Source organism: Mizuhopecten yessoensis, unplaced genomic scaffold (assembly GCF_002113885.1).
Source record: "Mizuhopecten yessoensis strain PY_sf001 unplaced genomic scaffold, ASM211388v2 scaffold2501, whole genome shotgun sequence".
In the NCBI taxonomy this organism is placed as follows: Eukaryota; Metazoa; Mollusca; class Bivalvia; order Pectinida; family Pectinidae; genus Mizuhopecten; species Mizuhopecten yessoensis.
The window spans coordinates 271,152-343,240 of record NW_018404577.1 but is presented as its reverse complement, the minus strand read 5'-3'; the positions used below and the strand labels follow the sequence as shown (position 1 = coordinate 343,240).

At 35.2% G+C, this 72,089-nt stretch overlaps 3 protein-coding genes across 5 annotated transcripts; 2 read left to right on the top strand and 1 right to left on the bottom strand.

Moving 5' to 3' along the window:
• Positions 1 to 16,044: 16,044 nt before the first annotated feature.
• Positions 16,045 to 20,224, bottom strand: LOC110446067 (mpv17-like protein 2). The gene is made up of 2 exons (XM_021491028.1): positions 20,082 to 20,224; positions 16,045 to 19,569 (listed from the first exon to the last, which is right to left on the bottom strand). Exon 2 carries the CDS (start codon positions 19,541 to 19,543, stop codon positions 18,944 to 18,946), a length of 600 nt encoding a protein of 199 aa, XP_021346703.1. The 5' UTR covers positions 19,544 to 19,569; positions 20,082 to 20,224; the 3' UTR covers positions 16,045 to 18,943.
• A 2,664-nt stretch (positions 20,225 to 22,888) lies between these two features.
• LOC110446065 (heterogeneous nuclear ribonucleoprotein C-like 3) lies at positions 22,889 to 33,103 on the top strand. 2 transcript variants are annotated; one of them, XM_021491026.1, is made up of 8 exons: positions 22,891 to 23,065; positions 24,426 to 24,893; positions 25,330 to 25,411; positions 25,660 to 25,862; positions 27,006 to 27,134; positions 30,210 to 30,322; positions 31,154 to 31,186; positions 31,476 to 33,103. In XM_021491026.1, exons 2-8 carry the CDS (start codon positions 24,461 to 24,463, stop codon positions 31,518 to 31,520), a joined length of 1,038 nt encoding a protein of 345 aa, XP_021346701.1. In that variant the 5' UTR covers positions 22,891 to 23,065; positions 24,426 to 24,460; the 3' UTR covers positions 31,521 to 33,103. The 2 variants fall into 2 exon arrangements, with proteins under 2 accessions (XP_021346702.1, XP_021346701.1); XM_021491027.1 differs by lacking the exons at positions 30,210 to 30,322; positions 31,154 to 31,186; positions 31,476 to 33,103 and adding an exon at positions 28,386 to 28,486 and having other exon boundaries at positions 22,889 to 23,065.
• A 3,991-nt stretch (positions 33,104 to 37,094) lies between these two features.
• Positions 37,095 to 58,558, top strand: LOC110446064. 2 transcript variants are annotated; one of them, XM_021491024.1, is made up of 11 exons: positions 37,095 to 37,491; positions 41,715 to 41,819; positions 45,209 to 45,393; positions 46,281 to 46,677; positions 46,924 to 47,532; positions 47,942 to 48,193; positions 49,294 to 49,366; positions 49,657 to 49,859; positions 50,634 to 53,174; positions 53,826 to 53,914; positions 58,166 to 58,558. In XM_021491024.1, exons 1-10 carry the CDS (start codon positions 37,479 to 37,481, stop codon positions 53,894 to 53,896), a joined length of 4,449 nt encoding a protein of 1,482 aa, XP_021346699.1. In that variant the 5' UTR covers positions 37,095 to 37,478; the 3' UTR covers positions 53,897 to 53,914; positions 58,166 to 58,558. The 2 variants fall into 2 exon arrangements, with proteins under 2 accessions (XP_021346699.1, XP_021346700.1); XM_021491025.1 differs by lacking the exons at positions 37,095 to 37,491; positions 41,715 to 41,819 and adding an exon at positions 41,846 to 42,028.
• The last annotated feature ends 13,531 nt before the right edge of the window (positions 58,559 to 72,089 follow it).

The window sequence follows — 72,089 nt, the reverse complement described above, 5'->3', positions numbered from 1 at the left end:
GTGATCACGACAAATGATAACGGAGATAAAAGGTGTTTCATATTACATGTATCTTTTTCATAACATGCTCTAATGACATATTCCTACGAGCAAGCGCCCATGGTGTGACTCGAGATATGCTGTTTACATGCAAGTCAGGGATGTATAAAGCTCATGGCTCTCTGTTAGTATACACATAACTACTAAAAACACATTCTCAAAATATTTTTCGCAAAGAAACGGTCTTTAATGTAAATTGTGTTATATGATCATATAACGATGCATTATGTCCTGTCAATGTGACAACACACTCAACGCCAAACGTAGGTACACCCTGCTAATTTACACAAACAATGTTTGTTTGTTTTGCTTTTGCTTGTAATGGTTTGGGTGTAGCTGCGTGTGTCGGTCTGTATGCTATATAAATAGGATAAAAGACATATTTGAGGCCAAGTACTGTGGAACGCTATCATGCCACGTAATCTTAGGATATAGTTAGGTCATTGGAGTGTATTGATAAACGGAAACAGGAAGTACATCCCTAGTTGAAAATCCAATGTAGAGAGACAGTATCACAATTTCCGCAAATTCTAATGTTTAATATTAAACTGATGAATATTGTATGTTTATTATTGACAGAACAGTGTGTTTTCTCAATATTAAAGTATTTCATGGCAATCCAGGCATTAATTCAGTTTTTTTTTTTTTTTTTTATCAATGAGTCACATGTGTCCATTTTCTGTACTTCAGGAACCCGGCTACCTATTTCACTACTGTGAAGTTTTTCAAGAACGATAACTCTTACCTGCAATTACTATGTGTATATGGTTTTATTGTAAAATGTCAATTTTTATATCGTGTGTAGAGAATTGATTTAACACAATTTCAGCATTTATTAAATTGATATACATTAATGCAATACTAATGTATGTCAATATCATTTTTATTGACATTATTTTGTAAAAATATTGTGTCTTTCATTTTTTTTTCAAAATTCACTCCTTTTTACATAAATTTCCATTTAAAATCCTCAAAATTCGGACAACCTATATTTTTTTTGTGGCAGAAAATTTTCTTTACTTTAAAGCAATATAACTTCAAAATTTGAAGAAATTCTACTGAGAAATGGTGACACAATCCTATTACCTTAAGATGTATTATTTTAATCTTCTAAACGCTAGCGTCAAAGCTACAAAACTGAACGTGCAGTAATTGTGCGTTTTCTCACAGTGTTTAACTGATCGTAGAAGAAATAAAAATGAGATAAAATTGGGATGAGGACGTTTCACAGTACATCATGTGATATAGTTTCGTACAAGCTTTTCCTTTATGTATACAAGAATGCAGTATTGTGTTGTCTTTCAAAAACGATAGGCATATATTGGTAATGTACACGAGCTCACAGGCGAGGGGCACTCAATAGATACCAAATGTCATAAAAAACACCAAAAAAACTGTAGAGGTCTATCAGACAGTACAAAGAGAAAAGATATTTTTGACCTAAGCAGGAATAAAAAATATGATATTTCTATATTAATTGATACTCATTCAAAAACATCTATGGAACGACAATGGGAACATGAATGGGGTTTAGACTGATTTTTGCTCCAACACTGGAAATAGTCGTGGTATTTTTATATTATTTAACAACAGTTTTGAATATACTATTCATCTGGACTTAACGGTCGAGTTTGGCAATTTCATTATTCTTGACATTACAATTCAGAATCAAAAATTAACACTTGCATGTATATATGGTCCGAATACTGACTCTCCTGAATTTTTTCATCGTCTGGAAAGAAATATTGACTTCTTTGATAACGACTCGGTTATTATTACTGGAGGCTTCAATGCGGTTATGTCTTTTGAAAAAGATACACATAAATATTCTAGAGAAAACAATAAAAATTCAAGGACAACTATACTTGACATTATTGAAGAATTAGATTTAATTGATATTTGGAGAAATCAACATCCAGAGGTAAAGAGGTATAGGTGGTTTGGTCTCATCTGATCTTCAGCCTTTTGTCACTTTTTCAGATATATGTATAAAATGAAAAGCAGATCATGCACCAATTATTGTTAAGTTAAAACTATATAACCATGAAAAGGGACGAGGAACGTGGAAATTCAAAAATGCATTGCTGCATGATAGAAATTATATTGAAAATGTTAAAAGTGTAAAAAACCAAGTTCTTAATTATTATGCAATCGGTGAAATAATAGATAACAATTTTGACAATGCAAGTTTTTCAGTAAATGATCAACTCCTGTGGGAAGTTATGAAATTGACTATAAGGGGAAAAACTATAGCATATGCAAGTTGGAAAATTAAGACAAAGAAAGAAACACTTTTGAAATTGGAATCAGAAATTTTGAAATTACAAACCGACCAGTTGATTTTTGAAAATCAAGAAACCTTAAATATTTTGGAAGCAAAAGAATTGGAACTATATAATTTTAGGGAAGAACGAATACGGGGACTAATGATCAGAGCAATGGCTAGGTGAAATATGGAAGGGGAAAAGTGCACAAAATATTTTTGTCATTTAGAAAAAAGAAATTATACCGAAAACTGATTCCAAAATAAGTTCGCAATGATGGTTCCGAAATTACTAATATTAAAAACATCTTAGAAGAACAGAGATTGTTTTACAAAAACCTCTATAACTCTACTAATCCAAATATAACTGATGATCAAAAGAATACTTTTTTTTGTAATGATAATCCATTTATCAGTAAACTTTCAGACGAAGAAAAAGGTCTTTGTGAAAGTGAAGTCACTGAATCAGAATGTGCAAAAGCTCTCTTTAAAATGAAGAACTCTAAATATACGGGTCTGGATGGCTTTACAGTTGAATTTTACAAGTTTTTTTGGAAAAATTTAAAACGTTTCCTTATTAATTCAATTGCTTGTAGTTTCGAAAAAACAATTATCAATTACTCAAAAACAGGGAGTAATAACCTGCTTACCAAAACCAAACAAATCAAAGGAATTTTTAAAGAACTGGCGCCCAATTTCGATACTGAATGTAGATTATAAAATTATTACCAGAGTATTGGCAAACAGATTAAAATCAGTTTTAAATAACATCATCAGCGACACACAAAAGGGTTTTCTTAAAGGAAGAAACATAGGCGAATGCACAAGAATTATTTATGATTTAGTCGAGAAAACAGATCAGAAAGATATAGCTGGAATATTACTTTAGACCTCTTTGGTTTTGGTAGCAATTTTAAAACATGGATAAAACTTTTGTATAATGACGTCACCAGTTGCGTAATAAATAACGGATTTTGCTCAAAAATTTTCCCGATCAAAAGAGGTGTGCGTCAGGGTGACCCTCTGTCGCCATATTTGTTTATCATGGTAGTAGAAATACTAAGTGCTACATTAAAATTTTCTCCAGATATTAACGGCATTAAATAGGTGAAACAGAAATCTTGTGAGTCAGTATGCAGACGATTTTACTATTAGTCTTGAAGATGATGATACTTCATTGAAAACAAAGATATTTTAGATTCATTTGGCAAATGTTCTGGTCTTAGAGCAAACTACGATAAAACAGAGGCAATATGGTATCAAGTACGACCTTAGTAAAACTGATACAACTTTTGTTAATTATGATGATAAAATAGCGGAAGTTACTCGTATTTTAAAAAACTGGTCGCTTAGAAATCTTACCATAGCTGGAAAAATAACCGTTGTTAAGTCACTTGCTATCCCTATTCTCGTGCAGTTATTTACAGTTTTACCAAATACACCGTACCATATTGTTCAACAAATAGAAAATATCTGTTTTAATTTTATATGGAATGATAAAAAAGACAAAATTAAGAGAAGTACGTTAAAAAATAGTTGCGAAAACGGTGGAAGGAAAATGATAGACATAGAAAGTTGTATTAAAGCTTTAAAATTTACTTGGATAAAGAAATTACTCGATCCTCAAAATAGATCTCCCTGGAACTACTTCTGTTAGATCAATTAGAAAGATATGGAAACTTAAACATTCTCTCTTATGTTAAAAAATATATGACAAAAATTGTTGAAAACTTCAACGGCTTCTGGAGAGATGTGTTTTTAGCTTGGAGTACGTTAAATTTAGAACATGAAAACGCAGAATACTACTTGTCGCAGCCAATTTGGTTTAATCACAATATAAAAATAGATAATAAGACAGTATATTTCCAAACATGGCAAGAACGGGGTATAAATAAGGTAGCAGATTTATTTGAAAACGATGGCAACATTATGACCCTCCGAAAATTTCAAGAAAACTTTAATTTTCCGGACATGAACAGGATCCGTTTTTATGGTGTTATAACAGCCATCCCTGGGTCGTGGAAAAGGTCAATTCGTAATCGGGCAGCAATAATACCAGAGATAAAAAAAAACCGCTTATAGGAACGTTGACGAAACCCACCACTATATTTTATTCAAAATTAGTTTCTACAATTTTAACTTAAAACCAAAAAGCAATGGAAAAATGGTCTCAAGACATTACAAATTAAGATATTAACTGGAAATGTATTTACTCGATACCAAGGAGTTGCACTCATGATGTCATTTTACAAAATTTTCAGTATAAAATCTATCACAGAATACTATGCACAAATACGCTTCTGTTTAAATTTGGTATAAAAGATGATAAAAATTGTACTTTCTGTAACTATGAAGATGATGATATGTATCATCTTTTATGGCAATGTATTCATGTGTGCACGATTTGGAGAACTTTTTCAGACTTACTTTATGTAAAATGTAATATAGAAATTGAAATAAGTACAAAGGATGCCATCTTAGGTTACTCCGGCGAAAACAATAACACATTGCTAAATTTCTTTTTTTGATTATAGAACGTTACATATAAATCTGTAAATGTAAGTCTAGTATACCGTCAATAGAAGGTGTCTAAATATTTTCGAAAAATTGAGTATTTAGCTTACAAATTATACAGATCAAAACAAGTTCACGAAGTAACTGAAAAATGGCGCCCATTGGAACAGTTATTTAACTAATTAGCAATTACCTGAAATAAGAAAAAGAAAAAAAGTAATGGTAGAAAGAAACTGTATTGTTTAACAATTACTATTGTTGTACTGGCTTTGTGTGAACCAAAATAAATAGTAATTGCTTTAGTATATGTAAGTATTTGGATAAGGAAATAATGTGCATTTCTAAGTTAAGTCACTCTAAATGTGCATATCCAGTAAGATTACAAAACAGGCATAAGCTCATGCTACATACACAAAAAGGCCTAATGATTGTTAACTTCATTACGGTACAATGTTCAAAAGCGACCCGAGTGGGGGCGAGAGTATGAGGCATACTTCCCCGCATACTTCCCTAGACTGTGCACACTTAAAATACACCTTTGTTCTTCTTCTTTCCTCATCCGTACATAAATCATTTCGTAGATAGCACAAATAAACAAATTTTCGACAATTTAATAGCATGTGAGATACGTGTACACTACACATCTAATCAGTTGGGCACTTGAGCCACTAGCCAACCAACCGAATCAAATCAGGCAACTAGCTCTGCCAACTCACCAGACAGCCATGCAGCCAACCAAATAACTTCTTCCTCTAAATATCCTGCAAGCCTTTTTATAAAGATCTGATAACAGTCAGTCAATGATGCAGAATTGATCATAACTTACAACTTACAAAACTTACCCCCTCCCAGTTGTATAAGTCCATGCTTTGTGATAGAAAGATTAAAAAGATTTCTTTTCTCTCTTTCTTCCTTGTGGTGATAATTTCAGTACAATCTGTCATTCATTCCAACAGTCCCCCACTGTTCAGCATCCCTCCATATTTTTGTCATCTTATCAAAGACAATAGACCAGTTATCTACCCTGGCGTAATTTTTGAACACTTCCTTTTTAATGTTAGGTACAAGTGCAGACAACTAATTAACACAACAGCAAACCAACCCAACTCACACAAATATCCCAGCCAACCAGTCAGATAAATAGCCTAATCTGAGCTAGCTACTCAGCCAAGTCAACCAGTATCTCAAGCCCAACCTTGGCAGGAGCGTATCTAAGTGGCAAGTTTTCAAACAATTTTGCGTTCAATGTTTTCCTCAGTAAGTATAACTGGTGAAAAAATCCAAAGTGCACTTCAGGAGGCAATTTTCACACCTATCACAGATTGTCAATTTCAACAACGAATTTGCTAATAACCCTATACTGTTTGATGTGATTCACTGGACAATTAATTTTTAAGTTGAATATGTGTATAAGGCCAAAAACTCTCTGTTTGCTATCATAGATAACCATAACAGGAGTAACTAGAGGGGAGTTGTAATATTTAAAAAGTATTTTTTTTTACTATTGTTAAATAGAGAAAATATTTTATGATGAGTATTGGTTTAGGTATTCTACAACAATGTATATCTTTCACTAAATTAATTTGAATGAAATATAGTCAGGCTAATTGAAATCTCATATCATAACCTCAGCTAATCTTTCTAATGAAGTATATTAACGGTATCTAAACTGATGTGTTGTTGATTTATATTTTCAGACAAACAACCATTATGGAAGTCATATACTTTGATAAGTTTCCCTACAGCTATATTTTTACTGATGTGACAAATACATAAATCATACTGTGTAGATTCTATCTGGCGTCCTATACAACAGATACATTGAACAGAAAGGCTCCTGTTTGCAGACTATAATACTTCACATGAATTTCATACACTAGGTCAGTTTATCTTCCAGTAAAGATAACTATTTTAAACATTGTTCAGTTAATAATTTTGAATTTTGAAGCACATTCACATAAAAGAGTTTTGAAATTAAGATAAAATAAAGGGTGATAACTCATTTAAAGATTGTCTGAAACATTTTCCAATTTGGAAATCGAAACTATATTTAAAGATAATAAAGCCATCAAAGTTTTGAGAGGATTTAGTTAAAATGAAGGAAATGTTTCATTTTTTTAAATTTTCAGTTTTGCAGTTTTGAGCCTCCATACTTTCTGCTTCACTGACTACATGGACTACTTTCTAGCAAAAAATGGCTGAAAACTTTGGCCAACAACCATCAGGAAATTATGCCAGTATTTTATTGTAAAGGGATTTTGAGTGAATTCCTTTGTAGGTTTTCATAGACTATACATTGAAGAAATTAAATAACATTATTGTGGAATTTTAGGACTTAGCTTGTGTTAGCTAGGGACGCAACCATCCAATGAACTTAAATATGTTCTCAGAAAGTTTTGAGTTAACTTTTTAAAATTATTATTGTCTATAAATGACAATTATGTTCTAATGAACATTTTGGTATTTGATAAGGATATGTTTGTTGTTGTTAAAGTGAAATATTTCACTGGGTTGTATATGTAAGTGGATATGCCATATGACTTGTATCTCCCCCTTAGCGTGCTATCGTCAGTGCTATGTATATCATGACAGATGCTATGTATATCGTGGCAGGTCAATATGTCAGCCATAGTGCTATATATACTGTATACATTTTGTATATTGCGCTAGCTTAACTTGTTACCTAAACGTGCTATTGTCAGTGCTTTGTATATCCTGACAGGTCAATATGTCACCTACAGTGTTATATATGGAACGCCACGACTGTCTTATATTTATTGTCTGCATTATGTTGGGCTAACATTATACAATTATGGACTTCAGGTGAGGTCTATCCCTGATTTAAGGACCTGGTCTGAACAATATTCACCTCGGCCGAGACCAGGTCCGTAAATCGGAGATAAACCGAAACTGAAGTCCACAAATGTTTTATTATATGACATTTTACAATGAGATTAATAATGTTTCAAGTCAAAAACACATGGATGGCATGGACCTATTTGGAATCAAAGAGTGAAGCACTTCAATTACAAAATAACATACAAACAAATTTAATTTCAGATTCAATTAATGTGATATTTAATTAAATGGCTGGGAAATTACCTAGGCCTATTTTTAGTAGCGGTCTGTAACACTTCTCTATTTATAGGTCGAGGTCTGTAACACTTTTCCATTCATAGAACGAGGTCTGTAACAGATGATCTGATTGCTATTGGCTGTTAATCGATGGCTGGGAAATTACCTAAGCTTATTTTTATTAGCGGTCTGTAACATTTTTCTATTTATAGGTCGAGGTCTGTAACACTTTTCTATTCATAGAACGAGGTCTGTAGCATTTTTACAGACTCGTCACATAACGTCGCTCCTTCAATCAGGGCTGGGAATAAGCACCAGTCATATAATAAATCATGATGTTGGTTGACATGTGATTATGTTTGGTTGACATATGATAATGTTGAGTTAACATGTCATTATGTTGGCTTAACATGTCATGATGTTAGGTTGACATGTCATTATGTTGGCTTAAAATGTCATGATGTTAGGTTGACATGTCATTATGTTGATGGACATGTCGTTATGTTGGGTTGACATATCATGTTGTTCGGTTAACATATCATGATGTTGGGTGGACATGTCATTATGTTGGTTATATTCTATTTTTCTGGCGACAGTTCAAGTACTTCCTTATTCTTTTGATAACTTGACAGGGTACTCAACAGATTTTATATTGAAAGCAAAATTGTGGTGGGCTATTTAGGCCCTTTCCAAAAATGGAATTTCATTGGTCTGGAAAATTATTTGGAAAGGACATAGTTGAGATTTCTTAAAATATCTCTGTTCCCAAAGTGAAACTAATAGCGAAAACAAATGATTTTCTAATAGTCAAGTTGAGAGGAGATCCTTTCTTATGCAGATTGAAAGGTATTTTTTGAAGACGGAAAACAGTAGCCAAATAAAAAAAATGTGTTTCTGTGGCATTTTAATGTTGTTTCAATATGTTTTTTGAACATTTCATTTATTAAAAGTTATGATTTCATATAAGTTTGGAAATATGGACCTAATTTCTGATATAAAAGAGGATATTGATTTGATGGTATTCTCTCTGTGTGTTATGCTTTATTGCTAGCCTCTGTACAATGCATGTCTTACAATTTGTCAGATTTCAATCCTACTTTGCTTACGTCGTCAATATGTGTAAATATTTACACACAATGAACGTGTGTACGTATCTCTTATTCCGTCTTTGCATATTGCAGAGTTATCTTCTCTTGGGAGCAGGTGTTGATTGTTACGTCACTTGTTTGTGAGAGTAACGTCATCAATTTTTGAGAAAACGACGTAATTTTCTCACACAAACCAATGACATAACAATCAATACCTGCTCCCAAGAGAAGATAACTCTGCAATACGCAAAGACCAGTAAGATCAGTAAGGTAGTCTCTTTGTGATAGGTTAACTAACTGCAATTTGATTTGAATACAAATACTGCTTTGTTGACTCATGAAAGAATGACTGCGACATTAGTATATCCTGCAAGTTGGGGATATGCTTGTGCTTGTGTCAAAATGTTTTGTTTTATAGTCTGACATCTTTTCTTTACTGTCGATGAGATCATGTTACATCTCAGCTTTAAAACAATATCTGAAATTCTTCTTTTAAATGGTATGGTTGTTTAAACAATTTAAAGGAGAAACAAAACACACAAAACTGTTACCTTAAATGATTCATCAAATTCGTCCTAATTAACGCCCCTCCCCTTATAAATTCCACTCCCCATTTCTCGAAAGAACTTGAAATTACAGAGAGCACGATTTCTCACCCAGACACGATTTCTCACCCGGGTGAGACATCGTGCTAGAAGTGCTGCGTTCGCAACACGATTTCTCACCCCTGCATGATTTTAAAACATGCCTAATTATATTGATTGATTTATCTATCAATCTATTTATTCATATATTATTATATAATTTATTGCTTTTTTCCGAAAGTCGATCTATATTATAGTCATTATATTTTATCACTACTTGTTTCTATGCTATGACTATTGGACTACATTTTCAAGGTTTTGTCCATATAAATAAATGCACTTCTGGTCTTTATAGCATATACAAGTGTTTTGTTATATACTGTTGTTTGAAACGTTTAACATGTAAGACAACAGTTACCTTACAAGTAAGTCAAGTGTTCCGCAACCGTTTAAGGTATCTGCTGGTCAAATATTAAGACTACTTGGCACAGGTGGAACATAAAAATAGTTGATACACTACCCACGTACGATACCACAGCATAGCATTACAGACACTTCGAGACAGGTGAGTAAAGATATTTGATATACAATAAAACAAAGGAACTTGAAACTAAATAGAGATACCACAACAGGATCCGAGAAGAGACATATAAACAAACCAGTGTTCAGAAATTACTGAGACTGTGATAGGTGTTGCGGAAAGTTAAACGCATTTTACCTCATATTATGTAATACCTGTCGTAATGTCTGTTACCTTGTGGAAGGTCACCAGCTTTCTAGACTCCAGTGAATATGTTTTAATTATCTATGCACTGGAATACTTTAGCTGCAAATCAGATGCAGACAAAATCCGATTCTCTTTGTTATGATAAAGTGAACCTTATTTTTTTAATCATACCACATGTAGATTCAGTGAGGCGACACACCGGTAGACATTTACGGTGGCCCGTTAGAGCTATAAAATGAAAATGATTTATAACAAGTAAATGTAGAGATTCAAATGGGGAGAACCGTGATAACTTGTCATGAATAACCCTATGTACAGATTTGAATTGCATGTACCAGTATATATGTGCAATCTTATTTTTGACAATTATATTGCAGAATCATAATTAATATTAATGGAAAATTAAGGATATTTCTATTTTACTGGTATATATCTTGGAATAAAAAAACTCATAATTAATTTTTACACATTGCAAATTTTAGTTCTGAGCCTGGCATAAACTTGGTTAATACCGGTATATTAATTTCCAGTGTGATAAGAAAAGCTGAGGGAGAATGTAAATATAAGTGTAAAGGTTAAAACATTTTGAAAATGGAAATAAATCTTGAAAGAAAAGGTCAATTGTGCTATATATATTTCTATAGTGTAGTGGTCATCACACTCGCCACTCTGTGGTGGGAGACCCAGGTTCAAATCCTGGTGGAAATAATACTACAATTTGAAATTATGTAAATACTGCAACATATATAAACATAAACAACTATTTATGTACAACTCATTTCCGTTTACTTCGTACATTTTATATGAATATATATACTTGTTAAATTGTTCTCTGCATACAACATTAGGACATTCGAACATCTTAGTAGGCAGTGCCTCTTGTGAACGTCATAGTAACCACTTCAGTTATTTGTATGCCCCCGCCATAAAATGTGTGTGTGTGTGTGTGTGTGTGTGTGTGCGGGGGGGGGGGGGGGTATAGTGTTGCCCATGTCCGTCCCGTCCCGATTCAATGTAAACACCCGTCCCGTCCCGTTCCGATGCATGTAAACACTTAGCAACTTCATTCTTTCACGGATTTTGGTCAAACTTTATACAAAGGTCAAATATGGGTATACCTTTGACATCCTTGTGTTTCAGGGTCCCAAGGTCAAGGCCAAGATCACTGTTGCTATATATAGAAAATCATCAACTGATTCAATTTAAACACTTAGCAACTTCATTCATTCATGGTTTTTTGTCAAACTTTATGCAAAGGTCAAGTATGAGAACACTTCGAGCATTGTTGTGTTTCCGGATTCCAAGGTCAAGGACAAGGTCACTGTTGCTATATATAGAAAATCATCAACTCATTCAATTTAAACACTTCGCAACTTCATTCAATATGTTATGGAGATGTAATAACACACAGAAAAAAATATGGATATTAAAATCAACTTGTCAACTTCTAGTTTGAAGAAAAGTTCCATGGTCAAATGCAAGCCAAATTTATGAATTACATGTCGATCTAATCTGCAAGGGGTTTGAGCCCAAAAGAGGTAAAATTGACTAATTTTTCAACGGTCTTCTTATTCAGGCACAGAGATGCTAGAATCAAATACAGTAAATAGATGGAAAGGTCTTGTAGGCCTGTTTCAAATTTATTTCATTACCCCCGTGTCATTCATTCCTCCACTATATCCTTTTCGGAAAATTGTCAGCGATACATACCGTATGTCAGACAATGTTGTACCCACCATTAATGATATATCAACAATATATGTCGGTCAATCCTGACAAGGAATTCAAAAAGCCTTTTTTGGATTATATCAACTTTTTGTGTGTGTTTTTGTTTGATTTTTATATCACTACAACAAATAACATAATTGCATTACAACTCAGGTCCATGTATCACTTGTATAACATGGTGAGATCACCGTTGTATATTTATCACTTCTGTGTTGTAATTGCAATGGTCCTGTGTATATCTATTGCAGCTTCTGGATTCTGAAGGTACTGGTACAGTGGTATTATGCTTTAGGTTCAAAATATGTTTACGATATAATGCTTTCTTAGTTTTAAATGTAAATGGTTAAATTGTTTTATCATTTGGTTATTCAAAAGGAATGGATATTGCAGCCATTGCTTCTCCCATATTGAAATATTGAGAAATTGAATGCTGGTTTAGAGTTACAAAATGGGTACCATAATTACTTAATACTGTTTGAGAATCATCTTTGAGCTAATTTTATTGCCTTTGTGTGTCACCTACAGACCAGGTAAAGCTTGTAAATAAATGAGGAATGCTGTAACATCATCATAGGTTTGCACCCCGTCTGTCCGTCCATCAGAAAAGTTTGTCAGGGACATAATTATGTTCTATATACTATTTCCCCTGAAGTAACCAGATTTGGTGCACAACAACAGCTTTGGATGGCGGCGTGCAGAGTGCAAGAAGAAGGTCACTACAGTTGCATGTCCTCACTGTGACCTATGCTTTGACCTTTGACCCTCACATTTGAAAATGTTTGTCCTGGGGCATATCTTCTAACTATTTCACATGCAGTAACCAGATTTGATGTGCAATGTTTAGGTTACTGTGACGTATGACTTGACCTTTGACCTTTACTTTTGAAAATGTTTGTACGGGGCATATCCTATATACTTTTTGTTTTACCTGGAGTAACTAGATTTGGTGTACAAGGACATCTTGGGACGGCGGAGTGAAGTAGATCACTATAACCTCACTGTGACCTATGCTTCCTGACATAAGTGTACTGTTTGTTAAATATAGCAATTCTTACCGGTGAGGGACTATGGATTGCATTGCAATACTTTGCCTTTTTAACAAATATTTTCTTTGCACAGTAGATCCTATTTCTGTCATTTTGTCTTGAGAAATTTTGATGCTAAAAGGGATCAGGCAATATATTGACAAAGGTGTTGAAATAATAGTAAACTATTAACAACAAAAAGGCCTACATGAAATATCTGGCAGGTTTTCTTAATTAAGATACTATTTTTTATTACCACCATTTATTTCTTTTTCATGTCAAAATATTCGACGCGCCCTTGTCCTAAGGAGGGATTCTGTTCGTTTTGTCACCATAATAGGCAGTGCCTTTTTCATATTATGATTTAATAAATACGGACTATGATCTGAATATAGAGGCAGATATGTGCCTGCGTTCAGAATAAAGTTAATTACAGGACAGAAGGGAAGCAAATCGAGTTAAGCCATGTAACCAATTCTATTGAGATCTCTCCAAAAAATATGTCAATAAATTAATGTTAACGTTACTCCGTATCATTTATATTGTAATCGATACTGTCCATTGTTCAATAATAGGCGAACTAAGCATTTCTTCTACTTCTACCAGATAATGACCTACTTCAACTGGTTCAGTGAAGATTTTGTCATATATGGTTGTGGCATGAAAAGAAAAGGAACAGAATTAATACTTGAAGGAGGAGATTGCTGATTTGAAGGAGGATAGGGTGTCCGTTGATGAAATTCCAGGTGGAAGTGTGTTCCTGTCATTGATTGTTCGGGGAAAGAGGGGTCCTTTCTTCACGGACGTTCTACAAGAGATAGTGCAGAATTAATTTTAATGACCGAGCCTTGATTGTCTTGTAGTGGGAACCAGCTGGGTTGATGGCAGCTTTGCTATGGCATATTTTGAAAGAGCATGGTCAGCCGTGCATCTTTTCTACAACCAGCAAGACTGCACCATTTATGGTGATCTAACATGTTACAACGGTTGCGGTGTTACGATGTCGATTGATAACACAACGGACAGTCCTTCGCTGAACCATCTCTATCTTGTCAGTGTCTTTTTTCAGACATCAGTCTCAAACTGGACTAGCGTATTCCAGCTGAGGGTCAACTAAGGATGTATACGCATTTTCTTATATATATTTTTGTATCGTACATAAGATGACATCATTAGATTTCGCCCGAGGAAGCTCATGTTAGTATTGTCTTTTCTAGTGATGGGATACCCACTTCATGTCTGATCTGATGGTGACACCCAGGTGTTTGGCTTCTGACACTTGTTGGAGTTCGTGTCCATGAAGTGTATACGGGTGGACAATGGGGTTTCTAGTTCTAGTGATCGAAAGGACCTCACATTTGTCCAGGTGGAACTTCATCTTCCGCTTTCTCTCCCCATGACTGAGAATGTCAAGGTCTCTTTGCAGGGATTGTGTATCTCTCTCTCTATGATGTTACTGCGATATACATAATGGTTTCATCTGCAAAGAGCCTAATGGACGATTAAATGTCCTCAGTAATGTCGTAATGTAATAAAGATAAAGGCTCGGCCCGAGGACCCAACCTTGGGGACCCCTGATCTTACTGGGTCAGTGTTAGATTTCCCCCTTCAGCTATTACTGATTGATCCAGCTTTGCCCCCTTTACCTTAGCTCCTAAGTTCGGAATTAAAAGCGGGTGGCTCACCTTATCAAATGCCTTACTGAAGTCCATGTTCAGAGTTACTCGTGATGTCATCAATTTACTCAATTAACTGATCATGACTCTCGCGTGATCTGGATGGTCTTAAGCCACGCTGTTACTGACAATGATGAGCTCTAATAGTTTGCAACAGATACATGCGAGGGATATTGGACGGTGATTATCTTGGTTGTATTTTGGGTCTTTCTTATATACAGGAGCAATATCTGCCGTCCTCCAGTCAGATGGAAAGTGACCGGTAACAAGAGATCGTTGGAAGCTGCGGCAGAAGATGGAGGCTTTTTGGTGTCTAGATTGAGGAGTAGCTTTTCAATGCCCTTAGCTGTTATTTGGAAATTAGAAATAGAAAATACCGATTGAAATTGCCTGTTTAGGTGTTTGCTTTAACCACAGGATTGGTAGAAAGTTTGCCATCTTATTTGAGGGAACCCACTTCATTGTGATCTGGTTGTCAGCTTTTTATCTTCCAATTTATGTAACCCATTATGTTTCCTATTTCTCCCATGGAGCTTTCCAAAACATTGCGGTCAGAAATACGGCAACGCTGTGGAAACGTTAATTCATTATATACGTTTCTTGGACAAATTTGATTCGCGTAGTGAATCAGGACTTCTGCACAACGAAAAAAACCTTATAATCTTTGTTAATTTTCGAGACCATGGATTGTCCAGAGAATAATCTCCATATCATTTCACCTACAATCACCAAACGTTCTATGCTTGTGTACATTGGGAAGGAATGGTGTCTTTAAGTAATCTGGGATGTTCACCACTATTTCCAGATTTTGTCATATCATAATAGGTCTGGTCATATGTAGAAATCTCTTTTGGATTAATGCAGTTGCAATGTACACCACAATATGAACGTCCTGACAATGCCCAGGTCAATCTAGCTGTCGCTGTAACGGATGTGAAGGCTTAGCTATATGTTAAAATTAACTATATAGTTATACATATATGACTGTACGATAATTGAAATAAAAATATACGCCGCAAAGAACAAATACTAGCTAGCCAGAATACATTCAAAATAGTTTTATTTTGAGCTCATTATTCTTTTTCACAACAAATATAACATCTTTCAACCCCTCAAAAACCTTAACAGATCACACCTCACTAACCAATGACACTGTAACACGACTAAGGAAGTATTCCTCTTTATTTTCAGTATCTTCAATGGTATGCATTACAACTGACTAAATTATGATACCTATGAATAAATGGTGTTCTGATATACTTCAAAGTGGATCACCATGAACTGTAAGTTTATCAAAATCAAACGATATTTAGGTAAGTTATCTTGCGGAAACCAAACTATGGACAGACGCTGACCATACCAGAATGTGTCCCTTAAAGTGTTTTGACCCCGTAGGAAAATCAGACTCAGTTTGGGTCTGTTACATGTAGCTCTATATAGACTGTCCTAATCACTTTACATGTTTTTATGCTCTTCATTCAATTAACGAAATGGGGAAAATGTATGTTTGTGGATGTATATAGTAATTGTACACTTTAAGACAAGGTTGAACCCAAGAAGCCTTGGAATCGAAAGTGGAATCATTCTATATTTACTAGTATATGCCACATATAAAAAAAAACAGGGAAATATCAAAATGCTGTATGTATATACTGCTGTTAATGCATTACAACTAGAATAGCATGTCAACGCTTGATGATAATAATAAATTAATAATAATAATTCAAGATATACCGCTTTATCACAACCTAGTTCGTAGGTCGTCTCAAAGCGGTTCACAAATTATTATGGATGGTTAACATAGAGATAACCAACAGAATTGGTTACACATGTAATGAATATAGAAACTTTCCTGGTTTCCTGTTGAATCATTAAAAAATTACCAGGTAGTGCAGTTACCACTTGAATATGTGAGATATTTCTTATATTTTCATATGTGGTATAGTTTTCACTCCTCAAAACATCGCAAAATTTAATTCAGGATTGCTGCTGTGCATGAACTATGGCTCAAATTAGGCCCCATCAAAAAAAAACAAAAAAAACCAATATATAAAAAATAGTGATCAGACCTGTGAGCTATGATTCCTGCAGTTTTTAAAGGGAAACCACTGAAATTAAGTTCACCACAACCTTATTGAGCTTATTGTTCATGGACACTTGCCATGTAATAATGGATACCAAAATCAAACAAAACTTAGGCATAGAAAGACTTAGTGCTATGGAATCGGTTTGGTCTCACTGTTGTAGTGTCAATCATTCGATGGCTTGCTTTAATTTTGTTGTCATAGCAAAATTCACGCACTTTAAAAAATATTCAATAAGCAATGGTATTAAAACTTCAGTAAGTTAAAACATACATAATTATTGTTTCAATAAATTGCCAAACAACAAATGTATTTTGGTCATGATATACATATATATTTCCACATCAGTGAACATGTTGATGCCATCTTCAATCAAATATCAAACACCCACACTAAAATCATAGGAATTAAAAATAACTTTACATATTCCTTTTTGGGTAATACATGTACTTACCCTTGCTATACATGAAACACTTATTGCAGAGTCATATTATCTAGAATGACATTAGATTGACACAGTGACATGTAAATATTACATACAACAAGAACATTGTTAATTCTTTGTTCTAAATGATTGAAGGTTATTGGGAGCATGCAATGACATGGTTACCTATTCATCAACCTTTAAAATTCTTTAATATATAACACTGTGTGGCAACATCTCAGCTTGTATAAAAGTACATATACAGACTTCTATTTGATCAAATAAACTGACATCTTTTGTTTGTACATGTATTCATTGAATATGGACAAAAAGCAAGACAAGACAACATATCGACTGGACAAGTTAAAAGCGAGGATGACAAATCAATCTCCCTCCATATTAGGGACACCTGGCAAGTACCTCATGGAGTTTAAAAAATTGATGCATGATAAATTCAGATGATGGCCCATAGGGAATGGAAATAGAATCATTCTTAAAAATTTGCTTTCCTGACATAATATGAAGGTTCTAAGTAGAAGCAGATTCTCCAACACATGGTGAAAGGTTATCATGTTTATCTAACTAGAGTTAGCTATTTCCCTATTGTATAAACAAGGTTTACTCAAGCTAGATAATGACAGCCATTATCATCCAACCCCCACTCATTGGTGAAACTTTATGACATATTGATGTTTGTTAACACTGGAATATACATTTACAGGTGATAATGTATCTTATTGTGTCACCTGTATTTTATAAAGGTATGCTTTTGTAGCTTCCTGTTTCTGTTACAAGTCTATTTTCAATGTCATTTATTTAAAGATATATTATTACATTTAATGTTGGATAGTACTCTCTGGAGACTGAAGATAGACAATGTGGTTTCTGGTTGAATGTCGGTTTCTTGGTGAATGTCAGTCTATGGGTGAATGTCGGTTTCTGGGTGAATGTCTGTCTATGGGAGGGTGAATGTTGGTCTATGGGTGAATGAGTGAATGTTGGTCTATGAGTGATCGTTGGTCTATGAGTGAATGTCAGTCTATGGGTGAGTGAATGTCAGTCTATGGGTGAATGAGTGAATGTTGGTCTATGAGTGATCGTTGGTCTATGAGTGAATGTCAGTCTATGGGTGGGTGAATGTTGGTCTATGGGTGAATGAGTGAATGTTGGTCTATGAGTGAATGTCAGTCTATGGGTGGGTGAATGTCGGTCTATGGGTGAATGTTGGTTTATGGGTGAATGTCGGTCTATGGGAGGATGTCGGTTTATGGGTGGGTGAATGTTGGTCTATGGGTGGGTGAATGTTGGTCTATGGGTGAATGTTGGTCTATGGGTGGGTGAATGTTGGTCTCTGTGTGAATGTCGGACTATGGGTGAATGTCGGTTTATTGGTGAATGTCGGTCTATGGGTGAATGTCGGTTTATTGGTGAATGTCGGTCTATGGGTGAATGTCGGTTTATAGGTGAATGTCGGTCTATGGGTGAATGTCGGTTTATTGGTGAATGTCGGTCTATGGGTGAATGTCGGTTTATTGGTGAATGTCGGTCTATGGGTGAATGTCAGCCTTTGGGTTAATGTCGGTCTACAGGTGGGTGAATGTTGGTCTATGGGTGGGTGAATGTCAGTTTATGGGTGAACGTCGGTTTAGGGGTGAATGTCATTTTTTTTTGTTCTGGCAAGGCAGCAAGTGACTTTTTTTGGCATCAAATACTTTTTCATTTTGGATCTTCATTTTTTTCACATCCATATTTTACACGTGAGAAATAACAATCAAATCCAAGAGATATTGTATTGTCATATAAGACCCTGAATCGTGTCGGCAAAATCAAGAAATTGAAAAGCTGAGCAGGTGGCCACACAATCCATTCCGCCATGTATAAGGTAGCACCTTTACTAGTGGTCTCCTCTTTGATTTCGTTCCAAGACTTTTTCTCCAGCATGCACGTTGTTACTAGGAACAAGGAAATGTAGATTGGTGAGCAAATCACCTGGTCAACCATAACTTTTTTGAGAACAATTTTTAAAGTCTTGCCAGGAAGCCATTTGTCCAAAAAGAGATACCAGTAATGGCAGAACGGACCTATCACTAGTCCTGATGCTGCCACATGTCTGCTTCGAGTCAAATTCATGGCGTTTGTTTCTTTTGTCTTTATCTGGTACCGCTGCTGCAGGAAGTCTCCGGTGCATGACATTCCCACAGTAATAGTGACATTAGTCACAAGCAAACACTTTTTGCCAAATATCACTTTCCCACTTTTTGTAATAGCCTGCTGGACAGGCTGTGATAATTTCTTCAGCCATCTTAAGCTTAGCATGTTGTGTCAGGCATGCATCAGGACATCTATTGAAAACAAAATAGATTGAGGAGAATGTAAAAGTTCTAAAAAAAATTATTTTTTTACATCCAACCCTAGACAATAGTATTATTATAATTGATCATTTTCACCCCTCATAAGTAGAGATTTTTCATTTTCAATTACTTTTCCAAGATTTAAAGATGTTAAATAATATGTTCACTCAATACAATAACAAATACAGCATTATATAATTCACTTGTAGAATTCAAATATAATTTATACTTTTAGGAGTTTTAAAAAGTTGTTTATCAAAAAAAACTCCTAACGGCTGTATTATCCCAATGACACAAAGTTTGACCCTTCAACCACTGGGTCTTGTACTGGTTGATAAATAGAAGTCACTGACAGTGTACATTGTACAGTAGTACCCCTTCAGAACCTGGCTACGGGTAATGTCAACAACAAAAGTAGAAGTACGAATTCAGTTAAAAATAATAACTCGGGTCGTGCGTGTAAATCATGAATAGCAAAAGTGGGAAAATTGTTTAATACTCACGATATCAGATCGCAGTGGCATCACGATTTTACTGTTTAATATTAGACACAATCTTCTCTTGGAAGCTCATCTAGGACTTCCACACCGGTTTCGTAAGTCCTGTGGGTCATTTGGTCAACAGGGCCTGTGCATGCATGGTTAAACCAAATTACAAACAATAATCTTACGAAACGAAACTACCTATAAGGTTGGTTGGAAAGCTTTAATAACACGACAACTTAATTAAACAAAACACTGTTAATATGTTAACAGATTGCTTTTGTCCATGGATCTTGAATCATTATTAAAAACAAAAACAAAAAAATAAAATAAATAACGGCCACAATTACTTGTGGTTTATTTTATTGTATACATCTATTTATCTAATGCTGATTTCAATTAATGATTTATCTAATTTGGTCATCTAAGAAGATGTGTTCGACTCGCTAATTTATTTATTTGCATATGGATTATGGTCATGGCATAATAAAGTACTAACTATAATTCTACTAAAGCCAATGTCCTGTGACATACATATCCTGCATGTGTCACACAAGAGACTCGATCACCGTCACATTGTTTATTCTATAATTTGATAAAGCATCTATATTAAGGGCATGTCCTATATTATCCTAGATAATGATGACAACTATGTCAGTGTGATTAAAGTGCTGACAAGTATGATACAGGAGACGACCGATTGGTATGCCATAATGGTACGCCAAATTAACATATATTCAAATAATTGCACCTTGAAGATAAGTATAATTCAATTGAAGATAAGTACAATTCAATTGGATATAGGTATGATAATTGTACTATCTTTAAATAATTGTACCTATGTTCAATTATTTGAAGATATGCATACAATTAATTGAAATATGATAATTTTGCGTTCCGTAGACTGGAGAGGTAAGGAGTACACGCACAGCCTGGTCCAATAAAACCTGTCGACATACGCCTTTTAGAGGAAATCATGTATTACTCATAAATTGTATATCATAATGAATGTTTGAATTAATAGATATATTAAAGTGACATGCCAAAAGTCTTATCTTTTTCTTCACTTCTATTTGACCCCCCCCCCCCCCCCCCCCCAACTTAACAGATAATGACATCAAGTACACCACGACCTAATTAAATATCGCACTAGAATACATGTATATGTTACCCCGAATACATATATATATATCAAGTTCACCTTGACCTAAATATCGCCCCCGAATACAGATAATTCTCCTACCTCTACCGTATCGGTAAGATACACGTGCCCCGTCCCTTACGGAACACCCATTATTGTATATGGGTGCACACTAAGTACATTTAAGATATGCACAATATTATTTTCTTCATTAATTATCTCGAGCATTCGACTTATCATGTCGACAAAACTTCTCGAGCGCTCGAGATATTGAATCGAACGCTCTAGATAATTAATGTAGAAAATAAAATTGTGTATATCCTAAATGTACCATAAAGAGTATTATGAATTATTAGGAGTTATCGAAATGTATCTCATTTGGTTTATTGTGAAGTATAATCGTCTTATTTATGGAATGTTGATGTATGATGTACATAACGTAACAGTATATTCTGATAGTTTCTCATAAGCCGAGTTCGGCTGAACATCACATTTTAACGTAAGTTCTAATATAAATGTCATTATCGTTATTATATTGATGATGCGTGACATTGAAATACACTTTTAATTGATTGATTATATTTGGTTTGGTTTGTTTTGTGTTCAAAAGTTTACGTCCTATTAACATGATTGACTATAACGACGACAAATCAGGTGACGGTAATCTATTATGACGTCACAATCGAAAGCCCGCCAAAACGTCGTTTGAATGACTGCACGACAATTTTGTCGTCGGCAAGTCAGTGAAACACCTAGGAACATAAGACTAATTTCACAAACGTGCCTAGAAGGTCTTTAAGGATTTTCAGTTTGGGATTCACCTTACTTTTTCTACACTAACACTCTTTTCAAGTATTGCGTTAGTTTGTGTATACGTTATGTATATATATCTTTTTGCTGTGTTTAAGGATTTTGGCCAAGAGTTTTTCACATTTTGTAGAAATAAGCGAAACCTATGATATAATTAAATAAATACCGAATCATTCATCAACGAGCGTTCAGAAGTGTCCCGTTGCGTTTGTTTTGTCTAACATATGCCGTGTTTTACCAAAATGTGGGTTAAGAGTTGGGAGAAAAGGAGTAAAGCCATGCGTAGATGTGTGGGATATAGAAATTGTACCCACTGTCGAATGCCAAGTCCTATGGAATGATCATTCCCCGCTCGACCACAGGGACCTGCGAATTATAACAGCTATATTAGGACCAAAACTAAGGAAGGTGTCCAGGGTAATTGTACACGTTTTGGGGGTTATATCAACTTTCGTTAAAAATGTCACCGAAATGATGATATACATGTATACGAGCATCATTGAGTTGGAATTTTTACCGTTTTAGAATCTTTGAAATTATAATTGTGATCAATGTTAAGAAACCCATGCCTTTGTTTATTTATCTATATTTACATTATTGATGCTCGTTAGGTGATACGTAGAGAATGTAGGATATGATTTTAATCAGATTTGAAGATTTTTGAAAATATTTATTCTCCCCATCAGTTATCAAGGCTGTTATAAAACCTGTGCCTAATACTTTGCTTCACTATGCATAGTTTTTCATGTCGGACGACAAGCGTATAAATTAAGAGAATTATCAATAATGTGTTAATCGTTTCGTATCATTGCACTTTACATTCCTAACTATATATATAAATTACTCAACCGGAAGTGTTTAATCGCTCCCAGGCCTTTTGCTTCCTTGCATGCATATTCAAATAGATAGGGATCGAGCAAAGATTTGAGTGTAGCGCCATCTTTGCCGCGAATGCTATCAAAAGCCAACATGTGCTTATATTTAAAGTGAACAAAAAGGCGCACAAGTAATCAATTAAGTGAAGACCATCGATTTACAAGTTAAAAATATTTTGGTAAGATATTTTAACCTGATTTAGGATTGAATGCGTGTGTGTCAATGGAATATTTTCGGTTTCGTTGCAACTCTTTCTTTGATCAGCAATCTCTGTTATCTGGGTTAAGAGTGTTGTATCTCGACTCTTTTACTTTGAAATTTCGGTAACATATATACTCTGATTTTGGCATTCGATTGTCTCTTTGTTGTTTTTGTTTCTTAATAAAACATCGATCCTTTATGATGCACTAAATAACTTGCCACGCTTTACTGCACTGCCTACTACACTATTATCATGCAGTATATTGATGGATAGCTAATATATGAAAATGAAGGCAGCTGATTATAATATGACTGTCGACCCGGGATTACATTGAAGCTAACAAGCATGTATGCCCAAATCATTGTCAAGGAAAGCAATGTTTTAAAGCCAGGAATCTATTTATGAGTTTGGGAGTATCCTCAGAAGGATAGCAATGTTTTAAAGCCAGGAATCTATTTATGAGTTTGGGAGTATCCTCATGACTTGGTCTTTTGAGTAACGAACGGACTGTACACTGTCGATTGATTACACGGTCCGACTGACATATATAGCTGTATCCAACCAATCTGAAAAAGGTCGTTTGGGTTATTTTTACATAGTTTTAGTTTTCATTCTAAAAGGAAACAATACATGAGTTGCATATCGGTGAAGATTTAATCACATTTTTGACATTTATGAAAATTTTATACATCCCTAAAACTGCACGCTTTTTTTAGTCATTATATCTTAATACCTAATTACCCATAGTTTAAAGCATCTTTGCTTGAGGAATTAAAACATAAATATTAGAAAATATAGGTCAATATAGCTATATATTAGTTGATATAAGTATTTACTGCAATGTAGCTCAATCGGCCGAGTGTTCTGGACCTGAGGATGCACCTGAGCTCCAACACTTCGCTCAAATCAAGAAAAACAAATTTGAACCAGTTTGGGATACGTGTATCAATTTATATGAGTGATTGTCCTTTATTTGTGAAAGATTCCCTATTTACAAATTCATACACTTATTCCAAAACATCACCTCTTTTACAAGTTTGCCTTTCAACCTTAAGTTCTGTGGTCAAAAACCTCACATTTCTTATGACTTTGAGATGTGAGGGTATTCATATCGTCTGACATGCCTTGTTATTCTGAAAAAATTTGGGGAAAAGCTTTGAACTGTGTAATATTCGGTTGTAAAAAGAAGGAAACTAATGTATAGCGAACAATGTTTTCTAATGAAAATACAATTGATGATCAGTTTACTACTTCGAATTACCAACCAATTATTGATTATGATTTTAAACTAATTCACCATCACTACTGTTGATCTACTTTGTCATTTACTTTGCAGTTTGATAGATTTTACCTTTTCAAAGTTAATTCAACATGATGCCCAGAATGCGAATGCCGATGAGAGCACCACATCCCATGGGACCTGGACCCCACGGTCCTGGAGGTCATCCAGGTGGTCCTCATGGTCCCCCCATGCCCCACCGTGCTCCTCACATCCCTCCACATGGCCGACCAGGACCACCTGGACACATGGCTGGACCCCCACGCCAGTCTATGGCACCCCCTCAGGCTAGTGTAGGCAGTGTCACCAATGACCCATCTACAGCTGGGGCTAGAGTGTTTGTAGGGAATCTCAACACGATAGCGCTGTCCAAGGAAGAAGTGGAGGCAATCTTCAAACGTTATGGGGCAGTGACAGGACTGTCTATGCACAAGGGTTATGCTTTCATACAGTATGCCAGACAGGCTGATGCTAGGAGGGCATGTATTAATGAAGATGGGAAAATGTATGCCAACCAAACTTTAGGTAAATTCTGAAACATTAACTTTACATTTAATGAGACTATTTTGAGTAACTACCAGGTAAGAATGTTGGAAATCATGATAAAGCACTAAAGTTTTCGGATTCTGGTAAGATGTATCAAAAACCTGGTTAGTACAAGTACTTAAAAAAACTCCAAATTATTACCATGCATTTGAAATATTAATATATAAAATAAAGTCAAGTTTTATGCTTAGGGTAAAGTTGGCCTTTTAGGTTCATCGTAAGGAACATCAGTTTTCAGGTGTTGAATATATAAAGCACCATGTGCAATTGATTATCAAGGTGTGATGTTCTTAATCGTGCCTAGAGGCTAACACTGTTGTAACATAGGTATCCAGTATTTATTTGATCATAGCTGTATTATAGTGTCGGATTCCATTCCCTTGAAGTAAGGCACATTTGTTTTTATACATTTCAGATATAAATATTGCATCAGAACCAAAACATCGGCAAACAGCAGTTACAAATGTTGTCAAGAAGACATCTACAAGTTTTCAAAGGTAATCATAAAATGTCATAATGAAACATGAAAGAATTTTAGGTTATATTTATGATGAATTGATGACAAACTTAAGAACAAAGATGTAATAAAGAAAAGTGTTGCTATTTTGTTGTTGATATAGACAGAGAAAAATAAATAAGTTTTGCATTTGTTCATTTTAAGAATCAACTATATTTCTGTTTTGTGAACATTGTTTTTTTTTGAAATTGTTTACATATATGTACAACTCTATAATGGTATAAACAGTACTACAGCTAAATCTGTGGGAGTAAATCGAACGCTAAGTGGAGGAGGACCCCCTGCCAAGAAAATGAGGACGGACACGCAGATAAGTGGTGGCATTAAAAGAACACTGGTCAGTCTTACCTCTGGGGACATGGGCACTGTAGCCAAGACTGGCCTCAACAAGAGTTCAAATGCTGTGACCTCCAGTGCTGGCAAGGTCACGAGTAAGTAAAGTCACATGCAGTGATGTGACAGGGTGATAGGGTAAAATGTTCTGATAATGGTGCTGTTTACGTGGTGTAAAATTGATATCTAATAGGATAATAGTGGATGAATCAAGATATTTTTTCTTAATCAAATATATCAAATAACATCTTGAGAGAGACTATTTCAGACACAAGTTACTCTTTGAGTAAAGTAATGTTTTCTTTGAAAGATCTAATAGCAATGTTGTTAGAATTATTTTTTATTGTGTTCACAATTTTTTTCTGAGTGCAGCTAGAACAACTAGTCCTCTGCCAAATTTGGATCATATAACCCAATCAGTTCATAAGCTTGAATATGTTTATGATATTTTCGCCCAAGCATATGTATGCTTGAGTTGGAAACTGCAACCTGGGAAGCTACTATCTTGCTGTAGCTAATATTCTTAAATCCGTGGATTAGCGATCTTCTTTTTGTTTTCTATCCTCTCAATGTCTTTAATCTTGTGTGGACTCCAAGTTCTGCAACATACTCTAAATGAGGTCAAGCCAGCATTTTAAATTGAGTTGTGAACATTTTTTCATGCAAAAACACAAGTGAGTACTTTATGACACCTATGATGCTGCTGGCTTTATTTATTGCTTGTTGAATATGTGTCGAATAGCTCAAAACTTTAATTTACTCCAAACTTAATCTACTACAACACTCAAATCTTTCCCTGATATAATGTTTTCAAGTTTGATAATTTCTCCTCCCTTTTCAATGAGATGACCTAGCAGTATCAATGATCTTTGACACAGTTTTATGTACTTTTGGGTGATTCAAACTTGAAAGCATCCATTAAAAAAAGCAATCAATCTAAGATTTAGCTTAGTTAGTGTGGTATGTTGTATTGGTACAGATATGTCCTATAGTTTACTTTTTGTGATGCATCTCCACTGATGGAGATAAAAAATGTTCCACTTATGAGCAGTTATATACTGTCATATCATTGATAACTTCTTTCTCCTTCTAATGTAGACAGCAGCCTGATTCAATCACTTAGTAGAGTAAGATTTGTAAAGGAGTTCAATTTACAGGTACAAAAAAAGGAAAAAATAACTTAAAATTTCAAATGGTGACTTTGTGCAACTTATTACTTACTCCTTGTGTGTGTTTCTTAGTTGGAAAAGATGTGCTGATCTGTGGTGTTTGTAAAAGTCAGTTTGCCAGTCTCCACAGTCTGGCTCAACACAAGAAGACCCCATGTCGCCTCAGGTTCTCCTGTATATGTAAAGATGCACCGCCTCCAGGTAAGACATGCTGCTATTTAATGGTAATTGTACTCCAATGGTTAGTTTTTCAAGCTTTTTTTTACTTCTTTCAAATTCAATTCCAATGGCCAATACTGTATAGGGTATTTTGATACCCCCGCAACGAAGTTAGGGAGGGGTATACTGGAATCACCCTGTCTGGATGTCGTCATTAACTTGTCCGGAAATCTCCTTAATTACCAGGTGGATTTCATTGAAACTTTGCATGAATGATCAGTATCTTATGTAATTGTGCACCAGCATTTTAATTTGGGATTTCGACCCTTTTGTTGGAGTTATGCCCCTTTTTGCGAAATACTTGTCCGTGCAGCTCCTCCTTAACTAACAGGTGGATTTCATTGAAACTTTGCATGAATGATCAGTATCTTATGTAGTTGTGTACCGGCATTTTAATTTGGGATTTCGACCCGTTTTGATGGAGTTATGCCCCTTTTTGCAAAATACTTGTCCGGAAAACTCCTTCTTAATTAACAGGTGGATTTCATTGAAACTTTGCATGAATGAACAGTATCTTATGCAGTTGTGCACCGGCATTTTAATTAGGGATTTCAATCCTTTTTGATGGAGTTATGCCCCTTTGTGCAAAATACTTGTCCGTGCAACTCCTCCTAACTAACAGGTGAATTTCATTGGAACTTTGCATGAATGATTGGTATCTTATGTTGTTGCGGACTGGTATTTTAATTTCGGATTTCGACCCTTTTTGATGGAGTTATGCCCCTTTGTGTGAACTACTTGTTTATTTTTTGTTTTTAATAAAATATTGATTACCATAACTCATTACTGGTGGGAGACTATATTGATTTGCATAAGTAAGCCTTTAGCGCACAGTTCTGGTTTATATAGGAGCGGGGGTATTAGTAAGCCTTTGGCTTATAGTTCTAGTCTGTCCTGGTAAGCAAGTGGTTTTTTTTAATGATTTGTATTACCATTGTCTACCACATGCACACTACTTGAATATATACTGCTTTGTCATGTTAGGATATTGAAAAGCTTTCTTTTGCATCTGATACAAGTGGAAAACATTTGAGAATAAAACACATCATTGTCATGATTAATTGTAGCCATATATAGGACAAGAATGACATACTGTTTCATATTTTCTGTAACATTACTTAAAAAACACATGTGATATCCTTTGTCCCTCCTTACAGAGAGCCCTGAGCCAGCCATCTTATTCTGTATCATTACTTAGAAAACACATGTGATATTCTTTGTCCCTCCTTACAGAGAGCCCTGAGCCAGCCGTCTTATTCTGTAATAGTACTCAGAAAACACATGTGATATCCTTTGTCCCTCGTTACAGAGAGCCCTGAGCCAGCCATCTTATTCTGTTATAGTACTCAGAAAACACATGTGATATCCTTTGTCCCTCCTTACAGAGAGCCCTGAGCCAGCCATCTTATTCTGTAATAGTACTCAGAAAACACATGTGATATCCTTTGTCCCTCCTTACAGAGAGCCCTGAGCCAGCCATCTTATTCTGTAATAGTACTCAGAAAACACATGTGATATCCTTTGTCCCTCCTTACAGAGAGCCCTGAGCCAGCCATCTTATTCTGTAATAGTACTCAGAAAACACATGTGATATCCTTTGTCCCTCCTTACAGAGAGCCCTGAGCCAGCCATCTTATTCTGTAATAGTACTCAGAAAACACATGTGATATCCTTTGTCCCTCCTTACAGAGAGCCCTGAGCCAGCCATCTTATTCTGTAATAGTACTCAGAAAACACATGTGATATCCTTTGTCCCTCCTTACAGAGAGCCCTGAGCCAGCCATCTTATTCTGTAATAGTACTCAGAAAACACATGTGATATCCTTTGTCCCTCCTTACAGAGAGCCCTGAGCCAGCCATCTTATTCTGTAATAGTACTCAGAAAACACATGTGATATCCTTTGTCCCTCCTTACAGAGAGCCCTGAGCCAGCCATCTTATTCTGTAATAGTACTCAGAAAACACATGTGATATCCTTTGTCCCTCCTTACAGAGAGCCCTGAGCCAGCCATCTTATTCTGTAATAGTACTCAGAAAACACATGTGATATCCTTTGTCCCTCCTTACAGAGAGCCCTGAGCCAGCCATCTTATTCTGTAATAGTACTCAGAAAACACATGTGATATCCTTTGTCCCTCCTTACAGAGAGCCCTGAGCCAGCCATCTTATTCTGTAATAGTACTCAGAAAACACATGTGATATCCTTTGTCCCTCCTTACAGAGAGCCCTGAGCCAGCCATCTTATTCTGTAATAGTACTCAGAAAACACATGTGATATCCTTTGTCCCTCCTTACAGAGAGCCCTGAGCCAGCCATCTTATTCTGTAATAGTACTCAGAAAACACATGTGATATCCTTTGTCCCTCCTTACAGAGAGCCCTGAGCCAGCCATCTTATTCTGTAATAGTACTCAGAAAACACATGTGATATCCTTTGTCCCTCCTTACAGAGAGCCCTGAGCCAGCCATCTTATTCTGTAATAGTACTCAGAAAACACATGTGATATCCTTTGTCCCTCCTTACAGAGAGCCCTGAGCCAGCCATCTTATTCTGTAATAGTACTCAGAAAACACATGTGATATCCTTTGTCCCTCCTTACAGAGAGCCCTGAGCCAGCCATCTTATTCTGTAATAGTACTCAGAAAACACATGTGATATCCTTTGTCCCTCCTTACAGAGAGCCCTGAGCCAGCCATCTTATTCTGTAATAGTACTCAGAAAACACATGTGATATCCTTTGTCCCTCCTTACAGAGAGCCCTGAGCCAGCCATCTTATTCTGTAATAGTACTCAGAAAACACATGTGATATCCTTTGTCCCTCCTTACAGAGAGCCCTGAGCCAGCCATCTTATTCTGTAATAGTACTCAGAAAACACATGTGATATCCTTTGTCCCTCCTTACAGAGAGCCCTGAGCCAGCCATCTTATTCTGTAATAGTACTCAGAAAACACATGTGATATCCTTTGTCCCTCCTTACAGAGAGCCCTGAGCCAGCCATCTTATTCTGTAATAGTACTCAGAAAACACTCGTGATATCCTTTGTCCCTCCTTACAGAGAGCCCTGAGCCAGCCGTCTTGTTCTGTGCTCATTGTGACGCCCAGTTTGCAGCATGCTGGGATCTTGTTCTCCACGCACAGCAGGAACACAGCCTATCCATCTACAAACAGGTAAATACACAACAACGGTTATATAGATATCAACATTCACTCTTAATCCAAGCTTTATGGCTTAGCCTGTCATTAGGGATTGAGTACCCTCACCATGATGACACATTCATAATTTAAAACAAAGTTATTGCGCTTCCTGTAGAAACACTGAGATAGACAACACCTCTTTAGTACCAAGTTTTTCACCTGGTCATCACCTTTTAGAAATTGTCTTTGGTATAAATGAATAATTCTTATTGCCATTTAGGGTAACATTTCTTGAACTTGATGGGTGAATATGCACAATGATATTTCTTAAATTCTACTTATCTGTTGTCTTATTAGACTAATTCCATGCTTGATCTTTGTCTAGGGATATGGTGGTAAATGATGATAAAAACAAGAAATGGGAATCTCTCTGAATACATATGTTGATTTCTTTTCTGATACCACCTCATCAACTTAATGAACTTTGTATTATCATAGGTCAAAATGAAATTTGTATTATTATAGGTCAAGTTAAGTATGGTAAACAAACTACTGTATATTAACACAATTGATTTTTTTCACATGTGTTGTTGAATTGTACAAACTTTTGCAGTTGGTTGTACATGTGGACTGAATAAGTCGTATTGCAGAGGTTGCTAAATTGTGACCTCGAAACCATGAATTGTATCGCAAAGTGTCATGTCCTACCATATAATTGCGTACTTGTACAAAAGAGGACATTCCAAGGTTCTAAAGCCTCATCAAATGTTATCATGCAAGGAATTGTCAAGATTGCTTGATTAGGATATTTTCCTTACTTATAACGTCAAATTTGATTGCATGAACGAAACTTTTTATTTTTAGGAAGGAGAGGAAAACACAGAAGTAGTTGTCGAGGTAAGTGATAGAAATGATATTAAGGACATTGTGATACATCTGCTCATCAAAAGAGATCTTTATCATATTGGGATGAAACAATGCTGATTGTTACAGGAATATAAAAGACACATTTACTATAAAACTATCATAACATTGTGGATTTTGTCCTGAAGATCAATACAAAAAATTGTTTGTCAAAACAGATTATATCATTTCCACTCTTTTTTTTGACAAAGATATTTTATTTGGACAAGTAAAATTTTGTATAATTCAGATGATTAAAACATACCTTATTGTTTTGTTACAGGAGGTGTTGGTCGCGGACGGAGAGGGAGAAGTCAACGGGGAGTGAGCAGGGAATGTGTCATCTCCCTGAGGGTGAGGAGAGTTCACTGTTTATTGTCAAAAGTTCATTTTACAGTCCTGGCCAGTGGCTAGCACAAACGACTCACAGGATTTACAAGGGAGGTAACCAACACCTGGGATCTGTAGCCACAAGCTGTAGTAAATTGTTGCAATTTTTGTTATTATTTGATGAGCTTGTTCAAGGTATCTGGTATCTATAAGTGTATTGTACATTTTGTTTTGCATAATTAGAATATTTTGTTGTGGGCACCATTGTTCCTGTGTTGAGACGGGTAACACATCCACTTAGTTGATCAGATGTGGATTCAGATGCTGATTTTCAAACTTCGAGTGCATAGATTTAAGATTGAGAATTTTTTGAATTGCAATGAATTCTTTTTCTGGCAAATTGTCAGACTGATCTATTAATTAATCTGTAATATGAATTTTGCTCTATTACAAGCATGTGTTGAGTCGATTCTGTTATTGCAATAGCTCCATGATTTTAGATGTATAAAAGTGTTTAAAAATACAATGCCACATTTTCCATTATGCCTTCATGTTTAGTCTAAAGGGCGTTTTTGTTCAAACACTGAGTTTGTGTTCGGACATTGAACTGTCCCAGCCATTACTTCGAGGGGAGACCATTGATGTAAATATGGTAATGTTACATTTTTGTTTGGTGTATTATGACTAGGGTATATCAAGTGGATTATTTGATGTGCATTTATCAAATTGTTACTGTAGCATAAACTTCTTGTAAATGTTCATTTCTCATCATGGAGTTCTCTTTGTATGTATGTATATAGATGTTCATTTCCCACCATAGTAAATCATCCTTTAATCATATTGGAAATAATAATTAGGTCTATCCTTTAATAGATAATTACTTGTTATTTTTTTTTGTAAATCCGACCAATGTCGAAAACAATTTCACTGTGTGTGTATCTCGATAATATTGATGAACTGTAGCAGTAAAGTCTTTGTTGTTCATTCAGTCTTTTATAACAAGTCCCAAATGTGTTTTTTAGATAGCGACGTCAAACAATTATTATTTGTACATTTTCAGTTAATTAAAACTTTGTCAATATTTCACCTGTTGTCAATGATCCATCTATTGGTTTCTGTTTCATTCTGTTAATTGATCAGCTATTAATTCATTATTGATCGTTTGTTTTGACCCTTTTCAGTAAATAGTTAAATGATTATCAACGATGACATGTTATTACCTGGTAAACAAGTAATATCTTCCGATTTTGTAGAATTTTGTTGGTACTGATTTTTCAAGCTTTTCTTCAGGGAAGAACTTGTTTTGAGAAAGTATTTAGTTATATGTTTAACATAAATTTTGTACCGTGCAACCTGTTACGTTTTATGTCCAAAAAATTCATGGAAAAAGTTCAAATTTTTGAAGAACATTCTAAATTGAAAAATATTTGAATAGCTTGAATTTTTGTATCAATTTCCCATTATTAAGTAATGTGTTATATGTACCCTTTGTTCCACGAATCTTTGTCGAAAGTAATTTTGATTTATGTATTTGTTAACATAAATTTTTTTCTCAAATAAAATAACATCTAGGGACAATTATTTGTTTTTGCATCTCTTTTTTTTAATGCCTGAAGATGAAATTGTTGCATTTTATGTTGGTTGCGATTTTTTGACACAGCATCAGGGATTAATGCAGGAATAGAAAGTTGGTACACTTTTTTGAAATAGGGGAAAATATGCGCTGTAGGTGCATAACCTGTCCATCGCCGGCTGCAGGTCAGAGCCAGGGAGGGAGTACTAGAAGGGGGCATGGTTACCTCTTTAATTTTGTTCCTTGTTTTTCATTATACATTATAAAATAAAGCGGTGACAATTGACATCAACACAGGGGAAATGAAATAAATCACTCAGTTGTGGAACTGATGGACAGTTAAAAGAAAAATGGAACCAAGACAGATATTCATGTGGTAGTATTTTAGTTACAATGGGGTGAATTTTTAACTGAAATAAGGGAAAATAAAGCTGAAATAAGGGAAAATAATGCCAAAATTGGAATGGGGAACTGGCCAATATTTGGTTTTAAAAGGCCTATATATATCCATGAGCATGTCAGTCTTTCAAATAACTGATTTCATTTGACTCTAAATGGTCGTGTAGAAAACAGATTTCAGTTAAGTGAAACACAGAAATGATTTGTTTACTCTACGGAGGTGCAATATTCTTCTACATTATTTATCTTCTTCACATAGGAAAGTACATAAATCAAGGGGAAAAAATCAACATCTCCTTTAAATATAAATCACACTTATTTTTCACTCAAATGAAAGTGCATATTCAAGGATTTTATAAATCTTTTAAATAGAAATCCAATGTACCTTTTAATAAGTCTGATGTATGGTTTCACATAAACCAAACTGCATATTTAAGGACTTTTCCCATATAAATGTATCTGAAATCAATTTTATATGGTAATGGAGTTTGTTTGCAATTACTTAAATAATTCAGCCGTTAATTTTCTATAAAACAAACATTGTTACGTTTATCAAGCCTTCATAATCTTATTTATTCCAAACTCATGTCTTACAAACTTACACAGCTCATTTTACAGAAAATTTCTATCCAGAAATAAAATTTCAACTTTGATTTATTGAACTGATATATCTAAAAAAAAAAATAGGCATATTTGAAATTTAGGCTTGTAGTTTTGAATATCTTATGAAACATTTAGATACTTGGAAAATGGATCTTACCTGTTAATAAAAGTACATGTACGCATTACAATAAACTAAACGCACATATTTTTATTATTAAGTAAAATTGATATCCTCTTGATCGTTTTCATCAAGCCTTGTGATTTTAATTGCATTGCCAATCAATGAAAGACCAGCTTCCAAAAGCTTTCTATGAAACAATGTTTATGGCACTGGAGTGGATGTTTAAGATATTAGGATTATTTAAATTATATAGATGAAGCAAATAAGTAGAAAAGATCACGTTCAAATACTGAGGTACTGTTTAGATATGTACGTGATTGATTTGACAGATGTTTAGCTACTGGTATATTCATATGAAGATTTTTAATTGTAAATCTGTCTTATGGTGAACATTGAATAAGACACAAAATTTCCTATCTTGAGTGACTGTCTTGGAAGTCACGTATGAGCTACAGAAATGGGTAGAAAACTGTTCTTCCTTTCAAATAAAACTGGCATTTTTGCATTGAGATGTTAGGGCGTATAACATTTTTCACAACTATGAAAATGCATGGCTGAATCAATTTGTCATTTGAAACATTAATAATATATGAGGGTACTGTAGTGATTTCTGATTTAATTGTCCTCTTGTTCTTTTAACAAACACTGCACAGGTTGTGCTGAAAGAACACGTAAACAAAATATTCTTGCATAATTTTACAATCATGTGTTATGCAAATGTCCAATCTCTAAAATAATCAAAAAGCATAAACTCTTGAATAGAGATTAAATTGCAAAATAATAATAATAAATAAATATTAGAAATCATTTCAATAAGAAGTTTGAAAATGTCCAGTTATTGATCACACATTTTGAAATTGAACTACAGTCTACTTTCTCCTGAAAATAAAATACATATATTAAAATATAGTTCAGATTGCAAGAAGTTCTAATACTGCTGCAGGGTAGCAATGGGAAGTAAATTAGAATCAACATTGATGCATTGTGAAACTCCATTGATGGAAGTCACTGCCCTCTGAAGTTGAGTAGCTGCTCATACTTTTTTATCCCGCTGTTTAAGTTATGCTTCTTTTTACAAGATTATTACTGAAATTTTACCTCATACTACTTATGAAGTTTTTATCTATATTTTGTGAAACTCCACTAGTGTAGTGCCCATCCTATAAATTTGTGCACTTTAACTTACTTTTGGGTCCAGTTTTTTTTATCTTGTCTGTCCACACATTTACAATTTCAATCCGAATTTCGTAAAAACTTCATGACCAGTCGGACATGTGCTTAACTTTTTACCAATGGATTTTTTTTTGTGGGAGTTATGCCCCTTTTTCGAGTTTCTTGTAGTTTTTATCCTTGGTATCCCTACTTCATTTCTTAATGGATATAGATGAAACTTTGTTGACATGGTCAGTAACTAAAAGATTTGTTCAGTTACAATATAGTTTTGTTTAAAATGTTGTATGAGTGTTATGCCCCTTTTCTGATTATATTGTCTGGAAAACAGGGTTGTTAGTATGTGACTAAGAAGTCATTTTCTCAAGTAAATGGGTTAAAATGTTGTGTTCATAATTATACATCAGTCTTACTGCATAGCATACAGTTTACCTAGACAATTATTAAGATGTATAACCTTTTATCAGAGCTATGGAATAGACGAAGGTTGTATACTTTTCATGGAAAAATTAATGTGACAAAACCGTTTAAAATATATTACAAAGAACACTTCAATTGTTCCATATTCCAACACAAATAATACACAATACAGCTCAAATGATGATGTGTTTTTTCCTTCAAGATAAAAAAAAAGCCTGTAAAAAAAAAATGGGTATTGCTTTTGAAGAAATACCTCTTCTGGTTTTTTACCGGATAAATATGGATAAAGATGTTTTACCGAGACAGTTATCTTAACAGATAGTGGTGTAGAAATCTGAACTCCCTATTCAATATTTAGAAATCAATATTTATTATTACACTTTGATTTTGGATCATTTTGGCCAGTTTTTGAGGTAAAATAAATGTACAAGACATCAGTGAAAATGAATGCCTATGAACACTTTGCTGGTAAATCTTTTTAAACAATCTTCCTTTTAAAAAAGGTTCATGACCGACTAAGGAAGTTACACCTGAATGGGTGTCGGGTAGTTCCAGATTTTCCATGGCAGATGTCTTGGGGAAAAAAAAAGTAGTATTGGAAATAAGATTCTTATTGAATCATATGCTTGTGATTTGCTAATAGATGAACAGCATACACAGTCTCCTGAGCAAAACCAAATCCGTTACTTAGCTGACAGATCTCAGATTTTATGCTGTAAATTTTTATCAAAATTCATAAGAAAATACATGCTTTCTTAATGTTTTACATCTTAAATAGGGAACCCCACTTTTAATGATTTTAAACACGTATATGTACCAACTACAGTCGCTGAAAATATCTGGTTTCGAAGAAAAACATTACCGTGGTAAACAATGACACATCACAGGGTTATTTACAACAATATTGAAGTTTTTCTTTTAAGGTGATATATCTGTTTATCTTTTCTCCCGCTTGCTTTGGTTTTTCCACTTTTGAGATTGCAAATTAAATATTTAATTGATTTTCAAAATTATTGCCACATATTTTTAATAGACTTTCCGGTTATCTCACAAAGAATTAACAAATCTAAAATAGGATATTAAACATAAAAGAGCAATTCTAAAAAAAGAAAATATCATGTATAATAAATTCCTTCTTTATCAACAACTATTAGGAATGAATGAATACTAATATTGATAAGAGGAAAGTGAGGTTTGAAATAGTTTTTTCATTCGATGTATTTGTAATTTCAGTTCAGTGCATATGTAAAAGAAACGATTTTATTGTTATATAAATACAAGTTTCTTGATTTTTCTTATGACAACTTGACAATTAGAATCCAATAATTCTAAGAAATGTGAAAATTGATTGGATACTTAGTTTACAACCTCAAAAATCATGAAACCAAATGAAGACGGGATAATTATTTTTTTTGAACCGAATATAGCTTGAATAGAAAAAAACAATATTTTATAAAAACAAAACAAAAAAACATTACTATGCCATTCATAAGTTTACTCCAGCTTTAAGTAATTCATACTCCACAAGATTTTCTATATAAGAGGTTTTTTTTGAAAGAGTACACACACATACATACATTTTTGAGAATTTTTGCCATGCTTGGATAATTTGAATGCCAGTGCCCCGATGCAGACTACATGGAGATTGATAGCAGCTTTTGCAGGAAGTCATGTTTTGTATCGGTAAGATATTTTTGTTCAAGATGTTTCAAGTTTGTATCAATATATTATTGAATGTTTTAAACCCATTGAAAAACAACGTTTACTAAATTGTTTAATACAAATATTTTGTTAATGAAAGTATTTTCTATTTCTAATCCATTATTTAATGTTTTGACACAAAATTACAGTAAGTTCTCAAATATACTAAGCAATTTTTTATTTATTTTTCAATACAAATTTTTAAGATAACAACTTCAAATTTCTACTGGGTGAAATAGTATAGTTCACAATATAACTGAACTAAAGGGAAAATTAGGCATAGGAGATGTACTCAGAAACCAGTAAGTATTAAGATACTAGGGTAGTTATGTTCATGACAACTTTTTACAGGATAAACTAGAAAAAATATATCAGTATATTGTGTTTGTTTCAATGTATGATGATTGTGTGTATTGTTAATTTTTATTTCTGCATGCATATTGTATTAGTCTTTTCCAAGTAATTGTGTTTCTTGTGCAAAAACAAGATATTTTCTATACCTGTACATATGTTTTTTGCCAGATTGATTTTTCAAGTGTCTTGTTTTGGCAAAGTACATACTGCACTATGTATTAACTTCCAAACAAAACATTATTTATTTAAATAATTTAATAGGAACAAATTTTTCTCTATCAATTCATAATTAATGAAGTTTTTTCAACTGAAAATTATCTTGTCATCTAGCCTAAAGTGATGGCAGCATGGTATGAGAGACGTTCTCTATAAATCAAACAGGCTGAAGAACCAGATGTTAAACATCTGTCCATCTTTTTTTTCTTCAAAAGAATTCAATTCAGATGAATGATTCTGGGTCTTTGGGCCTCACATTTTCTTCCTAAATAATTGAAAGAGATAACGAAATTCTTTTAGAGCCTCTTGATCTCTCAGCATTGTTCAACAAAATTATACCCACGATTATAACATAATGATTGAGACTGTTAGTCACTAATCTTTAGCAATTTACAGGACTTATTGGTTTGTTAAATAGTTCTCTGTTCTATTGGTATGGTGTGTACCAAGTCAAACTCTCCAAAACAAAATGTTACGTTAGCTGTTGAATAAAAAGGTGTGTAATCAGAAAGTGTCCCAAATAGAAGCTAGTCTGGTGGACACATTGAACTTAATAGCTTAAAACATTAATCTGAGTATAAATATCCTGATGAAATTAGCTTTTACTAGTAACTAAGATACAGCAGTTCCATGGTTACATGGAAGATTAATAACTGTGACTAGAAACTAGGATACAGCAGTTCCATGGTAACAGATATACAGTAACTGACTAGAAACTAGGATACAGCATTTCCATGGTTACAGAGAAATACAGTAACTGACTAGTAACTAGGATACATCATTTCCATAGTAACAGATATACAGTAACTGACTAGAAACTAGGATACAGCAGTTTCATAGTAACAGATATACAGTAACTGTCTAGAATCTAGGATACAGCATGTCCATGATTATAGAGAAATACAGTAACTGACTAGTAACTAGGATACAGCATTTCCATAGTAACAGAAATATACAGTAACCGACTAGAAACTAGCATACAGCATTTGCATGGTTACAGAGAAATACAGTAACTGACTAGTAACTAGGATACAGCATTTCCATGGTTACAGATAATTACAGTAACTGACTAGAAACTAGGATACAGCATGTTTATGGTTACAGAGAAATATAGTAACTGTGATTATAAACTAGAGAACAGCAGTTCCATGGTTACAGAGATATACAGTAAATCACTTAGAAACTAGGATACAGCAGTTCCATGGTTACAGAGAAATACAGTTACTGTGATTAGAAACTAGAGAACAGCAGTTCCATGGTTACAGAGAAATACATTAACTGACTAGTAACAAGGAAACAGCAGTTCCATTGTACATAGGTACAATAACTGTGACTAGTAACTAGGATATAGCAGTTTGATGGTTACAGAGAAATACAGTAACTTAGTAACTAGGATACAGCAGTTCCATAGTAACAGAGATATACAGTAACTGACTAGTAACAAGGATACAGCTGTTCCATGGTAACATAGAAGAACAATAACTGTGACTAGTAACTAGGATATAGCAGTTCCAATGTCACAGAGAAATACAGTAACTGACTAGTAACGAGGATACAGTATTTCCATGGTTACATAGAAGAACGATAACTGTGACTAGAAATAAGAGAACATCAGTTCCATGGTTACAGAGAAATACGGTAACTGACTAGAAACTAGGATAAAGCAGTTCCATGGTTACAGAGAAATACAGAAACTGACTAGTAACTAGGATATAGCAGTTCCATGGTTACAGAGAAATACAGTAACTGACTAGTAACGAGGATACAGTATTTCCATGGTTACATAGAAGAACGATAACTGTGACTAGAAATAAGAGAACAGCAGTTCCATGGTTACAGAGAAATACACTAACTGACCAGAAACTAGAATACAGCATTTCCAAGGTAACATAGAAGAACAATATTTGTGACTAGTAACTAGGATATAGCAGTTCCATGGTTACAGAGAAATACAGTTACTGACTAGTAACTAGGATACAGCAGTTCCATGGTTACAGAGAAATGCAGTAACTGACTAGTAACAAGGATACAGCAGTTCCATAGTAACATAGATATACAGTAACTGACTAGAAACTAGGATACAGCAGTTCCATGGTTACAGAGGACAATAACTGACTAATAAGTAAGATACAGCAGTTCCACAGTTACAGAGAAGTACCAATAACTGGGTAATAAGTAAGATACAGCAGTTCCATGGTTATAGAGAAATACAGTAACTTTGACTAGTTACTAGGATACAGTGGTTACAGGCAATACTAGCTCTATAATTATCACAGTATATGGTTGTGATGGGGAATTTTGTAATTAAAAGGGGGACTTTTTACCAAATAAGGGGAGTTTGTAGAATGTAGGGAAGCTTTACTTTTTGGATAAAATGTCTTAAAGTTGAAATCAAAACTGTTTAAAATGTTTTTAGGAAAAAATAATCAAAATATCATGTGGTTATCAGTGTTCAGTTTCTTACAACTAGGTTTGTGTTAAAAATGCAAAGTGGTTTGATAGGTTCAGGGGTTTCAATGAGGTTTCAAATTGCATGTATCCAACACAAATGAGCAGTTAATTTCAATACATTTCACAATAAACAATTATCATTCTTCTAAAAAAAATCATGAATCTAGCCGTTGAAATATCTAGCAAAAGGGCATTTTTACCGGCTACTTCCATTACATTTTAAGGACAAATGAAATATTTAAATTAAATCATTCAGATAAGATAAAGGAACCAGGATTACACACCGACAGTAAATAATAACCTTTTACAATAAATAAAACCAGTTTGTGTTAAAAGATAAATCGAAATTTATGATTTTTAAACTTCTTAATTGTAATGATGAATTTTGACACTTATATTAACACTTTATCAAATAAACATAAACCATGTATGTTTATTTGATAAAGTGTATAAGTGTATAAAAACACAAGGAGAGATATTTTTTGACGCATGATACAAAAAGGAGATACATTTTTTGAGGCAGATTCCTATTACATGTATATGGTAAACAAATCCATATTAATAGCTTTAGCTTTAGGCTTCTGTTTAAAAAAAATCGGTTTTCTCTCCCTGCAAAGAAAGTACATAATATGTTGTGCTGCTGTCAGCTTGGAATACTAAAGTCACACAGATAAAACTCTCACTTTAAAGTAAAGCTGCCAGGTGTAGATTTAAGAGTAAAAAATGTGACTTCTTTTCTATTACAACACAAGATTTTTTGGAAAAGGCAGTTCCATTCTTTCTAAAGTTTTAAAACTGTGGCATATCTACAGATGCCATATGTGCAAAATACATACTTTTATTGATATAATAAGCAGGTTTTGTGAAACCCACAATTCCTCATGTGAATGGCTTTCTATGAAAAAATATCTTGCTTGTTCATGAGAGAAAAAAGGCTTGTAAAGTTTTTAATTATCAAAATTTTTGTTTTCATAGGGCTCTGTGTTCCAATCTGAGATGACATATATAATATCATATACTTACTATATTTGGTGACACTATACAAACATACATTGTATTAAAGAAAAAAGAGGAATTCACTAATAATTGTGTTTATTAATCGAATATTGTTATTTGACAATCATCCTTTATTTATATATGAATATTCTTATTTTTGAAACCCTGTATTTTCAATCCTTTTGAAGGCATTTATTTTTGCTTTGCTGTTGTTACATACAACTTTGCCATTTTGGAACCAACAAAGAAGAGGGTTATTTTTGTACAAACCTCTAGAAAGTATGTAAGCGAACGTAAGTATAGTTTTGACATTTTTTATTTGGTTGAAGTTTTGACAAAATGCGGATTTTCCAGTAGGAAATTAGTTTGAGAACGTCATTTCCGGTAGCGAGTATCGTATGCGCCATCTTGTCCATTTTTGCGGCCCCGAATTATTCTTTTCTATCAATCCTTTAATTTTTGGCACACAATGAAAGGATTGATCTTCGCATCATTCTGAAAAGTAAGGTGTTTGTTTATTAGCCTTGAGACCATCGATCGATGATCACATTATCGCAGTTTACGGTGAAATGCATGACCTGGGCCTACCCTGGCCCTGACCAAGCGTTTGTTAATCACGAGGCCCCTACTTTTACACTGAAAACATGTGCGGACTATCCGTCAAGCGCCCTCGTTCAAAAATATTATGTTGTAACAACGGTGCATTACTTTCCTCATATTTATAGGAAGTCCACTTTTACGCATCATATTACGCTATAAGTGTGTCCAGCACCTGTGACCTGCGGTGGTTTCTCACCTTTCTAGCTCTGCTGGCGTAGACCGAGTTTCCTCTGGCCCCGACATGTACACCAGACTTTGACATTTTGACAGATGGATGTATGTGTGTCCAGACATCTATCTGTCAAATTGTCTAAGTCTGGTGTCAGGGCTAGAAGAAACTCAGGCTTTTGCTGGCGTTGGCCAAATTATGAAAATAAAATGCAGTTGTGCAGCCCACTAGTTATTGATAAGTGCAATTAAACTTACAGAGTTCCACATTCAAAATTTTGGTGTCTTTTCTCTCAAAATATAAAAACATTTTTGGAAGCAGAATTTTTGAGCTTTGACAATTTAGCATATAAATGCTTGAAATCTTTTGTTAAAAAAAGACCATATATGTTCAATTTAATTGCTGCATTTGTACATAATAACTTAGTCCAAAATTTCTAAGTTCATACTTGATTTGGCATGTCATTTTTGCTTATTGCCAGCTCATAATAATAATAGGCTTTATTTAAATTTGATAACGCATTGAGTCGAGGACTCATCTTATATGTGGTCAAAATAAAATATACAATATTTACAACATGAGTAAGAAAAAGATACATAGCATACATGCACACATAAAATACATTAGGCTAGATACAAAATATATGTTTGTTTCCTGTTTTGGCTCCAAAAAAATAGGGAAGATAGGTTACGGAAAAACATTTTATTTTATTTTTTATTTCTAGTGAAGAAAACCTCCTGATTACCTCCGTGATATGTTATTGTTTTAATGAAGTATCAACGGCACCAAATAAACACAAATAAAAAATCCCTGCATTCCTAGTTTTTGAGTTGAGCAGGCCCAAATGAAGCTTTGAAGTAAATTTTATTTGACCCACCTAAATGTTTATGGAACCAACACATTACATTTCTAAATTATCCCTTGACACTAGTTTTAGTAATCCAAACTTCACTGATGGTCACCAGTGTTACATTTTCTTTTGCATTGCTGATACTTTCTGTTCTCTATTTCCATGGCCATCAGTTCAAATTAATTGAACCACAAAACAAGTACATTTTATTTACACTATATTTACAACACAAGCTTTTAAATCCGTCATAAAATATACAAGTCTTCACCATTGTGTTGTGAACTTAATCTCTCCACTTCAAACTTATCTCCAACTATAAACTATAAAACTACACAGATCTACAAACTACTGCTAAAACTACTATTATTACTAATTTCCTAATTCCCATTGCAAATATTGATACATTACACTTGTTGATGCTGCTGAAATCCTGCTAAAATTCCACCCCTATATGACTAGGTTAAACTTGCCATAAATTCTGTTCAATTTGACTCCAGCTTGAGGACTCCCCCCACCTAGACTACAGACAGTCACCACTAATCTACAGACCCCAACCTGTATCATAAGCACAATTATCTATGGCTACTTAGCTACCCTCTTCAAATAAAACTCTTGACATTGACCACAAGCCAAGGGTAATAAAATGCATAGCAAATTATGTTTACTTTCAGTGACTGAAGAACCAATAAAATGTATTGGGGTTGGTCAGGAAACATGAAACACAGCTATATTTTTATTTGGCCTTAGGTTAATATAGTATCATTCACAGGTAAGACTAGTATCACAGGTTTGGAAAGTCAAGAATATGTCACGTGTGTAATGAAAAAACCCGGTGATTTGATTAAAATGTGATGCAAGCCATGAACTCTCATGATGCATTTTAGAAATTAAGGAAAACATATTGTGTCTAATATTCATATACCAATATGGAAAATTGTTAAAATTGACCAAATATATATGCTAATATAGCCTGAGCTAAGACCAAAACAGATATTGCAGAACATAAAAATTTATATTTAAATATGTAATTAAAACTAAAATTATTAAACATGTGACATAGGCATAGGAGGACAACATAAAACCTTCAGAGACACATCTAAGTATCTGACTTACCGCCAGGAAGAGGCGACATTATACAACTGTACTATAGAAACAAGCAAAACAAAACCAATGAACAGGATTGGAACTTTTGCAACTCTGACAAACACATGGTCTGCTTCTTCAAATATATTTTAAACTCTCCTAGCTGTGTTCTTTTGAAAGTTATAAGCAATTTTATCAAATAGCATTTAAGATTACAGTTGAAACTTGAACAGGATGTAACATTCTCTAGCACTTGTCACAATTTTCTCTTCCTTTTTCACCATTTCTGTACTCTTCTCTGCAAAATGGTAAAATCAAGCATTCGACAATGAGACCATCATGTCTTGCCTCAAGACTGCACAACTGGTATGCCAACTTCAAGTTGGCTCTCCATATCTTACTGTATACAGAGACATTACAAAACTGAACTTCACTAAAATATTAAATAGTACCAAATGTTTTAGATCAAGAAATTGTATAAAACACAGAAAAGTTTAACAGATTTATCACGTAACATGACACCAGTAGGATGAGCCTCCTCCTACCCTCACACCAGACTTGCTGATTCCAACAGAGGATGTATATTTTGTCATTTATTTCCATCCAAAAATTGTTAATATATGATTTTCTTGTTTAATGTGATTATTTTTAGCTTATCAAGTGTTTGTTATAAATAATATACCAATATGTAATTATAATAACAATCGTTTCATGAATTATGAAGAGATTTAAAATAATAATGTATTGTGCACATCAAAATTGGAATTGGTGGATTTTACAGTTTATAGAATATATGGTTTTATTTGTTGTACTTTGATAAGTAAATTGATGATTAATTAACACAAAAGTATGACTAGTCACTGTCACGGACACAGTATGGATTGTCTAAATATGACAAGTCACTGACACAGTATGGATTGTTTGTTGTTTCTTGTCACACTATTACAGATATGACAACATTGGTCTATGTTTCGTTTCAGTGTCCGCTGATGACATTACTGACATCCACATTTGTGGTGCCTGTCGAACAGAGTTCCATAATGTGGATCTCTTCCTGCTCCACAAACGGCTCTCATGTCCGGCCGTGCTGCAGTCAGCAGCCGCTAGTACCTCGCTGAGTCACCAGGACAGAGTAGCAGTAGCTCCTGGGGACAGCCAACAACAGGTATAGCGGAAAACCGAGTTCTCATAAAGCATGAGTTGATACATAAATCTTATAAATCATAATTACCAGTCCATTGATTGATAAGAGGCTCACCTCAGGAACATATGATTAGAGCAGTTTGGGAGAAGATGATTTTTTGTTTTGAGATTTCAAAAGTGAAAGAAATTTGATATTTCAAAATCAGGAATGTGAAAAATACTGCAAAAGTCATCTGTTTTCTTACGATGTATTTCTATCTAGGACTAGTGGCCCATACAGATGGAGTGTAATCAGATTGTTGTGGTATAAAGAGACAGATGATCTCATGTTGTCTGTGCATGCCCCCTGGGATGATGCCAGTATTGTCTTGTTCAAAGTTATAACAGTACTAAACACTCCAGGCTGATACACTGCCACTGCTTGTGCTGAACTTGTTTTGTTTAACGGCAATTATTGGGTAAACATTTCCATGATCAAATATGGATCTGAAATATATTGAAATTTTTCAATGTACCAGGTATTGTTAATATACAGCTTAATTTGACTTTGAAGGAGGATGAAAACAAGGGATTCTATGTCATCTCTCAAAATCATGGTAGTAGCACTACTTTGTATTCCCAGTTCATTTGTTAAAACAAAAGCTTATTTCAACTTTATAATAATGTCTCAGTTTTTTCGTTCTGTTTTAGAACCCATGTCATAAAGATTTGATGACATTTTCTCTTTGGAAGACTGTGAAAAGTGAACTTTCATTTAAACTTCTTTCTGTCCCTTACAAAATCACATTTTTATATGACTAAATAACTGTACTAAATCACCCCTAGTAATGATAGATGTAATTTAGATGTGGAAGTCAGAAACAGTAAATAGGAATTTAATGTAAGTTAAGTGTTTGTGTCTGTTTTCAGATATCTGTGTCCAAAGCAAACTATTCAATGGTAACAACATCTTTGAGTTCAAACATGGGAATCCAAGTTCAATCTCCAGGCCTGCCTGTAGTACAAGGCACTACAATGGGAACACCACACCCAAGTGAGCATGAAGGGGTCGGGTCCACCTTCATGATAACCCCACCACAGGGCCACGAGTACATTCAGACCAATCAGAGGCCTGCACTCATTCAGACAACCAATCAAAACAAATCTGAGTCACAGATCATTCTTACAGAAAAGGGGGAGCTGCTTGTCGTGCAGACCATGCCACCTGATGGGACGGATCAAAGTGAGGCTGAAATCAGCCAACAGGGCCAGGCCATGCTTAACTTCATACAGTACCTCCGTGCCAACAGTACGGGGGCCACAAATGGTGAGGGTTCATATGGTGAGAGGAAAAGTCACTGCTGATGTCAAGTCAATAAGGCGATAGGGCTTGTCAAAATATAAACTTGTACCAAATAAACAGTTTTCTTATATAAAGTGTTCACGTATAGACTTTTTTGACATATTATCTGAATTGGTGATTATGACTGCATGTTTTTCAGAATTTGGCCATTATATATATATACATATACATGAACTGAAAATCACAGGAAAACAATTGTTTCTGTTACAGGTCCTGTCCTGACTACAACAGAGGGAACAACTCACCCCTCCACTGCACAAGTAGTGCAACTTGGCCAGAACGGCTCTGTGCCTCTGATTTCAACTCCGGTCAGTCAGCCTTTAACAGTTACTCCATCTGATTTACATAGTGTGAACTTAATTGACCAGATCAATCGGAGACAGTTGATTGAACATTCACCACAAGTGACCTTTGACCCAGCTGGTCAGTTAGACAGAAGTGACCCCAGCAGTTGCCCTGTGATTCATGTACAAGACTTGGCACAACAGGCAGCCAGAATGTCTGGAGTGGTAGAAAGTGATCTCCAGAACATTGCTATGGAAACAGACCCGCAACAGGGTGACCTTGACCCTGTACAGTACTCTGTAAATGTTGTTAATATAAGTCAGCCTGCTAACACTGAGAGTGTCGGGCAGATACTCCAGATACCGGAGTCAAACATACAGGAAGAAAACATGATCTTCCAGGACAACACTGGACAGCCTGTACTGGATAATCACAAGTTTGGAAAGTTTAGCGGCAAAACGGTGATCGCACGGGGAGCAAAAACACATTTGTCCTCAGGCAAGAGTTCATCTAAATCAGCCTCTAAGTCAACAGGTGTGTATAATATCTGTTAGAGAATAGGGATGCATGTTGGGACTGTTTTATTCAGAGGGACAAGTATTCAGATAAGATTTATTACATAATTTCATTTTGGTATGTGAAATTAATTTTTTCACATTTATTACAGTGTACAATTACAGCTCGTCACTGCTAGAGTATACACTTCAGTTCTTTGTTCTGATATTATATAAAATCTAGGGCTAATTAAAAAATAACTTTTTGATTTGATGGCTTGCACCATTCACACTGATTTTGTTTCTGGTGATCATGGCCACTGTGTACTCGCATGCTAACAGATCGGAACACCTGTGTATTCATAATTAAAAGTGCTTCCCTGCATTCATATTGGGAATAACCCTTAGGAAGTATGTTGTTTAGTTACATTTATATTTGTTGTACTCAGGATCTCCGACAAAATGTCCAGGAACTCCACGCAAGATCAGAACTCCGCCTGTGAAAAAGTTCAAATGTCATTATGACGATAAATGCACATTCTCATCTGCATATTTAAAAGATCTGGAGCGACACTTCAGGACCCACACTGGAGAGAAACCGTTTTCTTGTAAATATTGCGACCGCTCGTTTAGTCGAGTGGACAAACTTCACCTTCATATGAGGGCTCACACTGGAGACAAACCCTACAAATGCAAATTTTGTAAGTTAAATGTGTAATGTTAAAATTGTCAAAACTTGCTTTAAGTTTCTCATACATGTACTTATGTGTCTACAACTCTTGAAATGTTTAAAACTGTTAAGATCATCAGTAAACATGCTATGAAATTATTTTCTTATAATTTGAAATACCAGTTGGTTTGTAATGGAAAAGCAGGTGCAAATGAAATTGATGAATTTTTGGGAAAAAATGTCAAGACATGTCAAATTTGAATAATCAGATTTTTTTTAATTGGGATTGGAATTGAGGAAAATTGGCAGAAAAATGTAAACTGTAAAATTGAAATTGTACAATCCTGTGTAGAAATTGCTATGAATGTAATCCCAATTAATCCTGATAAACCACATGTACAGACACAGTTTTTCCAGGACAATTTGGGTGTATTTCTTAATACTGTTAAGAAATGTATATTCTTTAAACTGATCTGACATAGTCAAGTTAACTAATTGTCATCAATGTTTTACTGTAGTTCCTTATAAATGTGACTTACAAGCTTAAGAGATTAGATTATGCTTGAAAAATATTTACTACAGTACTATAACTCGTGAGAATGGATATAAATTATTATCAGTTATAACAAGTTGGATATTCTGTTTCTCCAATAGCCTGAAACACGATCAAAGACATAGTAACATACCACAAAATAATCATGCCTGGTCGTTCAAACTGAAAAGTTCTCAACAACAAAAATCTCTAGTTTGGAATGATGAAACCTATAGCAGGTATGGATGAAATAGTAAACCATTGGCTAGGAGTGATGAAACCTATAGCAGGTATGGGTGAAATAGTAAACCATTGGCTAGGAATGATGAAACCTAGAACAGGTATGGGTGAAATAGTAAACCATTGGCTAGGAGTGATGAAACCTAACGCAGGTATAGGTGAAATAGTAAACCATTGGCTAGGAGTGATGAAACCTATAGCAGGGATGGGTGAAATTGTAAACCATTGGCTAGGGGTGATGAAACCTATAGCAGGTATGGGTGAAATAGTAAACCATTGGCTAGGAGTGATGAAACCTAGAACAGGTTTGGGAGATATGGTTAGAAATGAATCTTTTTAATTCTCAATTTGCTTTACAGGTAGCTACAGTGCTGTGGATAACAGCAGTCTACGGAAACATGCAATCGTTCATACTGATGAGAGACCTCACAAGTAAGATTGGGGGTATTAGCAGGTACTTTAAATGAAGTGTGAAAAAAAATACCTAAGTATCAACTACTGATCAGTAATGCATGATACTCTAGTTTTCTGTACTACAAAGATTAAAGATGGGTTACCATTAAGATAAGCAGGATCGTAATGGTTAAATATGCTGAATACAAGTGGGAATCCAAATATTCAACCACCAGATGTTAAAATCCAAAATTAGATAAAAACACCAAAATGTAAGGAGATTACAATGTTAAATGTATTTTGAAATGTGAATTTGTTTACACCAACAGGTGTCAGGTCTGTCCCTATGCCTGTCGTACAGCCAGTCAGCTAACTGTCCATCTACGCACCCACACTGGTGACAGCCCCTTCCCCTGTCCATTCTGCCCTGCCAAGTTCAAGATCAAGTCAGACCTGCGGCGACATCTGAGGGTCCACACAGGAGAGAAGCCGTACCAGTGTGAGAAATGTGATGCCAAGTGTGCCACAAAAGGTATAAAGTTCCTCCACATCGCTAACTAACATAAATTTCTAAAAATAGACTTGTATCATTTATGTGGATGTATGGAGGATAGGATGATTTTCAGAAATGCACATATTATTTAGCAACTTTGTGTTTTCAGATGCCGTAAAGCATCTATAGCTATCCTAAACAACTTTACGAGGCAATCAAGACTTCTGGCAAATATTTCTTTCACCAATTTTCTGATAACACACAATCTTCTTCCGCCAAATGAAGTAAATGTATCATACAATTACATGTTGCAGTGTAAAAAGTAATTGAAAACTACAAAATATCTGTTTATGATTATACAATAACTGAAAAGTTAATAATTTAGATACAATCATGTTCTATCCATGAATATTACATGCTATATATAATATGCATATATCAATGCCAACTTTTGACTGCAAACTAGGGTTCCCTCCCCTCATCCATAGTGAAAACATTCTACCTGTTTTTTCGTGACACGAAAGTGCTGTATCGGCAAATGATGGTTTCACATTTCATTAGACCAAAATAAAGATCATTATTAAATCAACAAATTCTGAAATTCAGTCTGTAACTTTACAGAATAGATCATACCATGCTAACTAAACATTGAATTTGTTGTACAAAGCTGTTACAGGTGTGTCCCAAATCTGTAAATGTGACCCTTTGGAAAAAAATTGTGCTTGACTTTCAATTTTGGGATGAATTTGATTTGTCATTTGATAAAAGAGATAAAAATTACATAATTACATATAAACATTATTTTTGTTTCAGGAAATCTAGCCAGCCATGACCGTGTACACCACTCCTTGGAGAATCAGTTGAAGTGTACAGTGTGTGATTTCTCCACCTCGTCAAAGCGAAGCTACAAAGAACATATCAAAGGCCATGAACCTGACGACCCAGACTGTGTGTGTCATGTGTGTCACTACAAGTGTTCCAACAGAGAGGTGCTCCGCAGCCATCTCTCCCGACACGAGAAGGAGAAGAGTTACAGCTGTATGCACTGTTATTTTTCAACCAACCACAAGGCCAACTTGACTCTCCATATCAAACGTAGGCATATGCAAGTCGAGACAAAAACCTCAAGTATCAAAGGGAGACGAGGAAGGTCATCTGAGGTCAAGGTTTCTTGCTCTTCCGGGAAATTTTCAAAGGTGTTTGCCTGTCATTTGTGTCCTGAATCGTTTGTGAGGAAAGATTCCCTACGCAGTCATATACGGTTACACGAAGAAATGGCCAATTCAACACTCACCACAGCTTTGACTGTGTTGAAATTACAACAACCTGTTATTAATCAGAAAAGAGTCCCTCCAGTAAATTATGATGGCGTAGCAGACACGGGGGACGGAATCTCTGGCATTCGTTCCAAAGATCAAGAACAGGAATTGGTGCTATATCGGACTGAATCGGCACCAATTACATCTTCCGTGACCTCAAATACTGGTGAGGAAATGGTGAGATACGAGGATGGGTCATGTAATAGGCAGCCTCAATCACAGTCAAGGGAAGGTCAGTCTGAGGTCACACAGGAGGTCAGTCAGGGGCAGGATGGGCAGGAATATCATAGGGAGGAATTGCGTCACCAGAGTATGGAGATTATGCACCTTCAAGGCGAAGCACCAGAACTAAGTCAGATTGTACCTCCAGATTACATTACCACTACTTCAAGTGTTCCGACCTCTTTGGAGTCTACAGTAATTACGTTAGATATGAGGACCCTGTCTTCAGATGACATAACCGTTGTAGAACCTCAAGGTATTGCGGAGGCAAGGAAGTGGTTACTACACAGACAGGGCCACATTTGTCAGGCAAGGACCACACAGGAGAAAGATACGTCAACTCAGCCTGTGTACAGACAGTTGGGAGCATCAGATCCAGATGTCCCATGTGATGTGCAAATAAGGAGTGCACCTGAATTGACAGACACCAATCAGTACTCCAAATGTCCTGTCAGAAAATGTAAGCCAATGGAGAGGCAGGACTGTGATTTAGACAGTCATCATTACTCCAGAGAGATGTATTCTACCTCTTTGATAAAACAGAATAGTTCAGCTAGTGGAGTTCCTTTGGAGAGTGTAACAGATAACCCTAAGAATGTCCAGCAGACTGTGACAGATGGCCGTGAAATATCGGTGCCTGACCATGTTCAACTTCAACCCCACATGATTCCAAACATACAGCTTGTCCAAAACATATCTTTTCCTGTCATACATCATCCTACAGGCCTGATCATCCCTTCAGTTAACGGGCAAACTTTTAACCAGCTTGTGGGAGGAACTTTACAGCAAGGGGATATAACTACAATTCAACAAGGGGACACAGCTCACTTGCCACAAGACATACATTCTATGCAACAAAGAGGCTTAACCAATCTACAGCAAGGGGTCATAGCCACCTTGCAACAAGGGGACATGACTACCTTACAACAAAGGGGCATAACCACGCTGCAGCAAGGGGACATGACTACCTTACATCAAAGGGGCATAACAACGCTGCAGCAAGGGGACATATCTAATGTGCAACAAAGGAGCATAACCACCCTACAACAAGGGGACATATCTACAATTCTGCAAGGTGGCATAACCAACCTTCAACAAAGGGAAATAACAAATCCACTATCTGTCAGTGCCCAGTTACAGGATGGTGATACACACATGACCTTACCGATACAAATTTTGCAACAACAGACTGGCAATCAGAATTTCCAGATGATCGGAGGTGTTTCACAACTAATGAACACGCCACCAAACAGTGTCCAGATCCTCTTGCCAAGCACTGTCGGCAATTGCAATACAATCAGTCAGAACATAGTGACTACTTCTATTGGTGGAATAGAAAATCCAGTTATATCCAATACAATGCGTGGCGTTCAACTTGACCAACCCACTAGTGTAAGATCTGGTCAGGTGCCCAGGGTCAGTAGTAGTCAGCTGCCTAATGTCCCTACAGGACAGGTCACTATGGTTTCAAACCCAACACTAACAGCCAATAGTGGGGATGAGGTGGATGGCTTGATGGGTCAGCAGACCTCAGGCCATAATAGCAGAGTCCTCGTATCTATGTCACCTGTTACGCCACAAACACTTCAGAAAAGAAATCTTGTTCCTGTGTCACCTGCAGAACCCCAGACACTGCAGACAGGAAGCCTTGTCCCCTTGTCACCTGTAGAACCCAAGACACTGCAGACAGGTCTTGTTCCAGCGTCACCTGCTGTATCGCAAACACCGCAGACTGAAAGCCTTGTTTTGCCGGAGAATGCTGATCAGGACTTTGTCTCCATACCCGTGAACTTCATCAGAGTATCACAGACAGGTAATTATAAGTCACGTTAAGATGTGAGCATAGCTCACTAAAACAGGTGAAATTCCTGATATATTGACATGTGAAGGTCCTTGAATTGTCCAAGGGAAGATAAATATCATTTAATTGACTTGGGCTAAAAAACAATACTTCAATAAGATTTCACAAAGAATTAACACCATATGGTAGGATCACAATACCTGTATAAATACCACTGGGTTGATTTAAAAAGAGACATGTAGTATTTTAAATTTAAAAAAAATGTTTTACAACATTTAGAAACAAATTCTATCTAATCTCACATTGAAGATTCTTTTTGGCCCAGGAATCCAATGTATTTTAAAAAACAAAAAAGTTTCTGTTTTAATATAGGTTTAGGGCTATTCATATATCTTTCCGTCCATAGGACCTAAAAGCAAATCACTTCTATTAATGGTTTTAATTTTGCCTGTTACTTGCATGCACATTAAAATAATGGAATTCTATGGTTTGTATCGCTAAACAAACCCTGAAGTCCAGGGATTTGAGGGGGGGATGTTTTATGGTTTGTATTCCCCGAACATACCCTGGATTCATGGAATAGTCCTAATTTGAAATGGATAACAGTTTTTCTGTTTAATTTGAAGTTCTAGACTGAAATATTATATACTTTAATACAACCAGAAACTAACCCGACGTCATCCGACCAGCACACTCAAGTAGCCAACTCCAGTATTGGACGTCCCAGGAATTAAAGCAATGTTGAGATACCGGTATGTATTTCAGTTCTAACGGTATACTACATGTAACATCAGTAACCATTATTATGATTGAATGGCAATCAAATGAGATGTGAAAATTATGATCCTCAACTGACCTTTTGACTTTAGTGGTGGGGTTCAAAGGGAGATAATTGGCTTACATTTCAAATTACTCATTCTGACTGAGATTTCCTATAATCAAATGCTCTACATTGATGGAAAAGGTCTCATATATTCAGGTACTATACAATATTATCCAGTATTTTTTGCTAATAATAGTACTTGTGACTTAGAGTTCCCTACAATGTGAGGTGTCCTAAAATGCTGATGTGGTGTACCAGTACATGCATTGTAGATGTACATGGTATAGTGCTTCAACATAAACCAAAGTCACTTCTTCTGTCTGTATTTGATTTTTTGTGCAAATTTTATTGTATAAAAATTTACAAAAGGATTGGACACAAATTATGCCGATGCAAATTATGCTGACTTAATTTAGTCCTTTCCTGTAAACAAGGCATTAAATATTTACAACCAAGCAATAGTCTAGCTGGTCTTTAATTAAAACATTGTTTTGATTAAACAGTGAAGAGAAGAGAAAGATAGTTGGAAGCAGGGGGATCTTGACCATACTTGTTATGGTTTAAAGTAAAAAATATTTTTCAAGATTGTCTTGAGTGCTGTCCAAGCCGCAGCACAGCTTTTGCCGCGGGCATACACGCTATCTTTCTTGTTCATTTTCCATCTCTTACTTTGAGTTACACTGTTTTGAACAATCCATTGCCTCCATGAGAATCCATCCCTTCAGTATTTTTCTTGAACATATATACATTATACACTTTCCTGATTTGTGATACCATTGATATATCTGATCAGTTAGTTATCCTCTCACATTGAAGTTGTATATATGGTTCTGTTTGCATGATTCATTTGCCTTCATGAACATGTCGGGGTTTCTTTGAGCTTTGTAATGAACTTGTCGGGGTTTCTTTGAGCTATGTAATGAACATGTCGGGGTTTCTTTGAGCTATGTAATGAACTTGAATTCACTGTACTCACAGTCTTTATTCAGGGAAAAAATATTTGTATAATTAAATCAGAAGTAATGTTATTTTTATCAGTAGTTACAATTGTTTACATGTGCATGTTCATGTGTATCAACTTCATTACTTGATCAGAATACTTGATTAACATGTCAAAAAGTATGATGCATGTACATGTAATGATAATTTATATACTAGTTGTGTAATTGTTATAACCCCACAGGAATTTTTCTGAAAATTAACAGGTATAAATATTAATTATATGATCTAACCTAGTTATGCATATGGTACAGTGCTGATTTTGAATACATGGTAGGGCCCTCGCCGACACATCTTGGTTCTACTAGCTAGCACATGGTACAGTGCTGATTTTGAATACAGGGTAGGGCCCTCGCCAACACATCTTAGTTCTACTAGCACATGGTACTGTGCTGATTTTGAATACAGGGTAGGGTCCTCGCCGACACATCTTAGTTCTACTAGCACATGGTACAGTGCTGATTTTGAATACAGGGTAGGGCCCTCGCCAACACATCTTACTTCTACTAGCACATGGTACAGTGCTGATTTTGAATACAGGGTAGGGCCCTCGCCGACACATCTTAGTTCTACTAGCACATGGTACAGTGCTGATTTTGAATACAGGGTAGGGCCCTCGCCGACACATCTTACTTCTACTAGCACATGGTACAGTGCTGATTTTGAATACAGGGTAGGGCCCTCGCCGACACATCTTACTTCTACTAGCACATGGTACAGTGCTGATTTTGAATACAGGGTAGGGCCCTCGCCGACACATCTTACTTCTACTAGCATCTTGTGGTTTCCATGTTCTTCTCATCTATAAATTAAAAATAAAAATTGACCATATGTTTCGTGTTAAACATATTTTCAAAAAGCACACAAGCCCTATAGTATTATTTGGAAGGAATTTTCTTAAAAAGTTTTGCAGCAATAGTAGCCCTTGATTTATTGGATCATTGTTGTGTTACAACAGAGGTCACTGCCACTAACAAACTAACGTTTGAATAAGTTTCCTTAATAGTAATGTTTTGGCATTACTAAACTGTGTGGTACATTTGCACTAACTCAAAAATGGTGATTGCCAAAATGGAACCTTTGACAATCGAAACAAACTGATATGTTCACAACCTACAGAGTATCGTTAACGTAGTTATGTACAACTGGGAATTGTTTTGTAGATATGGTCCAAGGTGTAAATTGAGGAGAAACATACAGTTGTCTTTCTTTGTTCCTGAAGCAGAGGTTTACAGAATTGATTACAAAATTCCATCTTTGGTTTTGGTATATCAGATTTAAGCCATGATTGATGGCCGGAATTGATTATTTTGCCATGATATTGCAATATCTGATAAACAGTGTAATCATGGAACATGTGTTATATTGGTTTCTCTTCTGGATGGTGGATATGTACATGCTCAAATTAAAATAATTTGTCATTTGTAGAGTAAATTAAAAGTCAGCTGGTGACATTTACAGATAACTGTCAGTATATTTTAGTGAGATATAGACGCTACCATCACATATTAATCAGCCCCAAATGTATATATACTTGTACAAGTTAACAGATTTACTGTAAATGAAAATTTTCCTGCAAAAAATGGTAACAATTTCTGTTACTGCAGATTCCTCTCAAATTACATCACAGGTTATTTTGTCAGGGCTTGAAGTAGAGTGTGTTCATTGCATTCTCTGTAAATAAATCAGATTAAAAAAAGCAACTGATTTATTATCTTAGTTTGTTGTGGAATTATTAAAATGTGCACAGTGTATACTTTAATGTACATGTTTGGATTCACACCTGTTTTTCTTCAGTTCCACATACATAGTGTACAACCTAGGCTGACAATTATCTGATACAGCAATTAGACATTCGTATGTTGGGTAAAATTGATATAAAATCAAAGTTTTTAAAAGTCAGATTTTATTTCATCAAGAAAAACTCTTCCCTTTACCAAAAATGAAGAAAAAATATTGAAATGTCATCCGTTTTCAGTGTTGGAGGAGTTTGTTTTTAAACAATGAACATTTGTTATTCTGGCCGTAATATGTAGTTTTGATGTCATAATTCATCCCAAACACCTGCTCTAGTGATTTATCTGTAATATCTATATGTAATGCCTTTTGCATGTTTTTCTAATATAAAAAAGTGTTCCTATAATACAATAGAATTTATCTTTCCTTATTGTCTTGTTGAAAAAAACTTAAGTTATATATGGCAGATTTTTTCTCGTCAAATTAGTGGTGTGAAGCACATTACTGTTACGGTACATACAAATATGTCTGGGTTTCATGATAAGAAACAGCTGCTCAAGAAGAGCAATTTTTCACCAATAAAAAAATGCATGCATATGGCCAAATGTATAGAATTTTGGACTCGTTTTCTCTTGATAACATTATTCTTTTGTCTTAATTTTTGTTCTCCAGTCAATACAAGATATAATGTATACATTGTAGTTATCAGATCCTAAGTACTTATATGTAGGGACTATTTCTGAATAGAAAAATAATCTATGTAAACATATGGGATGTAGTTATTTCTGTAAGGGGATGTCTCCTGGATTTATCTTTTGATTAGTTTACTACTTACATGTTACCTGTTTTAACATCACCTGGCCAGAGCCCTATATGTTGAGTGTATATTTATGTGATGGTGCATTGTCCATCCACCTTTAAATTTTCAACTTCCACTTCAGAGCCATAAAGCTTTGAGTCATGAAATTTGTTTGTTTCAAGTTTGTTTAGTGGAATAACTTTGAATTAATTTTACTGTCACAGAGGTCATACATTTTGAACAATAATTATAATACCTCGTATATATATGAAAAACTAGGAATGCACAGAGTGATGACACTTCAATTAGCTTACTAGCATGTAACACTATTAAGAAATTATTTTGACCCAATTTCAAAGTCACATGGGTCAGATATGTTTTTTTGAAATGTTTTTTTTTTTTTTCTCTTGAATGGATCTGAATTCCTAAAATGATGATATTTAACATGTAGTGTTCAAATTCATCAACTCACCCTTTTCACAAGGTCACAGAGGTCAAATAAGAATGATAATGGCTAATTTTGTATCAAATTTATCTTGTAAAACTTCTTGGATAAAAAGTGATATTTTTTTAGTTCTGGAAATAAGAGATGTGTCTGTCAGAAAATAAGATAAATAATTTTTGATTATTTCTGGATTATTGCAGAATGACGTTTATTCCTGTCCATGCAAATCCAGTGAAGTTTCTTTCTTCATGCTGCCAGCTGGTGATATGAATAATTGGACAATACACAATGTGCCGAATGAGGATGTGTATAAATATTTATTTGTTTACATGGATAATCAGACTCAACACAACAAAGGTCAGACTTTGGATAACAACAGGCTGCACACTGGGGATATGTGCAAATATTAAACCTGTTTACATGGATTATCGTGCATTAGACAACACACATGTGAATGTCCATACATGTTAATGTTTCATCTGTATACATACAGCTCCATGGACATCTGACTTTGGATATGTGTAAATGTTTTGTCGGTATACAGGTACATGGACATCTGACTTTGGATATGTGTAAATGTTTTGTCGGTATACAGGTACATGGACATCTGACTTTGGATATGTGTATATGTTTCATCTGTTTACATACATGTACATATATTGACAGCTTTTGACATACATAAATCCTGTATCATCTGTGTTATACAGTCTAAATCTTTATGAATTTACTCTTTTGAAAAAGATAAAATCTTCACTGACAGAAATCGATACCAAGGTGAAAGAGAAGGTTTTGCAGTTTATTTCTACAGTTATTCTTAAAGACTTGAATCTCTCTATTTTCAGTACATAATCTCATAAAAAGTTGTTTGAGATTACCTGCTGTTACTTGTCATAGCCAGGAACCTGGAGGATTTCGTAACCTTTCATTTTATTTTGTTAACCTATAAGTTAGGTTACAAAAACAGTTAAGGATATACTATTAAAAGAATATTGCTCACATGGTGCTTAAGTACAGATTATCCCCACCCCCACCCCCCTATAGCCTTTGAAACCTGTGGTTCTCCATTTAGAGTATTCAGACACTTAAAAACCAGGGAGCTTGATAAATGTTAGTTCTTAAACATGTTTCTTTAATCTTTTTATTTGTATCCTTTTTATATATGAAAAGGATTTTGTGAATTTCTGTTCAGCTTAACTTTTTATATGAGAATAGATTTTGTTTTAACACAAAATTTATACTATATTGCAAATTGTATTTTCATCTTTGTTGAATTAAAATACACAATTTTCTCTCAAAAGACAGGTTTTACATAAACCCAAGGATACAGAAGTGAAGGGAACCAACTGGATAGCAGGCCTTTCAAATTGCAGGTCTTTTGTCATCATTGTTGCTCTGAAGAATTTAAAAGCATTAAAGATAATAATTTGAATTGTTGCCATTATCAAAGAATTAAAGTCAGGTGCTATTTTGATGTAAAGGTTTCAAATTTTAATTAAACAAATAATTATGTAATTAACTGATGGTTTGACAATTGGTGCTACCAGCTATAATTTGCAAGGTCAGAGTTTAAGGTCATGTGGGTGTTATTAATGTAATCATAATCAGCTAGAAAATTGAAAAAAGACTAATTGTGAACTTATAGACTGGCTGTCCCACTTTATAGACTGGCCATCTCCCATTTGTAGATTGGCTTCTTCCAATTAATAGACGGGTCCCTCCCACTATATAGGCTGGTCCCTTCCTCCTTGTAGACCGGCCCCTCCCACTTTATAGGCTGGTCCCTTCCTCCTTGTAGACCCTCCACTTTATAGACCCTTCCTTCTGTAGACGGGCCCCTCCTACTTTATAGATGGGTTCTTCCATTTCCTCTTTGTTGACTGGCCCCTCCCACTTTATAGATGGATCAATTCGTATGTGTAGGCTAGCTCCTTCCACTACTTTATAGATATAAACTGCTCATTCTTGTAAGTAGTATTGCCCTGGCACTTTATAGACAGGGCACTTTATAGACCGGTCTCTGGACCTTCCCTCTGGTAGACTTGCCCCCCTTTCACTGATAGATTGGCTTCTCCCACTCCTCCCCCTACCCATTTGAAAACATTGTAAACTGGCCCCTCTCTAGTCTCTTTTGACTGCTCCATCGCTCTGTTGTAAGAAGGGGAAGAAACTGAAGTGCTTGATGTTATGAATGATTTGATTAATTATTGATTGTTCCTTTTTAAAATATTTTAATGGAGAATTGTTTTGCTTTATGTATATCACAATTAACTTTATACTTCTGTTATAGTTAAAATAAAAATATTGATGATTTTGTGACGTCTGGTTATTTTGTTGATATTTTTTTTTCTTTTTTTCTTAAAGTTGTTAATTTAGGGATTATGAAATAGATATATAATTATAATCACACATTTAACAACTGATTGAGAGTAGTAACTGAAGTATGCAATAGAAACCAATACTTGTGACCAAATACTACATTTCACAAGACGACGTAACTAGCTATGGAAACAGTGTGCTGTTAATTGGTTGTCTATCAATGAAATACAATTGAATTATATGTAGAGACATAGCAAACGCACTATACGCAATAGAAGAGTAGTTAGGTGAAACATTTGACTTGTCATATTTCCGAGTTATGTCTCTTCCTTGAACGGTCAAAGACATTCTAAGATTAACAAATCTAGCTTGTGCAGTGTTTTCATATAAGGTTAGCAGGGGACGGATGTATATTGTTCCGCCATGCGGTACTCTTGTTGCTTGTTATTTTCGGTGTAATCAATATCCACACAAGATTTAATTTGCAAACGAAAATAAAATATTCTCTCGCAAAAATGAAGTGGTTTACAGTATACTAGAAGAACAGTCTTGTTTAATTAAGTCGACCTGTCTGGTATCCAAGTGATCAGCTCATGTGAACACGCAACGACATTGTTATATGTTGGAATTGGAAATTCGGTCAAGCACGAGTTCCATATGGGACAATGCGATGGTATTGAATAGGTAAAATTATCCCCCGTAAATCCTAAGAAATTGAAGTCAAATTTCCAAGTCGTTTTCAGACGATTTAATTTTAAAGAACCAGCATACATCACTTTGCATCAGCAGTTTCAAGTACTGTACTCGTATTCAAACCGATTGCTAACCCTAAAGTACTGGTACTCTTTATAAAGAGACTGTTAGTCAGGTTAATGGAGATCATAACTGTTCTTTCTTGTTCCGCACAGAACACAGCCGATCAAGTACTTAGAAACGTAATTACTCTTAGAATAAGTGATATGGGCCTAGTTACACCAGCTTACGACATAGGCAATGTGTTACTCCAGAATCAAGTATCAGGACTTTGTGGAGAGAATGTCATATTGTTGTCTCGATTTTCTGCGGAAGAGGCTTATAAGACCAGATATTATGGGGTTTCATTGTCATGATCAAACATGTTCGCAGTGACTTCGATTGATGGTGACCTACATTCCTTGTTTTGTCAAGATATTACTCTGCCAAGTGTGGTGCAATGGATGCTTCCCCTTCCGGATCGTCGTGGTTCACCTCTGTGGGGGTCACTAGTTAGTACTGTTATCCCAGTTTTGAGACATGTCTTGGTGGGCGCATTGGTACATATTGTTCTTGTGTCTTCCTTTGGTATATTTAGTCCTTGTGTGTTGTTGCAATGGCACAATTTGTGTCTTGACGTGTCATTGTGTGCTATCATGTGTATTGTGAATTTGAATTGCTTTGATATATTGTGCTGTGGTCTTGTGTGTTGACGGTGGTTTTCAGTCTTTATTCTTGTCGAAAATGTATATACATATTTCAGTGTGCGGTATGTACACATTATAAAGGAGAACGGATGTCTATTGTCAGAGAAGTAATAAGTACATGATAGGGGTTCGTGTACTCTGCACCACATAGTGAACCAGTCTCTGTCTCTCCAATCCTCCGAGGTCAAACATACTGTCACAGTGATCATGTCTAGTCGTTCGGTTTGTAACAGCAGTATGGTGCAGAGTAATTTATTTTTGGCGTGCTTGTATTTATTACCAAATTTTAAAGGTGCAGTTCCATGTGTATGTCTTAGGTCCATCTTTGATCCGATATGGCCCCAACTAGTAGTCGTAGACTAATGGTATGACGTCGACAACGATGAGTTAAATGACTTAATTTGTCGATGGCCGTGAAACAATACAAAAAAAATCCTCCCAACACTTCTTGCAGCTGTCAGGCATTTACTCTTATAAGTCGAAATGCATCATGTTTTACCGATGAGAAGCCGACATATTGGCCTTCCTGAACTATATACTGCTTCACCAAATCTCTCTAATGCTAACATAGGAAATGAAAAAAATAGCGCTAAAGCAAACATTATGAAATGTTATAATCTGTCAGATTTGAACACAATCTGATCGTGCGTGAAGCTACCGTAGAACTGTCCATTGCTTCCATATAGGTTATCGCATATTTTCTATAATAACAAATGAGAACGCTTGTCCTGTTTGCACAGCGTCGTTATGGCGCTGTCTCTCTCCGTTAGCTCAGGCAATAGGTCAACTGTGCAAATACGTCGTCAGGGAATCGGTCCTCCGGGCCAACAATCCTTGATTATTTAAAAGCCGTACATGGTCGGAGTGTTTATAGACAGCTGCATGACTCCTTTTGCCGGCAATCATCTCCATTATATTAGCCGATCAACTTCTGTAATAACTGTCGCAGTTCCCTGTATATATATGTATCTGGCCAAATATGCGGCTTCATCACATTTCGGATCAGGTTATATCCATAGTATTGTGGATACGGACGGGATTCATTTCGTTAATTTCCGAATCAAAACCCCAACTCTAGCCGGAAAACCTATAATAGTCCAGAGATTGAAATCGCTGTAAACAATAACTCAGCCAGCTCTTCCCAACGTCTGTAATAAAAACTGGGGTCGTATCTTAGTTATTAGCCCCGTCAATAAATATCTATTATGTCGATATTGAGCTAATACCAACTAATATCATACAGTATATTCAATTACGTGTCGTCGCCTGACGGATGATGATATAGGTTTCACACCGCTCTAGCTTATCAAATAATATTGATGTAATTGACGCGACGATTGCCCCAGGAAAATTGTCAATTTTTTCTTTGATTGAATTACTGCAATTCTTAGATGACTCGGTGTCACAGAACATCAATCATCTCATCACCCAGGGCTGGTAATGGAGTTTCGTCTGCATGGCTACTACCATGATTTATATTTCCAGCAAAAATGAAATTATACGAGTATGTGACCGTTTAGTAACACTCCTCGTGGCTAGAAGTAGCCTGATGATGCTGTATGACAATGCCGTGGTGTCGCCTCGCCAGCATTGTCTTCTGTGCTGAGGCGAGAAGGGGATGACAGCGCTCGTGTAGGAGGGTGTTGAATCTAAAAGACGGTCACTTCTATACTGCCCAGTGCATCGCTACGTGCATACAAGTGACCAGTGGTGCGAATCGGAGCCACTTCCACACTTAAAGTGGCCAGGACGTACGGACACATTAAGTGACCAAGTCTGATGACACCCACAAGTTTGCCGTATTGTGTCTATGTTAACTAATCTCGAAATTTCTTTGTTTCATAAAGGCCAATGTACATTAACAGTCATCGACAGATATTCTGCAATTTTTCTTTTTTTATCATTAAGTTGTTTTTCACACCATCTCAAATTCGACAATACGGATTTATCTGAATCTTAGTGCGAAATCCAAGATGGATGACTAATCTTTGAGCTTTTTAATTTGTCAATTTCCTCTTTTAGGATTTATTTTAATACTGTCAGGAATGACCCTGACATGATGCTAACCAAGTTTTTAAAAAAATTCAAATCCGAAATTCAGGATGGCCTCCATATTCTGTGTGTCAAATTTTAGTGGAAACTTGGTAGGAATGACCAAGAACAATCGAAAACAAAATGCTACTGATATTTTTTAATTGAATTTTGCAATTCAACATGGCAAATTATTGCACAATAATTAGTTTTTATCAAATATTTTTCATTTTAAACTTCTCAATTTCTATCGGCGGGATTCAGTTATATCACAAGGCATTCTTGGGACCCAGGAACCGTGGCCTCTATGACATGTGTTTCTACTCCGTGTAGTCATATTACCACTAAAGCCCATGTGCCTCTTGTTTGTTGTTTCGAAGAGAAATAACTAAGTACACAAATCAAAGTGGTGCAAGTATGGCATCATGATATCGTACATATAGATGTTATCCGACAGACAACAAACCCTACATAACTGTTCGCCGTTCTCAAGTGCACAGACTATTAAATGTCAATTATTAAAGAGTATTATTTCAACATAAAGTTGAGCCTTAAGTTATTTTGAAGAAAATAAGTTCAACCTATTTTATCTCATTGTACGAGTCTTAATTTTCATATCATAAAAACTTGCTATCCTATGATGATAATTCCAGTCAACATTCGCCACACAAACCAGTCCTACAGCACACTTACGCTATCTGATAGTCTTGTAGATATAATAATCTCTTTTTGACGAGATTATTGTAACTTTAGATTTTGAAGATATCACCAAAATGCACGATCTCGAATGCATGATCTATTCAGAAAAAGAATATTATTTGATATTTATATTAGATTTTCAATAGCAGAAAAACGAACATAGAGGGGTTAACATTTAAAAAAATCATATTGCGCATGCTCAACTGGTATTGAAATGATTTCTACCGTCTGGCGTTGCTTGGCAGCTGTTTCAGAGCTAGTAGAGACATTTCTCTATCACAATTTCTCTAGCCTTAAAACCCGAATTGCACAGGCTCAACCGACGGTAGGTTTTTTAAAACTTCGACCATCCTGTATTGCTTAACGACTGTCTCCAAACCCGGAGAATCTTACTTCTATTCTATATGACGTTTATAACCTTTCAGCCATTTAATGCATGCTCAGCCGGAAGTGGTTTTTTTTGCCGAAATTCTACAATAAAAAAATATGTAATATATATATATAAAAAAAATGGTATCCAATTTTTATCCTATAATGCGTTTTAAACTGCCAGAAGCTATTATGAAAGGGTAATTCTGATTGGCGGTCGTAGTTCCAGTGACCTCCGCAGGCAGCTGAAAAATATCATTGGAGCACCCTGCCCCCTCCTATCTCCCGCCTATAGTACCAGCCTTCCACCATATAGAAGTACACCTTTATATGCACGTATTAGCGTCGATCACTTTTTTTTTTTATTATTTTTTCCCCCGTTTTTCTCAATTCTATTTTTGCTTAGAACCCCAAGTGAGACTACAGACCTACATGACCGATATTTTTCATTGCCTATAATTCATTTAAAGTCACTGAGATACCGTAACACAGAAACAATAACCACTGTATTGAATGCTTCACGACACCATTGTTGAACGCAAGTGCGAAAGCAAAACTCCCAAACGAATACAAACGACGATGCACGTATCCTCCGTCGGTAAAAACCTGAACAGCTATTTCCATATGCCTGATGTGCATTTTAGTGGATTTGACCAATGCATGTGCTCGAAAGCAGCGTGTTGGCGCAAAAGTGCCTAAAGTTGTTAATATGAAGTGTCCGCGTTCGATTAGCAATGACGTTTTCACTACCTTTGGAAGAACTTTTGTTTGCATGAAATGTGCGCTGTACCTTAACGAGAGTACACATTACCCGTGCATCTGTGTCTACTTCCCCAGTACATTAGCACCGCCTTTCGCAGGCTTACAGTACCAATGTGCAGTTAACAGCTTGATTCGTTTTATTGTTTTACATTTTTTTTCTGAAAACGACTACGATTTTGAAGTATTCTATAACACAACCGCACCCTCAAGAACAACCATGCTTTTCAGCTGTGCAATTCAGTGTATTTCTATGTGGGTTTAGGTTTTCAATTTCTTTTTACGTTCAGACAATTATTCGCCAAAAGAATATTAAGTTGAAGTTCTTCGGGCTTTTCGTAAAGTTCGAAATCGACATTGAAAATACAACAAGAAATAAATTGGTATACTGAACGTAATTGGAAAGAGTAGATATAGTTTGAGATACTCAAGATATGTATTCGTGAAAGGCGATGTCGGCTCATGTGTTTCCACTGCAGGTATTCTTCCGGTGATCAAAAGAACAAGTTAATGATTTGATGGCGTCAAACATCGAATTTAAATGACGTCACATTGCATAACGTGAGCCGACACGATACTGAAACTGTATACTCAGATCAGTTATTTTCATGCAATGCCTTGTCATGGTTTAGAAAATTGTAGTAGATGTAATCGAATTTGTTCTTGTAAGAAATCCCGACATAAGACCCCACATGGGATACGTGTGTGAAAACGAATTCATACATAGATGGATTCTCAATCTTCAATATTTTCGTATGAAAGAATAAGTTTATGAACACACTTTGCCAACAAATAATGTTAAAGTTTTAATACATATGTATTGAGACTATTAACTGAATGATTTAACGTTTTTGAGGTTTAATCCTCTGCTTGTGCAGCACGATGTCATGTCACTCTTTTCGTGAAAGGTTTATTAAGATAGAAATCATTTAATCTCCAAGCCACTAATTTTACACAGGGTAGCATACGTGTATCGTTCATATTTCATGATTGTACATTCTTAATTCAGGTGAAAAAGTTGGAAATTTAGAAACCAATAAAACACCCTTAAAGCTTGTTGAAACCAGAAATTTCGAATTTAGGGGAAAATATAGGTTTTATTATATTTATTATAAATCACAAAACGCATCAATTTCATACATAAGCAATCTAACATTCGAAACCATTATTGTCAAAAACAGCTAAAAAAATCAAAACATTTTCTTCAGAATGGTAAATATGGATTATGAAACGATTCTTGTACACAATGTAACGCAACCAGGAAGTGTTTCTATGTGACGTTTCGATGACTAGTACGGTATATACTCCTCACCTCAGCAGACAAATGACCAGTGAAGAGTATGTACACAAAGGTGTAACATGTGTACGAGTTGTCCACAAATCGATGTCGATTCGGCTACGCTGAAAGCGCATGTACAATAAGTTGTTATATATGTACCGAAATGACTCGATTCAGCTACGCTTTGTTTAATACTTGGTCATAGATGTGCGAGAGTCTATGTGCCCCCTCATCTCGATTTAGAACTGGCCCACTGCGGTGACCATATTGCTCTCTCTGTCCAATACTTTGGAGTTATCCCAGTCAATCACATGATATGTCTGTGTGGCATGGTTTTCGATTGCTGATTTATTTATCTGGGACTCCGACTGCTTCTTTTCGGATCGGATGAATTCCTTTCCTTCTTGGGTTTCCGTATCTTTCCGGTGTTCACCTTCCAGTCTCTCCAATATACGACTTACCTTATATATACGGGATGACGCCTTGACCTTTGGTTTTGTTATTATCCTTGATTGGCCTTTTCTTGTTCTTCCCCTTACTTTGACACTGTTTTTTTACCCGTTTTAGGGCTAATTCCGGAGGTGCAGTTTTTGCTCACAGCGTAGCCGAATCGGCATCCATTTGAGTACAACTGGTACACATTTTACCCCTATGTGTGCATACGCTTCACTGGTCATTTGTCTGATGAAGGTGACAGTATATATCGTACACATTTTACCCCTATGTGTACATACGCTTCACTGGTCATTTGTCTGATGAAGGTGACAGAGTACATCCCGTACTAGTTAATCGAAACGTCACATAGAAACACTTATTGGTTGTGTTACAAGAATCTTTTCAAAAGCTCTAAAAATCCATATGGTATTGAGTTCGGTATGAAATCACTAGAGAAGGGCCCTGGGAGAATATCGTACCAAAAGAAATGGTTAGTTCGTACCAGATGATAACTATTACATTTCTAAATTTACATTTTCCTTATGGATCGATATATCATGAATAATAAATCACGATATGACTGCATTAATTTATGAAAACATCAGAAACATACAGTGTAATGATTCTCAGTGTCAATGTATCACAGTCATTATATGTTATGAACTTTGAAACCTGGATTCTGTGTGTTTACAACATACAAAACAAAAACAAAAAAACAACAACAGCTGACAAATGCATTATTGTCGGTCTTATAGAGAGTGTATGATGTAAAAAATGATAAATAAGAGTGTTGGTGACATCTATCTAAAATCATCAACAACATGCTAATATGCCTTTTGAATATTTTGCAATTAAGATTTTGATTCCCTTTGTGTTTAATATTTGTTCGTCACAATGAAAATATTTCTACCAGTTTTACCTTTTTCTTTTTCGATAAAAAGTTAAATTCTGTAAATATAGCAGATCTGAAATTCAAAATAGAAAGATAAATGTAAAATTGAGAAAAAAAGATATACAGTATAACCTGTCTAAACCGGATGTCACCGGGACCAAAATATTTGTCCTGTTTACATAGATGTCCGGTTTATACATGGTCGGCATGTCAATTTTTGAAAATACAAAAAAGGAGTGTTTTGCATACAAGTGTGTCGATATAAACAACAGGGAATTGAATCAATTGCAACGTTTGATTATTAACAAATTATACAGTATATGATACAAATGAATGACGACCCAACATTGGATAGCGCTTATTTGTTTAGAATGTGTTTGCTTTAGATTGTAGCTGGCCGAGAGAAATTTCATGACCGGAATTAACAGGTTGTTTTGACATGGATTACTATGCCAACTTTTTGTGAAACAACGCCGGTTTTCGGAATGGACAGGGTCCGCTTTATACAGGGTTTAACTACTGTACATGTATATAAGGTAGTTCGAAAAAACGAAATAGAAAAATGGTACAATACGAAATAGAATGACACAAATTGCAAGTATGAAACTAGGAAATATAAATATACATATGGTAATTTCAAAATACGATGAAAACATAATTATGTATTGTTCAGGAGGATAGACATGGTAGGTTTTGGAAATACGAAATAGAACGATGTAAAAACGGCAGTTTCGAAATTACGACGCAGAAAGGTATACATGTTTTATAACGATACATATGATAGGTTTATTAATACGACATAGAAAGAGAAAGATTTATATGGTAGGTTTAAAATAAGAAATTGGAAAAGCTACAAAATACGGAATAAAAGTTAGAAGGAAAAAAACGATAAACATGGTAGGTTAAAATAAGAAATGGAAAAAAGTTCGAAAAATACGGAATAAAAAGTAGAAAGATAAATATGGTACGTTTCAAAATACGAAATAGAAATGAAAATGACAATTACAGTGGAGGAGCAAGCTAGACGTAAGTTTGATGGATAACGTCCCTCATAAAACCGGAATAACACACACGCGGGAGTGATGAATGCCCCACGTTTGGCTTCATGACACGAAAATGGAGAATCTATCGGAGACTGCCTAAATGGTCGCTTGCGAGTTGTAATGAATAGAATTATTTTCTGAGAAAATTATAGACAAACTCTAGTCGGCCATTTTATCATAAGAACAAAATATCGTTATTATACGAATGAATAGAGTTAGTACCAGATAATTTTGGCTCATGACAATTCTTCAATTTTCGGTGCCAGAAATATATCATCATGGATGCGGCGTTACCGGGGTCTGTGATGGGTGAATTGACGGTTGTCTGAATAACGCCTGCTATTTTTGCTGATGATTTAGCCTCTGCTTTTGCCGTACTCCGTCTGAAATAATAGGGCGGACTGCGAGACATGACGGAGGGACATGATGGATCTGTCCCCGAGATCATCGTACGGACATCAGCTCGCTTATTTACCATTTTTGTCCAATTCTACCTCCAGACATTTCTTGTCTCTCAATATCAAACCAAATGCACTTCTGTCTTGTGTTGTAGCCATGCGCACCAACTTTAAAAAGGAACGGGCTTTGCACATTTGAATTTTCTTTACGGCCTGGCGTACGTACTTAACCTTTATAAAAAATCAGGTATTGCTAAGTGGTTGTCATGACGACCGCTTTTTAAACAAAACAAACGCTCATCGTTGAGAGTGAGACACAGATTTAAAGGTTTACATAGTAAACATTCTCTCTCATGTTTGAATTTAACTTTAAAATGCTTATATTTTCCAACAATTGAAACTTTCTTAATTGGCAACCAATTTCTATACAAACATTCTGAACACCAGATTTCCAGACAATCGACGTCCGGAATAACAAGGTCCTACTGTATAATTAGCGTCAGATTAAACAGCTAATGATACAGATGTATCATTTTTTACTAGCTGAATTGATACATAAGGTCACATATTAAAATTAAATGTTTTGATATTGACAATTTTTAATTCCGAGACACGTCTGGTTTATTTTCAATATAATCTACATCATGGTATAATGAGAGTATCTTTATATTACGGTTAAAAGAGATTATTCTCTATATAACGGGAGTAACGAGATTTTGCTCTATTTGACGATACACGGCGATTCTGTTCTATAATATGGTATAACAAAAATTTCATATTACGGTAAAATGAGAGTATATCAATATTGCGGTTTAACGAGATTCTACGCTACATTACGGTATAAAGAGGTTACCCATCTACATCAATGTTACAACGAGGTTCTACTCTATATTACAGTTTAAAAGAGATACTACTCTAAATAAAGGAAAGACAAGATTTGAATACGGTAAAACGAGATAATACTCTGTATAACGGTAAAACGAGATAATACTCTGTATAACGGTAAAACTAGATTCAAACTATATTGCGGTTTAGCGAGATTTTATTGTATATTTCGGTATAATTTAATTTTGCCTATCTCCCCCATAATATTTTTTTTCGGTATATATCGTATATACCTAAAAAGAAAAACAACTGATGACGGAACTACTTTTTACACTTCAGAATGCAAAAGTACAACGCAGCTTTTTTTTTTAGCGCAATTATTTAGTTTACGTAAAAATTAAACTGTGCATTTGCAACGTGTTTGTCTACTTTTTTAAAATTAAATTATAAAGAATGACCAAGATTTTGTTTTGGTATGTACGGTATATACCGAAAAGAAATTGTGCACTTTTTTGCATAAACCGCTTCGCAGATTTATGCAAAGTGCACACTTTTTTTTCGATATATACCGTATATACCAAAACAAAATCTTAGTCATTCCTTAAATAACGTCATTCTATTCTTCAGAACGGTTAAACGATATCCTTCCCTGTTATACAATACAACGGTACTCTACACTTTATTACGGTATAACGAAATTTTACTCTATATTTGGTATATTGAGACTCCACTCTATATTAATTTCATTGGCAGCAACCTGTAGGATGAAGAGAAAGTCAGATAGAGAACTATACATATTATCCTGTGTAATCTGATTGGTTGACACCTTCAACTATTTCTAGTTTAGGATTTCACAGCCCGTGTATATACAATCATTTAAACCTGCATACTTGAAACAACATGATTTTTACTTTGGAACTTTCTTCACGAGTTACGTTGAGAGTTTACAAAAAATACGTGTGAAGACATTAAGAAAGAGCTGAAGTTATTTTATTACCCCTAACCAAAAATTGAAATTACACAAGTAGGAGACCGCACGCGAGCTTACATAGATCATACCTCCACATTAGACAATAACAATACCAGGTCCTAATCACCACGACTGTCTGCTCCGTACCCGTCACTGTATATTGCTCCAAAGACTATAATCAATATGTAATTCGACAGAAACACCACGTATGAATTGTTACGTTTGCACTTTTTCTTTATTTTGTTTTCTGATTTTTTCTTGATTTTTCTCTGTGCAAGGAAAAAAGTTGTATACATTTCGAAGGTCTTCCTGTGGGCAATCTTTGTGAACGACAAGCAATCCGACAATGTACTGCAAATAAGCCATGTGGTGCTGATTTTTCATTGCCGTCAAGGACGATGTGCTTTTGTTTATGATGTTTATAGATCACGTGCTTTTGTTTTGTGCTGATAGACTATGCTTTTGTTTTGTGCTGTTTGACTGTGCTTTTGTTTTGTGCTGATAGACTATGCTTTTGTTTTGTGCTGATAGACTGTGTTTTTGTTTTGTGCTGATAGACTGTGCTTTTTTTTTGCTGATAGACTGTGTTTTTGTTTTGTGCTGATAGACTGTGCTTTTTTTTTGCTGATAGACTGTGTTTTTGTTTTGTGCTGATAGACTGTGCTTTTG

What these genes read in the sequence shown, in the direction of transcription:
- LOC110446065 (XM_021491026.1), top strand. Translation starts at nt 24,461, where the DNA reads ATGATGCCCAGAATGCGAATGCCGATGAGAGCACCACATCCCATGGGA. An exon ending in TAAAGATGCACCGCCTCCAG is followed by an intron (nt 27,135 to 30,209) that starts GTAAGACATGCT and finishes CCCTCCTTACAG; the next exon opens with AGAGCCCTGAGCCAGCCGTC. An exon ending in GCCTATCCATCTACAAACAG is followed by an intron (nt 30,323 to 31,153) that starts GTAAATACACAA and finishes TTTTATTTTTAG; the next exon opens with GAAGGAGAGGAAAACACAGA.
- LOC110446064 (XM_021491024.1), top strand. An exon ending in ACCCTACAAATGCAAATTTT is followed by an intron (nt 48,194 to 49,293) that starts GTAAGTTAAATG and finishes TTTGCTTTACAG; the next exon opens with GTAGCTACAGTGCTGTGGAT. An exon ending in ACTGATGAGAGACCTCACAA is followed by an intron (nt 49,367 to 49,656) that starts GTAAGATTGGGG and finishes TTACACCAACAG; the next exon opens with GTGTCAGGTCTGTCCCTATG.
- LOC110446067 (XM_021491028.1), bottom strand. Translation starts at nt 19,543, where the DNA reads ATGCTAAGCTTAAGATGGCTGAAGAAATTATCACAGCCTGTCCAGCAG.